Source organism: Somniosus microcephalus, chromosome 1, assembly GCF_052327205.1.
Source record: "Somniosus microcephalus isolate GS21.2 chromosome 1, FLI_Smic_1.0, whole genome shotgun sequence".
Taxonomy (NCBI): domain Eukaryota; kingdom Metazoa; phylum Chordata; class Chondrichthyes; order Squaliformes; family Somniosidae; genus Somniosus; species Somniosus microcephalus.
In genome coordinates, this window is record NC_140987.1 from 64,407,549 (window position 1) to 64,472,241 (window position 64,693).

Genomic DNA, 64,693 nt, shown 5'->3' on the forward strand with positions numbered 1-64,693 from the left:
TGTACAGAAGTCTTTCCCATGATTGCTAGCATTGCTGCTAGTGGCATAGATACTGTAGATGCCTAGTTACATAGATACATAGATACATAGAAGATAGGAGCAGGAGTAGGCCATTCGGCCCTTCGTGCCTGCTCCGCCATTTAATGAGATCATGGCTGATCCTTTAATTCAGTATCCCGTCCCCGCCTTCTCTCCGTAACCCTTAACCCCTTTTGCCCGTAGAAATATATCTAATTCCCTCTTAAATATATTTAATGAGCTGGCGTACACTGCCCTCTGTGGCAATGAGTTCCACAGGTTCACCACTCTCTGAGTGAAGAAATTCCCCCTCATCTCTGTCCTAAATGGTTTAGCCCTTATCCTTAAATTATGTCCTCTAGTTCTGTTCTCACCCGCCAAGGGAAACATTCCTTCTGCATCCAGTCTGTCTAGACCTGTCAGAATTTTATACACTTCTATGAGGTCCCCTCTCAATCTTCTAAACTCCAGTGTGTACATCCCTAAACTACATAGTCTCTCCTCATAGGTCATTCCCGCCATTCCTGGTATCAGCCTGGTGAATCGCCGCTGCACCCCCTCCATGGCAAGAACATCCTTCCTCAGATGAGGCGACCAAAACTGTACACAGTACTCGAGGTGTGGTCTCACCAGTGCCCTGTACAGCTGCAGCAAGGTATCCCTGTTCCTGTATTCTAACCCTTTTGCTATGAAGGCCAGCATACCGTTTGCCTTCTTGACCGCCTGTTGCACCTGCATGCTCGCCTTCAGTGACTGGTGTACAAGAACACCCAGGTCTCTCTGTACTTCCCCCTCTCCCAATCTATTGCCATTTAAATAATAATTTGCCCTCCCGTTCCTGCACCCAAGGTGGATAACTTCGCACTTGTCCACATTATAGTGCATCTGCCATTTATCCGCCCAATCGCCCAGTCTGTCCAAATCGCTCTGGAGCTTCCTGGTCTCTTCCTCTGAGCCCACCCCACCTCCTAGTTTAGTGTCGTCTGCAAATTTGGAAATGCTGCATCCGACTCCCTGATCCAGGTCATTAATGTAAATTGTGAACAGCTGGGGGCCCAGGACAGATCCCTGTGGTACCCCACTTGTTACTGCCTGCCATTCAGAAAATGAGCCGTTTATTCCAACTCTCTGTTTTCTATCTGACAGCCAGTTCCCTATCCACGCCAAAACTTTCCCCTTTATCCCATGAGCCTCAATTTTCCATGCTAATCTTTTATGTGGGACCTTATCGAAGGCCTTTTGGAAGTCCAGGTACACCACATCTACTGGCTCTCCCCCATCTATTCTACCAGTTACTCCCTCAAAAAATTCCAATAGATTAGTCAAGCACGATTTACCCTTTGTAAATCCATGTTGACTCTGTCCTATCCTGTCCCCATTTGCTAAGTGCTCCGCTATTTCATCCTTAATGATGGACTCCAGCATTTTGCCCACAACTGATGTAAGGCTTACAGGTCTGTAATTACCTGCTTTTTCCCTACCCCCCTTTTTGAATAGTGGGGTAACGTTAGCTACCCTCCAATCCATCGGCACTGTTCCCGAGTCTAATGAATTCTGAAAAATCATCCTTAGTGCATCCGCTATCTCTAGGGCCACCTCCTTCAGTACCCTAGGATGCATGTTATCAGGCCCTGGGGATTTGTCCACCTTCAATCCCTTTAGCTTCCTTAACACCATATCCTTAGAGATATTGATTTGCGTCAGTTCCTCCTTTGCCAATGTCCCTATTTTTCCCGATATCCCAGGGAGATTTTTTGTGTCTTCCTTCGTAAAGACTGACCCAAAGTATGCATTTAGTTGATCTGCCATTTCCTTATTTCCCATTATATATTCCCCCGTATCTGACTGCAATGGACCAACTTTGGTTTTCACCAGTCTTTTCCTTTTGATATATTTATAAAAGCTTTTGGAGTTAGTTTTTATATTTTCCGCCAGCTTGTTTTCGTAAGCTATTTTGCCCCTCTTGATCATGCCCTTTGCCCTCCTTTGCTCTATCTTAAACTGTTCCCAATCTTCCGCTCTGGCGCTTTTTTTGGCTATTTTATACGCCCTATCTTTGGATTTTATGCTGTCTCTAATTTCCCCTGTTATCCACGGTTGAGTCACCTTTTTAGATTTCCTTTTATGCCAGATTGGTATAAACAATTTTTGCAATTTTGTCATTCTATCTTTAAATGTTTGCCATTGTTTATCTACCTCCAGTCCTCTCAGGAACGTTGTCCAATCAGACCTACTCAGTTCCCGTCTCATGGCATCATAATTCCCCTTGTTTAAATTCAGGACCTTAGTCTCTGAGTCAACTTCTTCGCTCTCCATTTCGAGTGAGAAATCGATCATGTTATGATCGCTCTGACCCAAGGGTCCCCGTACAACAAGATTACTGATTAGTCCCTTCTCATTGCACAGTACCCAGTCCAATATAGCCTGTTCCCGAGTTGGTTCCTCGACATATTGATCCAGATAACCATCCCTTAAACACTCAAGGAATTCCTCCTCCTCATTATTTTTACTGATTAGGCTAGTCCAATCTATATGTAAGTTAAAGTCACCTATGATGACAGCTGTGCTCTTATTGCACGCTTCTCTAATTTCCCTCGTGATGCCCTCCCTAACCTCTATTTTACTATTTGGAGGCCTATATACCACTCCTATTAATGTTTTTCGCCCCTCGCTATTTCTTAGCTCCACCCATATAGATTCTGTATTAACTGAGTTAATATCCTTCCTTTCAATTGCATTTATCCCCTCTTTTACTAGCAATGCTACCCCTCCTCCCTTTCTTTTTTGTCGATCCTTCCTAAATACTGAATACCCCTGTATGTTAAGCTCCCAGCCCTGCTCACCCTGCAACCATGTTTCCGTAATCCCAATTAGGTCATAATTATTAACCTCTATTTCCACAGCTAATTCATCTACCTTGTTCCTGATGCTTCTCGCATTAAGGTATAAAACCCTCAGGCTTTTTTTATGCTCACATTTTTTATGAATTAGTTTGGCCCTTTGTTTTTTGTTCCTCACCCTCAGGTGTGTACACTTCAATATTGTGAATTTCTCCCTTTGTTGTCGCTGTTTTGCATTGCCACTAGAATGGTTCTTACTTCTTGCTTTAGATCTAGCTCTGCAAGCTGTTGAAATATGGCCTTGCTTCTGGCAGTGAAAACATTTTGCATTTCTGTATTGGCAGGACGCGAGTGATTTCCATTGCAGCGATAACAATTCACTGAACTGCTCTCACTGATATGCTTTTGACTTGGTCTCACAACTTTAGGTTTGGCGGTGGCTTTGTGACCGTAGAGCTCAGCTGCACTAGTCACTTGAGTTGGACGGAGCTCCGTAGCATTCTTAGATGCCATCTCCAGGGCAACTTTACATGCTATGTCAAACGTTAGGTTCGGAGTGTTCAGTAACTTGGACTGTGTGCACTCATCCACCAGTCCACACACAAACTTATCTCTCAACGCATGATCCAAAAATGTGCCGAGGACCCAATGCAAGGACAGATTCTCAAGAGTTACAATGTACTCAAATTCAAATCGCTTTATTGGCATAAGGTACATCTTATGTTGCCAAAGCATCATAATACATTTATGGTTGAACACAAACGCAGTTCTATTCATAGTGTATAAACAGGTATATCCCTGTGTATAAATATACAATCGCATTATTTATATATACTCTTTTCTTAGTTTACTGGTTGTCCCTCTGTTCATGGCAAGCTGTAACATAGTGTGCCGCCAGTGTTACACAGCTTCTCTCCGCCCCCAGTAGGTATGGGAGTTTTTGGTTGTCACAGATTTCTGAATTCAGGGCATGTTTGTGAGAATTTTTGGTAGAAATTCTCCCTGATACCCTGATATTTTCCACAGGCTGTGAGGAAGTGCATCTGTCTCCACTATGGCTTCACTTGGTTTTTGGAACCAAACTTATAGCTCTCTGCTATTTCTAATGGCTTTGGGTCAAAATGGTCCTAGAGTTTCTTGACAATGTCTTCAAACGACACATCCTTCACTTTCGCTGACGTGAGTAGGTTTGTCAACATTCTGTAGACATCTGGCCTGATCTCAGTCAGAAAAATTGCTTTTTTACGTTCATGAATTACTTTATTTTGAGCTTGAACATTTTCATCTGCACCTTCGATCTCAATAATGTTATTGGCCTTAAAAAATATCCCCATCCGCTCAACGTAAGAACTGAATGGTTCGCGAGCTTGGTCATACAGGCCGAGACTTCTGATGAATCCCGTAGGCATGGCCATGGTTGTCCCGATCCCGTTGAACAGTGACTCAACACGCTACCTGTGTACCTGTGAGAATCAACACCACTGTTGCTGTATACATGTACAGACGAAGTCAAAGCACAGACAATTCTGCATCAGCATTAACAGTAAAACATTGCAAAAAAAATTCAGGTTAGGTGTCACAAATTCATCTTAAACTTTTCCACTCGAAGGTTGAACACTGTCCTTCCATGATCCCTAAAAATGGCTTTGGATTCCCATTCTCGTCGCCAAAAATGTAATATATATGGGTGAAACAAATGAAGGACAGAGACACGATGAGTTGTTAGTCAAGGTGCTTGTTTTACTAGGCCAGAGCCAACTGAGCATGCTCATACTAAACCATGTGACAAACCATGTGACAATACATTACAGGAGCAACGTTCCCTTTAAGCTGCTCGGCTGCGCACTGGAGCTCCTGCGGTCAGCTTTCAAATGAAAAAACCGCGCCTGTGCGGAATTTTGAAGGTGCCACGCAGCCCAAAAAAAAAGAGGGAACATTGTGTGGGAGTCCAGAATAAGTGGGCATAACCTTAAAGTTAGAGCTAGGCCGCTCCGGGGTGATGACAGGAAGCACTTTTTCCACACAAACGGTAGTGGAAATCTCTCCCCCAAAAAGCTGGTAAGGCGAGGGGTCAATTGAAAATGTCAGAACTGAGATTCATAGATTTTTGTTAGGCAAGGGTATTAATGGTTATGGAACCAAGGCAGGGAGATAAAGTTAAGATACAGATCAGCGGTGATCTAATTGAATGGTGGAACTGAGTGGCTGACTCTTTTAGCCCTGGTATAATTCTAGTGTTTTTGCAATCCACCCCTCCAAGGGGAATATATCCTTCCTTAGGTATGGTGCCCAAAGTGGAATGCAGTACAGGTAGACTACCCTTTATCCGGACTTCCGAAAACCGAAACCCGAAGGTTTTTTCGTTCAGCGTAAGTCGTGCGTACAAACGAAAAAACAAAAAAAAAAACGAAGGTTTTTTCGTTTGTACGCACGACTTACGCTGAACGAAAAAACCTTCGGGTTTTTAGAGGGTTTCGGAAGTCCGGATAAAGGGCAAGTCGTGCGCACGACCCCCCGCCGACCCCGACAACCGCCGACCCCCCCGGCCCCGACAACCGCCGACCCCGACAACCGCCGACCCCCCCGCGTACCCCCGACCGACTTACGCTGAGCGTCAGCGTAAGTCGTGTGCATGACCCCCGCCGACCCACCTTCCGAAATCCTCCTTTATCCGAAACTCGGCTGGTCCCGAGGTTTTCGGATAAAGGATAGTGGGGAATTATAGGATGGGGCTTGGAGAGTTTCCATAGAATTATACAAATTACAGTATAGGCGGCCATTTGGACCCCAGTGCCTGTACACTCTCCAATAACCACAGTCCCTCCCCAAAAGATCTTTATATTCCTCTTTCAAATGTCTACCCCATTCCCATTGAATGGAAGTTAGTCTCTACCAGTCACATGGTGAGGTAGCCCATGGCCAAATAACCCTCCATTCAAGAGCTTTCATGCTCCCTTCCCTCCTTGTTTCTTCCAATGAGAATCTTGGTTTTTTCCCCATTCCCCATTTGCTCACCAATGGAAATAATCTTTCACTATTTATCCTGAGTAAGGACTTTGGGTTTCACACCACCACCACACTACTCCCAGCTCTCTGGAAAATGCTGGTTCCCACGTTCTCCAATTTCTATGTGTTGGGGGGGGGGGGGGGGGGGGTCAGTTACTCGAACAGCCAGCCCAATTATACTTTGGGCAAATACACAGCCTGGATTAAGCTCCTCACCAGGAGCACATTTAATGGGCTGAAGGGGTGGGGGATCACAGTGCAGTAAATATTTGAGCAGCTCAACACTGCTTGTAGGACGAGGTAGCACAGACCCATGATTGAGCAATTGTGCACAGGAGAGCAGCCTCAATGTTATGCCCTCAACTGCTTTTGGGAAGGTCACTTCAGATGGAGGGATTGAAGAGGGAAAAGCCAGATGTTCACAATCAGGTTTAGTACCAGCTAGTTTGTTAACTTGTATATTGTAGATAGTTAAAAACATGACAATTTGCATTTATATCGTGCCCTTTATAGTAAGACATCAAGGTGTTGCACAGGAGTGATTACTGTACCAACAAACTGACACCAAGCCACATAAGGAGATATTAGGACAGGTAACCAAATGCTTGGTCAAAGCAATGGTTTAATGAGCAGGTTAGAGGCAAGGTAGTGAGGCTTAGGAGGGAACTCTAGCTTAGGGGCTAGGCAGCTGAAGGCACAGCTGCCAATGGTGGAGCAAAAATGGGTTTGTGCAATAGGTCAGAATTGAAGGAGTACAGAGAGCAGAAAGTGGAAGGCTAGAGGAGGTTAGAGATAGGGAGCAAGGAGAGGCCATGAAGGGATTTGTAAACAAGAGAATTTTAAAAACCAAGGCTATGCTGGACCAGGAGCCAAGGTAGGTGATGGGTGAATGTGACTTGCAAGTTAGGATACAGGCAGAGTTTTGGATGAGCTCAACTTTATGCAAGGTGGGAGGAGAGCCAGGAGTGTTGGAATAGTCAAGTCTAGGAGGTAACAAAGCATGGATGATGGTTTCAGCAGCAGATGAGCCAAGGCAGGGATGGAGGGGCAATGTTATGGAGGTGGAAGTGGGCAGTCTTAGACAATATGGGGGGTTGGAAGCTCAGCTCTGGGTCAATTTGGATGCAGAGGTTGCAAACCGGTTCATTTTCAGTTGCCAGGGCAAGGGATGAGTCAGTAGCTAGGGAAGAGATTGTGGCCAGGGTTGAAGACAATAGCTTTGGTCTTACCAATATTTAAACAAAAATTTCTGATCTTCCAATACTGGATGTCTGACAAGCAGCATGACAGATCAGGCAGTGGAGAGTTGAGAGCAGAGGTAGCATGTGGGGGGGGGGGGGGGGTTTGTCAGTGTACATGTGGAATCAATGCTGGAACCAGGTCAGGCAGCATTGGAGAAGGTGGTTGAATCTGATGGGTTCAGGTGATGTTGCTGAGGGGCAGCATGTAGAGGGGCCAAGAATAGAGCCTTATACAATGGTTCATTCTAATGATCAGTTGGATTAGTTTGTTGCAGTATTACTGTATGAAGTGTATAAGTTTATCAATACATAAACCAAGTTAATGTAAAAAGTAGGAACCCAAAAGGCTGCCGGTCAATTGAAATTTAAGACAGATCAACAAATTAGGCAAGGGGACCAAAGGATATGGATAATAGCAGGTAAATGGAGATACAGATCAGCCATGAACTAATCCTGGAACAGGTGAGGGGGCCAAATGGCCTACTTGTCCTTATGTGCTACACCAAAGACAAGCTAACTAGAAGGGAGTGCAGCCAAAAAAAAGGCAGAGGGGAAGTTAGTCAAAAAAAAAAAAAAAAAGGTAAGCAACAGCTTCAAATGAACAAATTTGCTTAAAAATTTGAAGTCCACATATTGCTTGGTTCTCTGAACCAAGCCCCAGGACAATTGCTTTGTTAGTTTAGCATTAAAGATATAGTGTGGAGTGTAAAACTGCATTTCCCCTAATGGTTTAAAGTATCCCAACAGAATACACCTCCAATGCTGGTATGCCAACCTAGGTAATTGATGTACTGAATGGTGGCATTCAAGTTGGGCTTAATTTCATTGAACCAATAAAGGAGTAGAACCAAGTTGCCCTAGTCTCACTCAAGGGTGGCACTGCACCTTTTGAAGGTCACCACTAAATCAGTGTGGTCCAATTGAACTGAAAGTTTAATAAAACTAAAATCAGGATATTGTCAAACTATGCAGCATCTGCCTTTTTTTAAAAAAAAAAAAAGAAAAAATCCATAACCAGCACTGGATTGCCCCAGTGTCAACAGCAAAACAGTTGCATGTGTCATTGTTTTGAGGAAGCAACCAAATTGCTTCCAGTCAGGAACAAAACCAAGAGGAAGCTTAAAACTAAATCATAATGTTGTCTAGACATCTGTGGTGCCCACTGGTCACAAGGATTTGGAAATTACTTGACTGTAAAATTTGTATTTTCCAAGTAGGAAGCTGCAGTACAAGTTTATGGTGAATTACCCAACAAAAGCACCTGCACCAAGATGGATTGTTTGGAGGCGGCCACTACCTCAGCACATGAACTGCTAATTCCCATGAATTTTTGTCTATTGCCTTTATTGAAATCCAAACTATTGATGCAGGCAAGGTGCAGTTCAACAGGAATTATAACTTGAATGAAGAATCAACAATCAAGGATATGTTGCATCCGTTTTATTTCAACTAAAATACAATTTAAACCACATTGAAAAAAACTGGATAAAAGGGGTTTGGCAGGCTTCAGCTGGATGTCTGTGACTCCTGCAATAAAAGATTAGCCAAAAGTTAGACAAAGGGATGGAAATCTTGACAAATGAATTTATAAGTAAAACTAGGCCCAAATTGTACAAGATTCCCCATGGACACATCAAGCAGTAGGGGAACACTTGGAATCAAAGGGAGCATTAGTGCCAGCTCTGGGTACAGTAGCAAAGCAGTTGTTACTGGACTAGTAATCCAGAGACAAGCTCAAATCCCACCACTAGTTGAATTAAGTAGTTTGTAACGATTGTTAATCAAATAAATCTGGAATAAAACTAGTAAGTTATCATGAAGCTATTGATCACTTAGTCACTTACTGATACTAGCTTTTTATTCCAATTTAAAAAACCTAAATGGTTCACTAATGCCTTTAGGGAAGGAAACCTGCAGTTTTTATCTGGTCTGGTCTATTGACACCAGACCCACAGCAATGTGATTGATACTTAACTGCCCTCTGAAATGGTCTAGCAATGGCCTAGCTAACTACAAGAAAAAGTACAAGAATAAAACTAGACAGACCACTGCATCAACTTAGGCATCAGATTCAGACAAAGGCACACCCAGCCTAGTTGACCCTGCAAAGTCCAGACAACATCCTGGCTGTAGTGCTGAAGACTTACTCCAGAACTAGCAGTGCCTCTATAGCCAAGCTGTTCAGTACAGCTACAACACTGGCATCTACTTGACAAAGTGGAAAATTCCAATCTAGCCAATTATGACATCAGCAAAGTGATGGAGATTGTCAACAGTCCAATCAAGTAGCACTTCAATGCGGTTTGGGTTCTGCCAAAACCACTGCTCCAGATCTCATTACAGCCTTGGTCCAAACATGGACCAAGAGCTAAATTCCAGGGGCAAGTGACTGCCCTTGACATCAAGGCAACATTTGGCTGAGTGTGGCACCAAGGGGCCCTAGTAAAAATCAAAGTCAGGGGGGGGGGGGGGGGGGGGGTGGGGGGAACTCCACTGGCTGGAGTCATATATAGCAGAAAGGAAGATGGTTGTTGGAGGCCAATTGCAGCTCCAGGACATTGCCATGAGGAACTCCTGCAGCAGTGTCCTTGGCCCAATCATCTTCAGCTGCTTCAAGGAGGTCTGATGTGGGGAATGCTCACTGATTGCAGTGTTTAGTTCTATATTCAATTCCTCAAATGAAGCAGTCTAACAAGGTTAACCATGAGGCTTTTTTTTTTGGGGGGGGGGGGGGGAAGGGAAGCATAAAATCTGACCAAAAATTGGTTCCATGGATGGAGAAAAATGATGTGTTGCTTGCATATATCAATGTTGGATGTACTTAAACTTTATATACACATTATTTAAGCTTAGATACAAGAATCGCTAATAAATTTGATGACAGAAGTAGAGTTTTGTCAAACAGCAACATATATGAAAGTACACAGGTTAGCAGAATGGGCAGACAACAGATGCCATTTCATGTGAAGTGTGACAACATGCATGCAATGGGAATATACACAATGGGACCTGCACCTCAATCTGTGCTGTAGCTTGGAGGAAGTGAGCTGATGTGTCGAGAACAACAGAGCATCTGGAACTTGAATGGTGCAGTCTAATTTGTAACCAATGAGATTTAAGGATAGAGAAAGAACAGGAACCAGGTCTGAGGAGGGTGAATTAGAGTCAAATCAGGTACAGAAAAAAAAAATTGATTTAGAAAAGTTTTTTTAAAACTCCCGATTTACTATATGCAAGATGAGATTGAACATTTTAAATTGGTTCCCTTTCTGGGCCAGCAAGGTTGATTAACAATGTGATAACTGTTAATGCATTGCCAATGACCAGATAACAAATTACCATTAAACTCAATGTGCAAAGGCCCCCAAGGGAGAGTTGCCTTTTATGCAAAGCAAATAGTGGAGTGGTGTAAATTGACTGGCAAGTTCTGGGTATTTACAACTCAATCCAGTGAACTTGCTGGCTGATTGCAGTGTCTGTCGGTAACACCATTATTTTTGTAGCAAGATCCAGTCTATAGTCCCCATCCTTCACATCTTTCTAGAGACCTAGGTGTTGAAGAGAAGTATTCCACAACATCAAGTGCAGGTGGATAAAGCCAATAGTTTTTTGGATTTTATAAATGGGGTAGAGTTACAAGAGTAAGAGGTCATAAGTTTTGCAAGGAAATGGTTAGGCCACAGTTAGGAGGATGCTGGGCAGTTGTAGAGACACCATACAACAAAGTGTAGAGATTGACCAGAATAGCAGAGACAAGAATGTCAAGTATCCCCTCACTGGAGGAGAGAAAGCAAAGGATGGCCAAAATACCATTTTCTTTGGTTAGGCCCTGAAACAAGGTCAAATTTTATAAAATGGTCATGGGTGGAGAAGTATTATTCAGAAAGCTTTCAGCAGCATGAAATTCTATTCCACAAGACTAAGACTTGCTTCAAATGTTCCACTTTTCCTATAGATGTTGAGGGAAACAGGCCTATGGGGAGAGCACATGTGAAATCAGTTGTGGATTGCTCTAGGAGAGCCAAGGCAAGGGGCCAATGGCCTAAAGTTCTGATACCAAGTGCTATTAATGGGAGGAGGAATGAGAGAGTTAGCTATCCCACAGCAGCCAAGTGCTGTTCAATCTTCATTTCAGGTGAAGTTTATTGGATAAGGAATCACAAGCCTAGAGGCATTGAAGCCAAATGCACCACTTCAACCACTCTGCACAAAGGGAATCTGCTTTGAATAGACCAGGTATCTGAACCAACCAGCCCATTCCAATACTAAATGAAACTTGTCCAATGTCTCGTTTGTACAGCAAGTAGTTCTTATCTTATTTAAAAAAAAAAAAAAAAAGTTTCCATCTTTACATTACCTCTGGTACTTCTACAAAAGCCTCATTCTTAAAGGTCTGGTTCCCATGTCCTGCTGCAGTCAATTGCAAGTTGGCACTGGCTGTCCTGCATCAGAAAAAGCAGAATTTGCATTGACTTTACCGGTCATCTTTAAAAATGAAAGATCACCATGAACAAGAACAATGGCTATTTGACAGTTGGCTTATATAGGCCCATTGTTTGATAACTTAGTTGAGGGTGAGAATGAAGAGGCAGTAGTATGTTTCTTACTGCCTCAATTATTCAAAAAGGAAGCAATATCTGTACTTGTAGGTTTTTACCCTGGCTACCATGCTGGGCTATTAGAAGCAGCAAATTACCTTCAGCTAGAACTTAATGGAAATCTGCCTTTAGCCCAGTGTTCAGCCTGGAGCATGTGCAAAAAATCTGCTCCTGAAGTCTAACAGCCAATTAGTATATACCCAATCCACCCAGTAAGAACAGGGCAGGTTCAGTTCAAATGCCAATTTCTATCATTCGATTTTAATGCTACATTGACTTGGTCGTCTTTCATCTAGCAATTCCCAAGGTCCATCTAGTTTACCTTCTACCATCCTAGTAGTCACATGATAAAGAATCAATCTACAGGAAACTTATCCAGCACAGACATGATTGGTGTGGTGCCAGTTGATCAAAAAGTCTGGATTACAGAGAGGTATACTTACCAAGGTACGAGAGCCCTGTACAAGGCCACATGTGCAGGAGCCCTGGTTACATGGCCAATATATAGTAAAACTTACTTGCACCTACTCTTGAATTTTGCTGGTTAAGAGATTTCTGGATATGTAGGTGCTGGTTAAGAGTTTCCTGTATATAAATTGCTTCCATGGTCTACCTGTCCCACTGAAAAATTGTTTCCACAGATTTATCCCTTTAAGAAACCAATTCTGGATAGTTTACAACACATGGATTAATAGAGTAAAAAAAACAAACCTTTTTACAGCTCTCCTCTTTCTAAAGAAGAATATTCCAATAGCAACAAACAGTATCACAACAAGTATTCCCAGAATGAGGGGAACACTAATTCCTGGCATCACTTGGTCCTCGCAGAATTTCCCTGTGTAGCCCTCTTCGCATTTACACATTACCAAGTCATTGACTACATGGCAACTCCCATGCATATTGCACATCTCTGCAGCACAGGAGCCAGACCTGCCTGCACCTTCAGTTGCATTGAAAACACCATCCATTTGGTCTGTAGAGACAGTTTCTGTTGCAGCAGAACTAGCACCATGCTGCAGGGAGACACCATGACTAGATGTAGTTGCAACAGTATCTATATTGCCAGGAGCGGAGTATTGACTTTCGCTATAGGATGTGGCAGTGATTGGGAACCATTTTGAAGTGGCCAAGTGTTCCTGAGTGGAGGGAGACTCTTCAGGAGTTGAAGGGCTAGGGAGATTATGCATTGTCAATGCAGGTTCCATCCATGTTCCCTCACCTGTGGAAATAAGTTACATGAATGAGAGAGAGTCAATGAATAAAAACAGCCTAGTGAATAAATATTTGGTTTGAGTCTGCAATATAGGGATGCACAGGACCATGAGTTGGGGTCCATCTCCCAGTCCTGAAGATATTAAATAGCACTCTCAAATCACTGCCATAAAACTAGATGTAGTGCAACATCAAGAACATATTGCATTGGGTCAGGAAAAAATGGACCACGTATATTTTAAGTGTTATAGCCTGTGGTCAATAGGCCAGAGGTTATTTCATGGTTTGTACTTGGAAGTGTACAGATCAGTGTCCACAGAGCAGCTATCAAATGTACACTTTCAATTAATCACCATTACTTTGATAAAAATGCAACTTGACAGTTTTAGCTCCAACATTTTGCTCTTTGCCAGCTACCCACAAAAAGTTGGTTTAAATTTGATAGAAAAAGGCACAAAAGGTCAAGGCAACCTATTGTTTGATGCATTAATCACTCAAATCCCTTCCCACAAAAGGATCTGGTTTTCTCCTGGAGGGCAGTGCATGTGTAGCACAGATTAAAGACCACTGAAGCAACCAGTAAAGGCACTTCATTCCAACTTTCACACCTAGCCTCAAAACTACCCGTTAGTACAGCCCTTCACTACAGATTGCAAGCAGTCTAGCTACCAACTCCCATGATCACCTGCAGGTGACAGCCATGTAAACCTACTGAAATGGAGACCAGTATTTGAGGACCAGTTTTCCCCACTGAGTTTACCTGGCTGCTGCCAGTCTAAACTGTGACTAGTAAATTTACTATTGTATGTTTGTGATTTCATCACAATGTAATTGACATGGTGCAAGTCAATATCCCCATGCAGTGGGGAAATATCACTCCCAGCCAGCTTCTGCTTGAACAGGCCAACAGTCTTTATCCAAGTAGCCACATCCATCCATACTAATGAAGTCAAAGGCATTCATGGTCAAAAATCCCAGGGTGCTCAAAATCTTCCACTTTGAAAAGCCAATACATTTGGTTGCTTAAACCAACCACACCTCACCAGATTTGTCACATGTAGTATGCAGCAGTTAAAAGATCACATTATGAAACTGGAATGGTTATTGCAGGGGCAGAGATGTCTAGTAAAGATTCAGGGTTTTGCTAAAGTAAATAAAAGGAGAAACAGCTTCCATGGCAAGAGGGGGAGAATAGATATATAGTTTCCAGTGGCAGGAGGGTCAGTAACTAGGACATCAATTTAAGGTAATTGGCAAAATAACCAGGGGGGGTTGGGGGAAAGCAATGCATTGAGTTATGATCTAGAATGCACTGCTTGAAAAAAAAGTGGTGGAAGCAGATATAGTAACTTCAAAAAAGGGAAATGGGTATATAGTTGAAAGAGAACTTTGCAGGGAGACAGGAAAGAGCAGGGGAATTGCATAGCTTTCAAAGAGCTGGCTGTGCAGAATGGACTCCTGTGCTGTATGAAATAATTTTATGTCTTTTCTTTCATGTTAGAATTAAGTTGGAGCAGATTCCAAATAGGACAAAAAGAAACTTACACTTCATTTCATCAGATCCATCAGCACAATGTTTTTCACCATCACACACTTGCTCATTCAAGATACAGCTCAGTCCATCTTGGCACTGCCAAGTCTGGTGTGGGCACTGCATAGCTTCACACTCACTGCCATTGACGAGGTGAGATCCTGTGGAACATCTACATGTTCTGCCTCCGGAGTATGCTAGACACAAATGGTTGCAGCCGCCATTTTTCTCAGAACAAAAATTGCTTCCTGCATCAATTAAAATAGCAATGTTAGAACCACATTTTAAAAATAAGGATCCACATGCACTTTGTAGAACCACTGCAACCCACATCTGGAGCTGGCAAAAGGGACACATGTATAAGGGGGCCATGTGCAGAAATTCTGATTTCTCCAGCATAGCGAGAGATTGTATGCTCATTGTTACCCTGCAGAGTAGATTTATATTTAAGCAACCCTTTAAGAGGGACTAGAGACGAGCAGCAAATTCTACTAGCCCATGTCTAGAGAAGCAAGAGTGTTCAGGTTTGATATTTAGCTATTGGACCAAATCTTAATGGCAAAATAATGACAGTTATTAATGCACAAATCAGTCAGCAAGTTCAGTGGTGAAGTATTACACAGCAATTTGCAAATCTGCAGAACTTGGCCAATTTACAGTATCTCTCCCCTTTAACCTGTTAAAGTACTTGCTGGCTTTGCACATTAATTGCCCATTAAACACCACAGAAAGTTAGTGCTCAATTAACTACACGTACTCTTAATATGATACTTGTTTATGAATCTCTTCAGCCAAGAAAAGGAACAATTTAAACTATTGACTCATTCCTGCATTTAGTAAATTGATCAAAGTTTAAATTTAGTTTTCTTACTCTTCCTCTGGATCCAATTCCTCCCCTGGGCCCAATTTGACCAATTCACCCTCCTGCTCATTGTTCTGGATCTTTCTAAATCCTTTGCTCACTAAGGTCCCAGATGCCTTGGTCTTGCTGTTATCAACTTGCACTTTCAGCAATACAGTGCAAAAGATTTGAACTGAAGGGTGCAGGAAAAAGTCCAACAGTGGATGTGCCAAGATTTGGCCATTCTATCGTCAGTGGAAACCAACCTTGTTGCTGCCGTTTGCTGTACACTTTCAGGCCAACGATTTTCTGCTCTACTTCAAACCACTGCTGCTTCTGCCCCATTGTACTGTACCACATCCTTGTGTAACCTGCTGAAAACAGTTGAGAATCATGATCAAAGCCACAAACCAAGTTAGAAATGAGTGGACTTGGCAACTTACCATTGTGTACTGTTGTCCAGAACAGGGTGCTCTCCCCATATGCGAACACAGACTGGACTCCAAGGCTTGTTTGAACTTCTCTAAATTCTGAGCCATCCATAAGAACACTGTCAACAACATTGTGTTCTGCGAATAGGAGAGGGGTTAGAGTTGGTTACTTTAGGGACATGACTAAGCAAATTAAACATTGAAATTCCACATTAATCTAAATTGAGCACCAATTAAGGGGAAACAAGTGCAGAGGCACAACAGAAAATCTAAGCTGTTCCACACCAGGAATCAAGTTCAGCAATACACAACCACACCAAGTATAAAGAGCTGTCTGGCACAAGTAATATTGGACCACAGGGTTTTGCACTAATGCAACTCTAGATTTGAGGAGTGTTCTCAACTAGTTGGCACGGTTTAACTAGTTTCCAATTCCGATCTGTAGGTGGTTTGATTTAGAGTGCACAACATGCAGGTTTAACTATTTCAAATCAATGACACTTGTGCAATATGCCATCCCATATCAATGCTAGCAAGCAATTTGCTAGAAAGAAAATACTGTTTCTTTTCTACCCCCCCCCCCAAGAGGGAGAATGGCAGATGTTGCTGCTCAGGATATGATTCAAGTTAGGCATGCTAGTGCCAGGATTTAATCACCACCATGTGATGGTGAAGAGCTTGCAAAATGTTAGTGCTCATGTCAAGCTTTCAAAATGGAACTGCTCATTTACCTAGTGTTAAATCAAAATATGGTGTTAAAGGTGTTCATTTAATAGTGGCCTAACTTCAAAATAAATTGAGAGAGTAGACCAAAAAAAGATACACTAGGATACAATTACACTTAGAGTGAACAGATACTTCATTGTATTGAACAATGGCATGCACAAGAAAATATATGGAAATTCAGGTAGTGCACCCACCCCAACCAGAAGGCCAGCCTGAAATTGGGACAGACATCTGTCCTCTTCATGTGCATAAAATGTTACAGCTTGCCTCACTAGCACAAAAACAAATCCTGGATTGATGGCTGTTGGTGCGCTAGTGTCTGCTGGTTCATAAGAAATAAGCAGGGATAGGCTACTTTGTCCCTCAAGCCTGCTCCGCCATTCAATAAGATCATGGCTGATCTAGGGCTCAAAGCCACTCCCCAGCCCGCTCCACATAACCCTTCACTCCCTTGTCTTACAAAAATGTGTCTATCTCCATCTTAATGTAATGACCCAGCCTCCACAGCTCTCAGGAATGAGAATTCCACAAATTTACAACCCTCAAAGAAGTTGTTCCTCATCAGTTCTAAAAGGGTGACCTTTTATTCAGACTGTGCCCCCAAGTTCTAGATTTCCCCATGAGGGGAAAACATCCCCCTCTGCATCTAAACAGAACTTCAAATTGGATTTTATATCCAATGTGAAGTGGAGCAGGCCCAGTAGTTGTCCTGCTCAGAAACAAAGTTCCAAGAAAAGCAGTTAGGCTTGTAATAAAGCAACCAAGTGGCCAACACCAGCTTTAGCCAGCTGCCCAGGACACCAAAAAATGAAAATTTAGCAGTGACAAACAGATTAGCAGTGGAATGACCTGTGCCCAATGGCCAGCATTAGGCCTAGAAATTGGGCTCAATGTATACCAGAACTTAGACCAGTGTGTGGAATTGACACCTTGCTACTGTAATGGGAGTGTTAATCCCCATTCCTTGCCTGGGATCTAAATTAAGTGGTTAAAGAACTGTTGCATTTAAAACAAGCTTGGATGTAACTCAAGCTTGAACTGGTCCCAGGGAGGTGAAAGGAGAGCATTCTAATCCACTGCACATTGCCCTCATTTGCCCCAACAGGGTCTTTAACAATACTTGGCTTTATATTGAACCAAATTGGTATCATTTAATTGAAAGACCATTCATGAACAGAAGAGCAGGACCATTGGTTTGGTGCTCACTTTTCACCAATACTTACCCAAATCAATCCAATAAAGCCGAGTACCAGAGTCTGCAAGGACCAGACCTGTAGGGAGGCGGCACTTTTTCCAAACAACTTTGCGTTTCCGCCCATCCATAAGAGAACATTCAATCTTTGGACCAATTCTCTGGTCTTCTGATCCCCAGTCAGAGAAACACAGGATGCCAGTAGGTGGATGCAATGTGAGGGAAGTTGAATGATAAAGATTTTCTTCTATCAGTACAAGTCTATAAAAGCCATTAGCAGATCCCACTTCAATTACACAAGGAATGCTGGTGATCCAGTAGAGATTGCCACCCAACCAGTCCACTGTTAGAGATATGATATCATAGTCAGAAAGCTGGAAAATCCTCTGCCATGAGGATACATTAGACCCCAGTACAAATTTTCCAATGAGGCCTTCATCAGAATCTGCAAAGTAGACCAGTTTGTCTTTCCAGACATAATCTGCTGAAGACACTTGGTTGTTAATCAGTTGGTGCACTAGGTGTTCTGGTAAAGCCTTTAACCCTGTATCTGGCTGTAGATGCTTCAGGTATACCTGGAGGGAAAATGAAATAAATTGCAGTTAATAATGGTGCAGAAGAAATGAAGGAAGCAAACGGGCCTCAAACCTTCAGCCATTTAAGCAACTGGGAGAAAAGATTGACCACATCCAAGGTAGATTAGATTACTAAAATTGCACATCAAGCCATTATAAAATCACCAAGTCAGATCATAACAGGTAAATGAACCAAAGTCATCTAGGGAACACTGTTAGTCAGTTAAATCTTCACTATCAGATGCAGTCTGATGTGAAGTGAACTAACCAACAGCCACAACATAATGAATCATAGGATTGATTAAAAAGTAATTAGTTAAGTTGCCTTTAAAATTATGGGGAATAGCATCAGCTGGGCTCCAATTCAAATATTTACACTCTACAAGATTATACAAGTGAGGTAATTCAGTGCATGGCTGACCAGTTAACACTTGGGACCAGTCTATCCAGGTACAGTACATTTAAAATCTATTTGAACAGACAGATGAGCTCCTAACTGACATGCTTACTCGGAATTCATACAACCCAGCCATGATCTTATTGAATGGCAGAGCAGGCTTGAGTGGCCAAGTGGCCTACTCCTGCACCTATTTATGTTCTCCTGTGTTAATGCAGAGTGGGCTAGATCGGCCTTCCTTTGAAGATCAGGTCAAACCCTACCAGAGATGTTGGGTTGTCTGATATACATGTCTCCCTGGTAATGGTTTTTTTTATAATATAAAGAGGGAAGTCAAGTGAAATTGTTGGTTTTTAACTCTCAATGTCAAACTACCTTTATGTAACCTTAAGGGAAGACTACTCTCCCTCCTCTCCCAAAAATCAAGAAACTAAAGTCTATGTTCTGGAGCAAGAGTGAATCATAAATGGGCTCAGAATGGTTACAGCACAGAAGGCCATCAGCTAGTCCCACTCCTTTTCTTGTAGCCCTGCAAATGTTTCTCCTTCAGGTACTTTTCCAATTCCCTTGTGAAAGCCAAGATTGAATTGGCCTCTACCACCCTTTCAGGAAGTGCATTCCAGCTCATAGCCAATCGCTGCATAAACAGTTTCTCCTGATGTTGCCTTTGGTTCTTCAGCCAATCACCTTAAATCGGTGTCCAGTGGTTCTTAACCCTTCTGCCAATGGGAACAGTTTCTCCATCTACTGTCCAGACCCCTCAATTTTGAACACCTATCAAATCTCCTCTCAACCATCTCTGCTCCAAGGAGAACAACCCCAGCTTCAAGTCTAGCCATGTAACTGAAGTCCATCATCCCTGGAACCATTGTAAATCTTTTCTGCACCCTCAAGCATTCACATCCTTCCTAGTGCAGTGCCCATAATTGGACACAATGCTCCAGTTGAGGCCAAACCAGTGTTTCATAAAAAGGTTCTTCATAACTTCCTTGCTTTTGTACTCTGCCTCACTGAAGCCCAGGATCGCATGTGCTTCAACCACTTTCTCAAACTGCCCCCTTAATGATTTGTGCACATATACCCCAGGTCTGTTCATGCACTCTTTAGAATTGTACCCTGTAGTTTATATTGCCTCTTTGTTCTGCCTACCAAAATGTATCACTGCACTTTCCTACATTAAATTTCAGCCACATGGCCACCTCATTCTACCAGCATGTCTGTCCTCATGAAGTCTATCACTATCCTCCTCACTGTTCTAGCCTTCCAAGTTTTCTTATCTGCAAATTTTGAAATTGTGCCTGGCACACCATCATTAATATATCAAGAAAAAGCAGTGGTCCTAGTACTGACCCTTGGGGAACCCCACTGTGTACCTTCCTCCAGACATAACTTCACCACTATGGTTTCTTGTCACTTAACCAATTTTGTATCCATGGTGCCACTCATTCCATGGGCTTCAACTTTGCTGGCAAGCCTCGTGGCACTTTATCAAAACTCCTTTTGAAAAAGTCAGTGTACACCACATCAACCCTCTTACCTCAAAATTCAAATCAAGTTAGCTAAACATGATTTGCCTTTAACAAATCCATGCTGGCTTTCCTTAATTCATCCACACTTGTCCAAGTGACTTAATTTGGTCTTGGATTACCATTTCTAAAAAAAGTTAACCTGACTGGCCTGGGTTTATCTTGGCACCCTTTTTTGAACAATGGTGTAATATTTGCAATTCTGGTCCTCTGGCACCACCCTTGTATCCAAGGAGGACTGGAAGATTATGGTTAGTACTGCTGCAATTTCCACTTTAATACCAGCCTCAGCATCCTAGGATGCATCCCATCTGGTCCTGGTGACTTATCTATTTTAAGTACAGCCAACCTTTAGTACCTACATCAATTTTTAGCCCATCCAGTATCTTAACTACTTGACTTTGGCAGCAGCATCTTCCTTGGTAAAGACAGATGCAAAGTACCATTTACACCTCAGCTATGCCCTCAGCCTCCATTTTGGTCCTAAAATCAGCCCCATCCCTCTTACTACCCATTTATTTATATGCCTAAACATAACAGATTCCTGTTAGCTGCCAGTCAATTCTCACTTTGCCCCTTTTCTTTCTATATTCAGCCTGGTTCTCTTGTATTTTCAACCTGACAGGTCATACACCCCCTTTTTCTGCTGTGTCTTACCTAGTTATCTAGAGCTCTCTGGCTTTGGTTGCCCTACCTTCCCACCACCACCCCTTGTGGGAATGTACCTCAACTGTACCTGAACCACCTCTAAGGCAGCCCATTGTTAGTTTTGCCTACCAATCTTGGATTCCAGTTTACCCAGGCCAGATCCATTCTCATCCCACTGAAATTGGCCTTCCTCCAAATTAAGTATTTTTATTCTAGATTGCTCCATCCTTTTCCATAGCTAATCTAAATCTTATGATACTATGATCACAGTTCCCTAAATGTTCCCCTACTGACACTTGCTCTACTTGACCCACCTCATTCCCAGATCCAGCAATGCCTCCTTCCTTGTTGGGCTGGAAACACTGATCAAGAAAGTTCTCTTGAACACTTCAAATTCTTCTCCCTCTGCCCTTTACACTTACTATCCCAGTCTATTAGGATAGTTGAAGTCCATCACTACTCTAGTTCTTTCATCTAATTTCCCTGCAAATTTGCTCTTCTATATCCTTCCCATTAGTTGGTGGCCTATAGAATACACTTCATGCAATGGCACCTATGGTTTCTCAACTAGTAGAATCTGTCTTAACCCCTCCAGGACATCCTCTCCAGCACCAACATCCTCCTTATCCAATACTGCCACCCCACCTCCTTTCTTCTCTTCCCCATCTAGGAATATTTAGTACTCAATCCTGTCCTTTGAGCCAAGTCTTAGTTATCTCCACAACCTCCTATTCCCACTGTGCCTGTAGCTCACCAACCTTCAACACATTTTACACTCACTGTAAACCTCAAACTTTTGTATTTTTAATCTGACCCACCTAATACTGCACTGTCTCTCCCAATCCTTTGTGCACCTAGTTTCTCTTAATGCTACATCCTGGTACCCATCCCCCTACCAAATTTGTTTAAACCTCCCCACAGCACGAGCAAACCGCCACAAGGACTTGGTCCTGGCTCTAGAGGAGCAACCTATCCAGCCTGTACAGGTTCCACTTCACCTGGAACTAGTCCTAATGCCCCAGGAAGCTAAAGCCCTCCCTCCTGCACCATCTCTCCAGCCACACATTAATTTGCTCTATCTTCACCAGCTCATGGCACTGGGAGCAATCTGGAGACTACTACCTTTGAGATCCTGCTTTTTAAATCTTTCCTAGCTCCTTGAAATCTGCCTGCAGTACCACATCCCTCTTTCTACCTGTTGATAGATATGGACTACAACCTGTTCACCCTCTTCCTCCCCCTCAATGTTCTGCAGCTGCTCCATGACATCTTTAACCCTGGCACAGGGAGGCAACATACCATCCTGGAATCATGCCTGCTGCCACAAACACCTGCCTGTTACCCTTTCAATATTGCTCAGTCTTCTTCCTCCCTCCTTGTACAGTTGAGCCACCTGTGGTGCTGTAGACTTGAATGTCAACTCCACTAGCCAGATCCTTTTATCAATCCAAGCAAAGACCCTCCCAAGTCAGGCTGAAGCAGTTGGTGATTCATAATCCAAATTGTTAGTTGGGCCAAAAAGAGTCAGTGATTACAGATCCATTGGAACATTGTTTAGGTAGAGACAACTGCTGCTGCTAGCCAGATGCTAGAGACTGGAGGACTGAGACTCCTCAGCACCAGGTTTTAGCTGAAGTACAAGACCAAGTTTTTTTCTCCAATATACAGGAGTCCACCTTGCAGAGGAAGGCAAGAAAGTACAGGACTGAAAACAGTCCACAGGCCAGCTCCAGAAACCAAAATCTCAATTACCCTCCCTCAAACTTTGCATATTACTTGCTCCCACAGGTAACCCATTCCATATGTTTGTCACCTCCTGTATTATGTAGCCAAATCTATGTGTACCTTCCTTGCAACCTAGAGTTGCCCCTTGCCCTAGAGATTGTGGTATTCAATTTCTCTATCCCATTTACAATTGAGCCTCACTCAAGTCAAGCAGCTGGCTGTTCTTTTGCATTATATCCAAAGCTTGAATAGACTAGTGACTAGAATTGTAGAGTTCTCCAGTTTGGTTGTACTAGTGCCTTGTACAGACCACTACCTCCTGTGGTGCGCTTTGAAATACTTTTGGCTATACATAGCCAGATCTGGTTAGCTTCCTTATTACTGCTGTTGGAGACATCCACTGCAACCAAAGTTCTGAGATGAGTCCCATAGAGTAGAGCCATTTATGCTCATTAAGTGCCACTTGCCACCCAGACAACTTTCCCACATCAGTGTCTTGGTTTCATTGTTCAACCCCCACCCCATATCCTTGTGGGACTCTTATGCAATATCCTGCTCCTGGACCACAGCATCAATGTTCCAGTGGTGACCCCACTCAGATGCTCCAAGGTTTCCAGCAATGGGGGTGGGGTGAGAATGCAGGTTCAGGCCCAGTTCCTCTCCCAAACTTGTGGCAACCCCCTCCCCTGGTTAATTTGCTGTCCCTTGGCCACGAGTTATTTTTGGGATCCTCATTGCCCCACAACCTTTATCAATTTGCTGTAATTATTCAGAGATGTTGAACATTTAATTCTGGGTCTTATTTTTATTTCATCCCTATTTGTCAGCCTCCTTTACCTTGTCATTTATTGTGCTAGATGTAGCTTTAATACTTGTAACAATATCTCATCACTACACCCAACAGAATTCTATTGTATCTTATATTAGTCTTGCTCTGTTCTTCCCACCTCCATGGTCATGTTTTACACAGTCCTTTGCTTCCACATGTTTCACCCAGCTCAGATTAGAGCTGCCCAGGCTCCTATCCTTAGAGCATCTTTCTTAAAGGTGCAGAAACAAGTCAAGCTTTAACAATGAGTCAGGATTTAGCCACTAGTCCCAGATGTGTCTGATTAGTTTACTTCAAGTAAAGCTATGCTATCTTCCAAGAAACCATTTCCAGCATCTCTAGATCTTGAGAACCCTCTTCACAAAAAGCTTTACAAACAAACTCTAGATTAAGAGTCAACTTGAACAGATAAGCTCAAGGGGAAATTAAGTCAAAATACTTGAGGGAGCTACACAAGAACTTCTCGCACAAGCAGAAGTTAAAACAAATGAGCAAGTCAGCAGTTCAATAAGTGTAGGAAGAGAATTAATTGCAAGTGCCAATGTTAAGAATAGAGAACTTTTTCCATAGGAATAAAGTTATGCAGAAAAAGCAATTTGAATTCCTTTTGTTTAGGAGAAAATGGAACCAAGGATTTGGATCAATTCTTACCTGAGTAATGACAGTGGGAGAGATTAAGAGGAGAAAAGACTCATCAGTTGATTTTATGCAGGTCACACCGTCATCTGCCAGCAACATCTCCATTCCACAGCGGCAGCTCCCCTTCAATCCAGGGCCCAATAAGCAGAAATGTGAACAGCCCATTTTCTCACAAGGATTCAACATCTTTGGCTGCAAAACCTCATGCATCACCTGCAGATAGAAATAGGTTTACTTTGGTTTGTTTAAAGTGCTAAATATCTTCAGATTAAAGTCACGCTAAGTTCACAGTAGGACTGCAAACAAGTCACTTTGGCCCAATGAGCAATAATTTATGCAGTTAATGGTTTTGGCAGTAACTTGAAATGGTGCAGTCCAACTGAAAAAAGTGCTTGCTTTTTAAAAATCATTTCCATCTAGTGCTTTCTACAAGTCTTCAGTAGTTGCACTTTCAAGTGGCCTGGTTAGTATGTGGGTGGAAAGAGTATCAAGTCCATGTGCTCCTTTCCTCAGAGGAATTTGATCAACTTGTTAGAGAACATATGACATTCTAGTGTAAAGGTTAGGATACATGACAGGTACAGATTCTGATCAAATATAGTGACCTTTGGTGTAGGTATAGTAATGTTCAAATTAAGCTGTGTAGTGGTCTTCATAGATTCTTCTTCCAACCTCATGCAGCCAAGTTCAAATCAAATAGCCACTGCATCATGACAACTAGATACCCTCAATGGTTCAACCAGACCTTGCAGCCATAACTATTCATGCACAGGGCTGCTGCTCCCCCCCCCCCCCCCCAAAATCACAAACTATTTATTTTCAGTTATTGCCAAGGTACAATGAAATTTACACTAGAGTTTAGAATAATAAGAGAGCTCATTGAAACTTATAAAATTCTAACAGGACTAGATGCAGGAAGGATGTTCCTGATGGCAGGGGAGTCCAGAACCAGGGGTCACAGTCTAAAGATAAGGGATAAGCCATTTAGGACAGAGATGGAGGAATTTCTTCACCGAGTGATGAACTTGTGGAATTCTCTACCACAGAAGGCAGTTGAGGCCAATTCATTAAATATATTCAAGAAGGAGTGAGATATATTTAAGGCTAAGGGGAATCGAGAGATATGGGGAGAAAGCAGGGACAGGGTACTGAATTTGGATGATCAGCCATGATCGCATTGAATGGCCTACTCCTGCTCCTATCTTCTAGCTCTGGTACAGCAAGAGCCCCAGGTGGGCAGAGGAAATGCTTCAAGGACACCCTCAAAGCCTCCTTGAAAAAGTGCAACACCATTGACACCTGGGAATCCCTGGCCCAAGACCACACAAAATGGAGAAGCATCAGGGAAGGCACCAAACAGTCTTTGCTGGGAGCAAGCGGAAGTCAAGCGCAGGCAGTGCACGTCAACCCAAGCACCCCACCCCTTCAATCACTATCTGCCCCACCTGTGACAGACTGTAGGTCCTGCATTGGACTAATCAGTCACCTACAAACTCATTTTTAATGTGGAAGCAAGTCATCCTCAGTTCAGAGGGACTGCCTAAGAAGATCTTCTATGTTTCAATGAAATATAAGTATCAGTTGTATTGTGCTGAACATAAATGGAATCCAGTAAAGTGTTAATGATTTAGATTGTGAAAGAAACTATAATTACACAATACTTGTCAATTTACCATAAAGCCTAGTGTAGCATGGGCATATTCAGTGAGTAGCTTTAACATTTAGCCATCAGTTAAATATTTAGGCAATTAGCTTCCCTCTGCCAAGCAATATAAACGTTACCTTTAATCCATATGGTTGACTGTTCCGTTTCAAGAGGACAGCCCTGTTCTTTCCCAGTCTCTGGTCAGCTTTTTGAACAGCTCTCAACTCCACATCTGACCAGTACATTTCATCTTCAAATACAGCTACACCAAATGGTCTGCGAGTGTGCGCCAGCTGGAACAGCTGATACAAAAATGGTTACTCAAATTTCATTTCATTATAGTGACCGTTAGCCATGGAATTCTTTATTTAAATTCAGTACCTTTATCCCAGTGCCATCTAAATTAGCCACACCGATACAATGAAGTTTGCCATCAGCCCAAAAGAGTTTCCAGTTAAGTAGGTCAAGCGTCAAGCTAGTTGGCCAACCAAGCCCAGTCTTAATAATGAGCTTTCGGTTTGTTCCATCCATGCCTGCTCTCTCAATGTGTGGCTCACTTCCAATCTCAGCCCAGTACATTAGTCTACATTAAGAACAGTGATTTAGTTACACAGGTGATGACATCCAATAGATCGATGATCAGTTTCTCCCAAGTCTTGCTGTGGTCCATTTGTTTGCCTACAAACTCTTAACTGGTAGCATTGATACATTGCTGCATTTAGCAGGCTAGGGAGTTCACTGGGAAGTAGTATTTATCAAGTTTGACCAATTCTCTGTAGGAATCTTGTGCAACCAGTTAACTAACCATTCAAAATGGCCCATCATGTATTAACAAGGAATAGTAACATGCACTTTAGCATCAAAGTTAATGTAAAAGAAAATGGCTAGGCACTAGGCTAGTGTAGCTCACCAAGTAACAGTCATTTGTCTTGTGACTCCAACAGGGGGAAAAGTATGCAGGTTTGGACTTGCATGTCCAGTTACAAATTAAAATTCAATTTTAAAGTTGGTCTTACCCAGCAAGTGGCTGCAGAGCCAAGGAATTAGGTTGATCTATAGCAGTGTCAACTACAACTGTATATTCCTGCAGTTCATGCCATGTGGTGTTCAAATTTACTGCCAGAATACGACCAACTACTCCATCTGTCCAATAAAGGTTTCTGCCCACCCAGTCCATGGCGATACAGTCAGACTGGATTCCTGCAGAGCAATATGGATTTAAAACAAACTAGTACATTACTACGTTTTATTGGATTCATGGAAATTGATCTCAAGATAATGTTATTTGCCAGAATTTCCCCCCCTTCATCCCCCTCAAGGCCTATTGTTCACAGGTGTTAATATCTTTAGTTTGTTGGTTTCTGTTGAGGATCCTCCAGTTTTAGTACCAAAGCTTTCCAAATAGCCAGCTACACAAGCAGGACCAGAATAGCCTTTGAGCAGATCCTGTCAGTGGCAAGTTAAAGCTGAACTCGTGTCATGCCACTCATTATGCTGTTCCAGGCAACAAACTTGGAAGTGACCAAGGTGATCTGAAGGAATCAGTTGCCAATTAGCTCCAATAATTACCTATTTAGTGCTTTTATACACATGAATCAATCTGTAATACTATCAAAGTCTTGATGTCCTGTGAATGACCACAAAATTCCATTCATCTAGACCACCACTTACCCCTGGGAGGTGCTTATAAAAATGTTTGTCCCTGCAAGCCTAATCCCATTGTTGAGTTTTCAAAAAGTCCACCCTATTCTTCAAATTGCTATCTGCCACTGAACCAAAGATCTGTATTTGAACAATTCTGCCTTTACTCCTTGCATTACATCCTTTGTTACCCACTTATGTCCTCATTGTGCTTCAATAAAAAAATTGTTCAACTCTGCTTTTCAAAGCCAAAAGTGCATCACTTCAAGCTTTGTTCCTCCAACAATCTAATCCAGTTCAATTAATCCTTCATTCTGCCAAAATTGGGTTTTAAAAATTAGAGTCTTTGATATAATATTAATCTCTTCCACAATGCATGGGTGTTATATCACAAGGCAGACCATGGCCATATTCAGGAAGTAACCAAAAGCAGAATACTGCAGATGCTGGAAATCAGAAACTGCTAGAGAGTCAGGTCATGCAGCATCTGTAGTGGGGGAATGTTTCAGGTTGATGGAAAGGTCAAACAAATGTTAACTTTCTCTCCAGATTCTGCCTGACCCAAGTGTTCAGCATTTTCAGTTATTCCAGGAAGTAAACCCTTGTCTAGATGGTTCAATTGTTCACCATGCAAAATAGCCATTTCAGAAGATCAACTGCTATAGAACACTATTTTCATGGGAGATCACCAGCTTGAACTCCTAGCAAGTTTGGTTTCTAAACTGACCTTTGATCAATGTTCCCTTATCTTGTTGATTTAGTTTCATCCACTTTATACTTTCAGAATGAATGTCAACCCAGAAGATTACTTGTTCCTTCCAGTCATAGTCCAGGGAGAAGATAGCATTCTTTGCAATAGCAGAAAGAATGTCCTTTTTAGCACTGTGCAATCCATACAGCAGGACATCGTGGTGAATGGCTACAAGGAGAACAGGCTCGGCACCTACATTGAGAATAGAACAATGAGTGCAATGCACATTGCAGAAACTACAAAACCAAAGCTTTAAGCCAGATTTTAGGCCTATACTGAAGAAATATACATTCTTCTGGCACCACTGTTTTCCATTAGAGTACATTTTTACAAACAATTGATCTGTTAGTTTGCCCCATTACCAAAGCTTTGTACCAAGCACCCAAGTGTACTACATTATGTGTAGTGAAGTAAAGAGACAAGGAAGCAAAATGTGCTTCAAACCACTGACATTTTACATTGCCATTCCATCCCTTTGAGGGACAAGGGTCTGGTAGACAGCCTGTACATAGTGTGAAGTATTGTAAAAATAAGAAAAATTAGCTGTTAACAGTGCAAGATTCAGATGAAAGCAAACTTGGGACTGTCTATGCAAAGGGCATTCTAAGGTGGGAAGGAGGAAGGCAGCAGCAGCCACCAACTTCCTGGCACCAGGGGTGGCTCTGCTGCACAGGACAGGAGGAAAAAGGGGTAGAGCTATAATAGGGGATTCTATTTTAAGGGGACTAGATAGGTGTTTCTGCAGCTGCAAACAAGACCCCAGGATGGTGTGTTGCCTCCCTGGTGCAAGGGTCAAGGATGTCTCAGAGTGGCTGCAGAAAATTTTGGAAGGGGTGAACAGCCAGTGGTCATGGTGCATATAGGTACCAATGATAGGACCTCATCCCAGTTTTTAACCTAAAAGCTGAATTATAGGGAGTTAAGAGGTAAATTAAAAAATAGGACCTCAAAAAAGGTAGTACTCAGGATTGCTACCAGTGCAATGTGCTAGTCAGAGTAGAAATGGGAGGATATTTCAAATGAATACATGGCTAGAGGAATGGTGCAAGGGGGAAGGATTCAAATTCCAGAAATCTGCAGTAGTTAACAATTGCATAAATTCCAAGAATGGAGAACCACTTAAAATCAGACACTGCTGACACTTGCCATTGCAGCATGGATGCTTGTGTATTACACCAATGATTTATCATAGTCAACCTCCTCTACATCAACCCTATGGAGTGCACCTACTAGATAGTAACCTTGCTTTGTTGCTGTGAATGTCCAATCAGAAAAAGGAGACCAATTGTTTCAAGACACTGCTGTGCTATGAAGGGCATTACACATGCCAATGTCTATCTGATGGAGCCTGGAAGGTTGAGAATTTTGTGACCCTGTTCAGATACTTGATTTGTCATCAACCTGATTACAAAGCTTGGAATTTGTATGCAAAATGGAGAATAACCAAGATTGTAAAGAAAGTTCACTTAGGAGGTGTGGAGTGCTTAAACTGCTCAATAGTAGGTGCACTATGGTTTAAGCATTGCCTTAAGTTGATGTTTATGGTATTGACAAATGGTTCATGCCATTAGACAATAGATCTGCTGGGATAAGCAGGGACAGTGCAGTGGTGGGGGGAACCATACAAATGACTATTTAAGGCAAATCAACTATGAAATTAAATACTTGGAAAACCCAATTAGTAGATAGCTAATGTTGATCTGGTACAGGCAGATAATGGGCTAAATAAAGCCTCCTGTGCTGAAGCTTAGGTTTCTAATTAAAATCATTGCAAGTGTAGAGTTTTGGGTATTGTAGCAGATAGCTGCTATTTCCAAGAATGGGAACCCTCAGACATGAGCAGATGGTTGCCTTGCTGCACAAGTCATGTTTTTGCTTCTGCAGCTTAGGAGGTACCAGGTTAAATTTACAAGTTGGTGGCATCTTAATACATTTATATATTGCCTTGCCCTGGGGCAAAACACCCAGTTTAAGTGGCCAACCACATCAGTTGGTGAAAAATCATTGCAATTTCTGCCAGAGTTCTCCATCTCACTGCTTCTTCAGTGGAAGCCTGAAGAATGTGGCACAAATTATGAGGTTTCTGGTGAGAAGTAGAGAGATAAGAAACAGACCCCTGCAATTAAAAAAATAAAATAAAAACCACAAATAGGATGTTGGTACATTCCAGTGACAGTGTTGAAATGACCTAATTTCAGTGGCAGACAAGTTGCTTAGTTGTGCAGGCAATGTGGCAGCCAGGGTGATAGACACCCAGAAAGATGTTGGAGTTGCAATCAACTCTGAAATCAGACTCGAGGACCAGAATCAAGTCTTTGAAGCAGGCAGTTTGAATTAGGAAGACACAACTTGGGTCTAGCTTCACTTTACAAGTTAGGAAGTCAGTTCAGAATTCTAAGGTTAGGGACAATGTCAGGGGACTACTTGTGTAAATTTTTGATGTTACAAGGTGCAATGAGATTAAATTTGACTCAAAACTGAAATCATATGCTAAACAGTATTCTTTAGATTGGGGTGCACCTTTTGGAAGATAGGAGAAACATGGAGGTGAAAGGCACATGATGTTAGCAGTATCCATGAGGAAGTCTCAAGTTACAGCCATGGTTATGCCATTATGACTAGACATTGGACAGTCATGCCAAGTGCCTGATATGGTATACTTGTAGGATGCTGAGCCACTAGAGAATGTCTAGTGCAGTCTTCAGATCATTGAGCACTTTCCAGTAAGCATGACTATTTTAAAGCAGGTGACTGAAGTCTACATGAAGCTAGGTTGGTCTTACCGGTCACTTTACAGCGGTGTCCATCATTGTGCAGCAGAAAACTAGAGTGACAGCTGCAGCTGTAGGTTCCATTCTGATTAAGACACATTTGACTGCATGGTCTGGTCAGTAGCTCTTTACATTCATCAATATCAACACAGGTGTACAAGTCAGTCATGAGCTTAAACCCATTCTCACAGCCACATTTCTGCAACAAAGATTCAAACCTTGGATCAATTCTAGTTGTAATAAATTTCAACTTCCTATCCGCATGCAATGGGAGGGTTTGCAAACATGCAGGAACATTTGAAATTGTGCATTGCTCTTCCATTTCACCCCACATACTTTAAAATAATTTCCCCTATTTTCACTGAAAAGTGGCTTATATGCTCAAGATAGCATTTATACAAGAGCAGTGACTGCCTAGTTATACAATTAAATCAGCTTTAGGCCAGGGAGGGGTCAACAGGCCTCCCTTCCATGGCATTTATGTTTGTGTACAGATGGGAGGGGCACACTGGTATTCCCATCCCTCCTTTGGCAGCAGGCATTTGTTTGAGAAGGGCTTGCAGGAAGAGGGTCTAAACTGAATAACTTCCCAGTTTGAGGCAGAAACAACAATCACTGTCACATACATCACATGTATAAATATATTAAGTTTCAACAACTTGGTAGTTGGGGCAGGGTGGATTCAATGGTCGAGACAAGGAAAGATGCATCTTATTGCCACTTCACAGCATCAGCTCTTCCCAATCTGGGGCAACAGAACAGAAGTTCATGGCCACTAGTGGATTCAGAGCCTAGCAAATGGAGGTGACCAGTGGTCAGCTTCACAATGTCCAGATCTGGTTCTGAGAAAAATCCTCAAGTAGAAGTTCAGGTAGAACTCTACAAGCAAGATTAAAACTGACCTAGACTATTAAGTCAGCCTAAATTGCAATACAATTAGCAAGGAGTTTTTTGGGTCTGTCCCTCCTTCACAAATACTTACAGGTCCATGTGGTGTCTTGTAACACATGTGGGTACAGTTCATGCATTCCTGAGCATCACAGTCTCCACCCTCATCAGACCCATCCACACAGTCATTCTTCCCATTACAGACCAAGCTCGTGTTGATGCACTCGAATGTAGCACATTGGAATGCAGAACTCTTGCATGGTCTTGGTTGGCCTGTTTGGTTGGAGAGGGGAAAGGAGGGAGAAGATAAAAAAAAGGGATTAAGCCTATACACAAGTGTCCTAGGGTAAACTAGACCCCTGTGGATTAGATCAAACAAGATCAGAGAAGAGAAAACTCACACTTGATCTCATCACTGCCATCTTTGCAGTCTTTCTGCCCATCACAATGCCAGAAATCTGGAATACACCGAGAGTTTCCACCACATGTCCACTGAAATTCCCCACACTGCACTTCTGAAAATTTACAGTTCTGAAAGTAAAAAAAAGTGTAAAAAGGAATGGTTATTTTCAATCAGTTTAAACTTGATTGAAAATGAAAATGACCAATGCATCAAGTTGTGATACCAATTTCAACAAGATCAATTTTATGGCTTTTGGGAAATTTAAAGTTTAGTGGTGCAGATTACAGCATTGTACAGCTTTGAGATTTCTCATGACAATTTATAACAATTTTGTGCCTCAAGGTTAATGGTTCCAATATTTGATTAATTCAATATTTATTCAAATTTTCCATTTATGTCTTCTGGTTCCACTTTCTTGGCATACTTCAATAGATTGGGAACATCACAGATTAGAAAACATTTATGCTCCTTTCCCTGGCAATCTTTTCCTCTAGTCCAGTTCCTTTGGTACCACAAGTTGCCACTCCATACCCAAGCCTCAGCAGCAGATTGGCTGGCTAGTTATTCTTGGTGATGGGCAGAAGCAACCCACAAGGCCTAAACTCCACAGGCACCGATAGGAGCCACTGGAAAATTCAGGGCCAGTCTGCTTACCCACCAGCTTGTGTGGCAACTTTCTGCTTTGTATGGCTCAGCTCTACATGGGCTTCAACCAGCTTAGTTCTGCAAGGTCAATACCATCAATCTATTGTGTATCTGGTAAACCATTTGAAAGTCAAACAGTTACAGCCTTTAGTACCAGCAGTTGGAGTCATATGTCAAAGCCAAGCCAGTTGCTAGCAATTGCTTGCTTGTATTACATTTACAGATGTTTATCTGGCTAGACACCAACATTTATCTGGCTAGGCACCAACATTGAGGAACTAGGCAAGGTTCTATTCTGATAATGCAAGTCCATGGAAACAGTAAGATTGGAGATGTGGCCCAAAATAAAAAACCTTCACATTTAAAATACCTGGCAATTAAAACACCTATAATTTTATATTGTGGGGTTACTGATTTGTGCAAGGCTTTTTGGAATTTTACAGCAAACTATGTACCTCTTCATCCATCCCATCTTCACAGTCACTATCGTCATCACACCACCACTCCTTGATTATGCACTCCTTACTGACTGGGCACATTATCTCATCAGGCTTGCACAGAACTTGCTTAGATTTGGCACAGTTGTGCTCATCGGATTTATCCCGGCAGTCATACTTCAAATCACAGCGGAAAGCTAAAGAAATACATTGGCCATCATCGCAGCTGAAGTCATCACTGCTACACCCTGCACAAATAGAAAACATGTTAAAGTAGTAAGGGATCCTTTCCTACAGACCAGGAGAGCAGCAAGTCACCATACCCAGGGAGGTTTACTAAAAAGAGAAGTTAAAGCATTTGAAGAGTTAAGATAACAGGGCTAGCAGTCTGCTAACATGGCTATTTTATGGATATCTACTTTTTACTGTGCACAATATAGACTTTGTATTTTGGACTTCTCTAGAACATCTTGGACCATTGGACCATCCCAACTCAAACCACATCAGTAGACACTCAAGTACAGTGGTTACATTAGTGGGTTAGCAAGCAAGGCCTTAACTGCTAATCTAGAGGAGTTAAAATCCCACCATGGAAGTTTGAATTCAGTTTAAAGAGATCTAAAAATAAAAAGCTGGCATCAGTAAAAGTCAATGAAGCTGTTTGAACCCACTGGTTCACTAGTGTCCTTTAGGGAAGGAAATCTGCTGTACACCTGGTCTGGCCTATGCAACTCACCCCCCACCAACATTGTTGACTTCACTGCCCTCTGAAGTGGCCCAGCAAGCCACTCAACCCAATTGATACAGAAGGGAGACCACCATCACCTCAAACACCTAGGAATTGGCAATTGCCAATATCTAAAAACCCACTACCAGACAATAGTAAAAAGCTGCACTACATTTACAAATTAGCATTACATTAAAAGTGACTACACGCCAAAAGTATTTCATTGGCTGTAAAGCACATGGAGATGTCCGGTGGTTGTAAAAGGCACCATAAAATGAAAGTATTTTTCTTCAGCCACAAGAGTAAATTTCACCCACTTGGTGGCAGTCACAAAATGCTTAGTGACTTAAAAAACAAGACACTGGAGAGGGTGATCTTGTCAGCAAGACAGTCAGCCACACTCCCTGGTGACCCAATAGCAGCAGAGCTGGGTGAGGTTAAACACATTCCTCACCCACCAGTGGCAAGTGTTGAAGGAACCTGAAGGATGAGGCACTGCCCCCGAGTGCCATCCCCAGCAGCAGATGCCTGAACCAGAACTGAACAGGCACAGCAATGGAAATTCTAGTTTCTATGGCAATGTCCCCATGTCTATTCAGCAATGTTGTAAAGAAGTTACTGGTGTGAAAGGAGGCTGGTTGATTTGTTTCTCCATTTCCAATAAGTGGAAGGTTATGATGAATGAATTAGCAGCAGGTAGGCCAATATTTAAGCTTGGGATGAAAGAATCCCTTCACTGGAATTAGACCCTCAAAACTGGTCTACTCCTAATCTTAAAAAAGGAAGGCTGTCTCCATAGGAGAACCAAGACCAAACCACAACTTCAGCCAAGATTAATACAAACTAGACACTGAAGAAAAACTGGACCAAGGAAAAATGTGGGCCAAATAAATGACAGGCTCCAAGCCAACAAAAAAACTCCAGTAATAGGATGAGAGCATAAGCACAAGGGACAACTACCCTCTCAACTGAACTGTTTCAAATTACATTCCAAAGAGAAAAATGCCAGCCCCCCAAAAAAGGGAACACAGCTCTGGCCTACACCAACAGCTTAGTGAGTGAGTATAGTCAATTTGATACACCAATGCCATTCAAACACTAATTCATGCAAACTTCTACCACTTGGTCCAAGCAGCTAATTTTAACTCTTGGAGGGGACAGCAACCCTGCAAGAGTCTGAGGCCAGGCAGATTTTAACTACTGGGTCTCATTTGACTCCTGATCAGCTGCTCAAGGTTTCCATCAGAAAGCACCACCTGGCAGGGGGACCCCAAAGAAGTGGGGCATCCCAGAAGATAACCACCAGCACAGAGAAATCTGCTGACAGCAAGGCAAGTCCCAGGGGTGTTGCAAAGGTCACCTGGCTGGAGTGTGGGAGGAATCTAGGGCAGTAGAGGCCCAGTCTTTCCTTGGTGCACTCTTGCTTCTCCTGTCACCACTAAAAAGGAAAGTTTTTAATAACCATACCTGGCTTCCAGTTAGCTTTACCTGGTGGGTATGGCAACCATGCTCAGGAATGGGTTCAAATGCCATCAGGGTCCCATTTATGGGATTCAATTTACAATACAATTCTACAGTCTGGCAGGAGTCTCATCTACTGCTAAATTCAGTGGCATTAAATTGGCAGGAATGGAGCTGCACCATTTTAAATTGAATAAGAGTTCCTTCTTTTGCATGAGCTGAACTTGGCACTTACAGGTCCACATGCCCTTGTGAACAGAAAATGCCCTGCACTCCAGGTCATCAAACACCCCACAGCTTTAGCAGAAGCTGGAGTCTGTTCACTTGCTGGCTATTGGGATTGTAATAGCTGTACAGCACAGTTTAATCTTAGTCTTAATGAGTTTGATCCTTGAAGCAATGAAAGGCCAGCATCTGGTAAATTTAATAGGGCATTAGCAGGAAATGTAGTCATGGTAACTGGTGGGCTATTAGAGCATGTTTAGCCAGGGAGGAGAAAGTACAACTGGGTCATCTTACCACATTCAAATTCATCAGCTTTATCATTACAGTCTTCATTGCCATCGCATATCCAGTGAGAAGGAATACATCTCTGGTGATCATCACACCAGAATCCACAGGTGTCTGTTACTTTGGTACAACCCATTTCATCAGATCCATCTGGACATTGCTCAATACCATCACAATGTAGCTGCCCCTGAACACATCTGGTCCCATCTAGACATTTAAATGCATCTGAAAAGGAAAATGGTTTAAGTTAAGAGTTTCACAGATCAAAGTGCAAGTAGCAATTCTTCCCCTTCCCCAGATGAGCACCAAGAACCAATTAAAATGGAGAAATTACTCTCGAAATTAGACAACCAAGTAAAAGCCCATTGCACTCTAATTTATGATTTAATTGCACCCCCCAGCAATTTAAAAACCTCACTTCCAATTTGAACATGGAGGCATGTGAACCTTCAACTGCTCACTGTTCCTTCCCAATGCTAATGGGGCACAAGTCTGATGAATCCTTAGCTCAGCAATAAAATTACCATAGGCATTCACTTCAGAGAAAAATCAGGCCCTAGACTCACCATGCTAGATGTTGCAACATCAAGCACCACTTTCCCCAAACAGCAAAGTGAATCACTTTCCCCAAACATCAGTGAACCAAAGAGAAAATGCCATGTAGGATGCAAGTCAGAGGAAAAAGAATATTGAAGGGATTCAGGTTGCAAAATTGAAGATTTCTGGCACTTTGGATACAAAGAGTGAACTGGCCAGTCAGTAATCATGGGCAGATACTGGTTGCAAGTGAACTCAAGGTACAGAGAGTGGAGGGTCATGTCTCCATCCTTTGGTTATTTCTCCACCCCCCCAAGAGAACAGTGAAAAGCAATAAAAACTAACATCTAAAGTTGTACAATGCACAATAGTGCAACAAATGCCCAGTTTTATGGCTTCTCATTTCAGAAAGTGATTGGATTATTGTGGAGGGGGCAATGCAGAGAGATACCTGGTTCATCACATGCTTCAGAACAGCCCATCTCATCAGACCCATCAGGACAGTCTTTGTCACCATCACATATGTATTCAAGGCTGATGCATTCGGTTCCATCTGCACAAGGGAAGAAGGTGCGCATACACTGCAGTGTTGACCCTGGTTCCTGCTGAACCTCCCAAGTATCTAGAGTAGAGTTTACAAACAAAGCAATAATTGTCAGCTTATTCCTCCTCACACCTTTTAAGTGTTTTATACCCAGAATCAAGAGGTTAAGAGTTTTGGAAAAACCAGATGGCAAGTCATTTTAAATCTAACAGCCAATCTGATGTTTGCACTGAACCATAAATGCACATCTACAAGTAAACAATCAGGAGTTCAACATCCATTTCCAAAATAATCATAACATCTGCAATAAATGACCATGGTGCACTTTGCTTGGACAGCTCTGTAACCTTTGACACCATCCTCCTCTATAAAGTTCAGTTGCCTCAGGCTCATGCCCATTTAACTGTAGCCAGCACATCTGGCTTCACTGCCCCACCTCAAGTCACTCAAGGATCTATTCTTTATGCTGCTACGCTGACTAGGTACTCAAAAGATCATGTTCCATATGCACACTGATGACACCCAGCTTTACTTCACCTCATACCGTGACAGTCCTGGCTGAGCCACAATTTGTTACACAAGACTGAAGGCATCATCTTTGGCCCCCCACCAGATTCCATTCCTCTCCCCTCCCCAGCCACACTAGTTCAACTAGAGCATCCCATTAGAGTGTCCAGTCACATACTTGCCCCATCACAGAAATGCCTACTTTGCCTCCAACATAACCCATCTCCACCCCTACCTTAGCCCATCTGAAGTGGAAACCCTCAGCCACCCCTTTTGTTGCATCTAGACTTTACTATTCCAATGCTGTCCTGGCTGGTTTCACCTGCAACAAACATTTAACTTTTCCAAAAACCACCACACCATGTGCCACTCACCCATGCTCACTGACCTGCATTAACATGTCACCAATTTAAAATTCTGTATTCAAATCCCTTCAAGGCTGCACCCTGCCTTGATCTACCCATCTCCAACCCTACAAACCTGCATTCCACCAAATCTGGCCTCGTGCATACTGAAATCTTAACCCCAAAACTGGCAGCCAGGCCTTCATCTATCTAGGCCCCCACCTGCACTTCACTCCTTTAAAACTCTTCACAATATTGTCTGATCATGTTTGTGAAATGCTTTGGGGTGTAATAATGGTGACCATGAAACAACCGGATTGTCATCAATCTAGTTTACAGATATCCTTTAGGGAAGGAAATCTGCCATCTTACCTGGCCAGTGTTACTTCAGTAATGTGGTTGACTCTTAACTGCCTTCTGAAATGGCCTAGCAAGCCATCAGTTGTATCAAAACTATGAAAAATGATAAAGCCAGACAAACCACCCAGACTCTACCTAGGCACTGGATTTGTTAATGACAAGGCACACCAGCCCAGTCAACTCTGCAAAATCCTCACCAACATTGGGGACTTGCTCAATTTTGACAAGCAACAGCTCAGTCATACCCACAAACTCCTAGCTTTCAGCCAACATCTCTCACCATCTGAGCAGGACAGACCCACCAGAGATGGCTACAGTGGTATACATTTGGGAGGGAGTGGCCCTGGGAGTCTTCAACATATGACTGACTTCATGGTCCAGAGTCAAACAGCACAGGAGGCCAATCGAGTCCATGCCAGCTCTCAAGCAATCCAGTCAGTCCCATTCCCTTGCTCTATCCCTGTAGCCCAGCAAGTTTATTTCCCTCAAGTGCCTATCCAGTCACCCCTTAAACATGGAGCCTCTCCACTTCCATCGGCAGCAAGTTCCAGGTCCTCACTCTAAAAAAGTTCACATCCCTGTATCTCTTGACCAAATCCTTAAATCTGTGTCCTAGTAACATCAACAAGTGGGAACAGCCTTTCTCCATCTAACCTATCCAAACCAGTCAGAATCTTGCGCACTTCTATCAAATCACCCCTCAACCTCCTTTGCTCTGATGAAAACAAATGCAGCTTCTCCAACTTGTCCTTTTAGCCAAGATCCCCCATCCCCAGAACCATTCTGGTAAAACTCCTATGCACCCTCTAGTGCCTTCACATCCTTCCTAAAGTGTGGTGACCAGAACTGGACAATACACCAGTTGTGGCCTAACCAGCACTTTATAAAGATTCAACATAACTCTACTTTTGTAGTCAATACCTTTTTTAAAAAAAAAAAAAAAAAAAAAAATTTTTATGAAGCCCAAAATCCCATTTTGCCTTGCTAACCACTCTGTCCCACCACCTTCAGGGACCTATGCAAATCAACTGCCAGGTCCCTGCACATTTAAAACTGCCATTAAGTATACATCACTTCTCCCCATTCCTTCTGCATGCATCACCTCACTATTAAATTCCATGTGTCACTGGTCTGCCTATCTGCTAGCCTTTATGTCCTGTTGCAGTTGATTGAGATCACCCTCAGTTTGCCCCCCCCCCACCCAAAGTTTGGTGTCACCAGCAAATTTAGAAATTCTACTGTATTCCAATACCCAGGTCATTATATAATTTAAAAAGCAGTGGCTCCAGCACGGACCTGGGGGTGGGGTGGGGGGGGGGGGAACACTACCATCCTCCAGTCTGAAAAACAGCCATTTACCATAATGTGCTCTTTTGTCCTTAAGCCAATTCCTTATCCAAGCTGCCACTGACCCACCTATGCCATGAGCCTCAATTTTGTTAGCCAGCCTTGTGGTACTTTGTCAAACACCTTCTGAAAAATATCCATGTAGTAGTCAACATCCATTGCATTTCCTTCATCAATCCTCTGTTACTACTTCAATTCAATCACAATCTGCCTTTTACAAATCAGTGCTGGCTCACCTTAAGCCTCTCCAAGTGCATTATTCCTTCCTAGATTACCCATTGCTGATGTTAAACTGACCAGCTAGTTACTAGGATTGTCCTTACACCCTTTTGAACAATGGCGTCACATTTGCCACTTTCCAATCCTCAGGCACTTCCCTGCAACTAGGGAAGATTGGAAAGTTGTGGCAAGCCCTTCTGCTATCTTCTCCAATTCCCTTGGCAACCTGGACCAGGTGACTTATTCACCAAGCATACCTAGTCTTTAGTACATCCTGTATCAATTTTCACCCCTTCCATTGCTTCTACCTATATTTTGTTAGCATCCACCTTAAACACCAATACAAAAGTTCTGAGTATTCTAGCCTTGCCCTGCACCTCCATGCATATATCACCCTTTGTCCCCAATAGGGACCACCCTGCCTCTTACTACCCACTTAGTCTCATGGCATCCTATCAAACATGACAAGAAAACCTCCTGCTGAATAATCACTACTCTTGCATGTTGAACACTTGAAAAAAAGCACTGGCAGGGGGCAAAGGTGCAGTGAGCAAGGGTATAGAATTACTCTAGGTGGGGACTTCAATGTTAATCAGTGGCTCAGTAGCACCACAGCTGGCCAACCAACATAACTGTGACTGGGCCTGCAGCAGGTGGAGAGAGAGAGAGAACCAACATGAGGGGGAAAACCTACTTGACCCTGTATTCATGAGTCTACCTGTCACAGCTGCATCTCCATGACAGCATTTAGGAGTGACCACTGCACAGTGCATGGAGACAATCTAGTCTTCACACTGAAGACACCCTCCATCATAGTGGCACTACCAACATGCACCATGCTAAAGGGGATGGATTCAGAACAGCTCTAGTAATAAATGCTGGCTGCTAGTGATGCAGACATCCCATGAAGGATTAGCCGAATGAGTATGAGTTACAGCATAACAATTCAATAGAAGGCTGAACAAAGCTGCAGGAAGATTAGTTTTAATCAGCAATTTGCTTAATATGCATTGGTCAGTTAACAACACTTATTCCCTGAAAAAATACAAGGCGTGTGTTAATAAGTGCCTTTTATCCCAATAAAGTTAACACTGCTTCAGATGCAAGACTTGCTTTTGTGAAGCTTGCCTATACAGCTGGCAGGCCAGAGGATGACACAGCAACCTTCCGGAGGAATTAATGCTTGTATACCTGCAGGTTTAACTTTCTACAAGTTGTGTTTTGTTTACCAAAAGAGAACAGTTACCTGGAGAACAGTCCTCTCCATCTGGACAAAGGCAGTAAACCCCATTAGTGTGTTGTTTACATATTTCACTTTCTGAACAGCCTCCATTGTTCACTGTGCACATAGAACGGTTTCCTGCAAGTTAAAAAAAGTGCCCATGGCAGAGTCCAAACAGTTTCATCTTAATTTATATATCCATCAAGGGTGTTAAGCATCAAGGACAGTGCACACTTCAAAAAAGGTTTGAAGTACAATTGAGCAACTATGGAAGGCAAAGATTCAACAGAATGCAAACTATTAAAGTTTAGACCTCAGGCAGGTCAGCCACACAGCAGGTTCTGAAGAGTCAGAATAAATTGAAGCTCAACAGAATCAATCTCTGACCATCAGGGAATACCAGGACAAACAGTTCAAGTGAAGTGAACTGGTAGAAGTATTGATGAAAGCAGTGTGGAGATAATGGCAATGCTGAACATGCAAGGTACTTCAAGAAACTTACAAGCTAGGCAACAAAAAATAGGCACAAGCAATTAACAAATTCTGGGGACACAGGAATTTTGTTCAAATAACTGGACGTGGGAGGTGCAAGAGCCTAGAGGTTAAACAGTAGTATCAAAAATGTTGAATGGGGCCATTAGAGGCAGACAAACTTCAAAGCTCAATTTGTAGTCTAGACAATAGGCCAGGTGGTATTTTACAGTTCCAAATGTGACTAAGGAGCATGTTTGCAGGGCACTGCTATTAAAAATCATTGCAGAGTTCTAGACAGAAGGGATGTGATGCCTATATTGCTTGCATGCACCTAGAGGCCAAGTTTATCAATGAAGTAGAGACTATTCCAGGGGGAAATGTTTGTGTATAGAAAGTAATTAAACATTGATTTACAAAGTGAAAAAATGGAAACCTCAAAAGGTCAGGCTTTGAGAAGTCCAGAAAGCTAAATTCCAGATGGAAGGCTACACTTAAAAAAAGACAGGAATATAGGAGGAGGTAATGTCAATAGAGAGGAAAAAAAGTGGCATTCTGCAGAGAGTGCTTGGATCAAATTTCTATACATAGCCTAGGCATTCAGCCAAAAATGCAAGCTTTTGTATCAACAGGCAGGCCAGAGAACAGAAGCACTTCAAATAATCAGTCAGGCAGAAATGGCAGATTGGAATTTCAAAAACCACTGTGCCCAAATTCAAGCAGCAGTTAGAATTGGACTACTGTATGTGATGTGGTTCAGAGTTACTGCCCATTACCCAGAAATCTACACCAAGCTTGCTGCAGCCTTCACTAGATATGAATAAGGCTGTGGTGGGAAGGAGGGAAAGTCAAAGAAATATGGTGGATTTAGCCTACGATCCCAAGCCTTCAACACAAGATCCTACACAAGTTTTAAATTCAAGTGGCAACATCTTACTGTTTCATACCATATCCTTGAATATATTGGTTTAAAGTGGCAAATGTAGACTGGTGACCTTCCCACTATTACAAGAGTTCTAAACCCCCAACAGAATTATGAAGCCATGAACTACACAGGGATTTCCAGTAAAGCAATGCAACCATTATATTTTAAGCAAGTTTGAGATTTAGTGCTTTAGCATCTTAAACCAGCACAACCTTCTGCATGCCATTAAGTTCAATACAACACATTTACCTTCAAACATTGACAACCTAGTCCTTCCATCTAAAAAAAATGCAATGGTTTTAAATGGAATGACTTGTGCCTTACCATATACTCAAAATACTAAAGTTTCAGCACAAAGGAAATACAAGTCATCTGTGCATTGAAGGAGAGTCAACTTACTTTCACATTTTCCAGATACTAGAAAGGTTCCATGAGGACAAGCACACTTATAGCCTTTAATGTTCACTGGTGAGAGCAAACATACATGGCTGCATTCTGCTTTTTGACACTGATGACTACCTACAATAAAAAAAGTGACAAGTCATCAGAAGTTGTCTAATAGCATGTTCAGTGGCTTTGAATTGATCACTTGTTTTGATATACAAGTCTGCTAGAGGTGACGTGACTGCTTCAAAAGCAAGAATGAGGTTAGAATCAGATGCCAGCTGATCCAAAATACAATGCTGAATGGCATTAATATTCTTCAGTGACTCACTAGGCATCAGTGTGCATCATGGGACAAGAGTGCTTCCCACTTTACAAAAGTGGCTAGTACAGGAATCCTGCCCCAACATGGATTTTAAGTATACACGGTTTCCTCTGCGACAACTTTTGCCAACCACGGCAGTGAATTTTGCATAGGTGGTTTTTAATTTAGGATTAAGGTAAACAATTTTATATTCTTGTGTTATTTGAACATTTATACTGTATTTGCCAACTGCAGTTTTACTAATGGGGGTTTTCAGGGATGCATCCCTGTGGTTGGGATTACTGTATATTCAAAATCAACCCAATCGGTCAGCCAAGATCAGGAGCTGAACCTTAGTTGGAGTGTGCACTTTAGCAAATGCAAACAGATTCAATTACATTAGGAACAATTCACTTCAAATCTAGCCGAGAGTTTGTACCCTTCCCATGCAGCAAAGCAAATATCTACAACTCCCACCTCCATTCCACTCTAAACTGGAATGACATCAAAAGCCAGAACTTAGCTTAGGCAATGTTACTTCCACTCCCATCCCAAGTGGGTAACCAGGATCTGCTTGAACAATCAGAACAGGTGTTGTCTTGGCTTGCTCTGGGCATCAGCTGGCTATGCAGCAACCCCAATGTGTGTTTTGTAGTGCAACTGCTGCCAAGTTGCATATACAGAGTGCAAGGGAATGATTGTAGCAGAAGGAGGGGGGTGCACAAGAGAGCTAGTCCAGACAAAACAAGTGTTAATTTACAACAAAGTGTTAATTTACCTTTATCTACCTACAAGAATGTTGCTAGGCCAAGAACAATTGAAGTAATCAAGTCATGGCTTTGAATGTAGCAACTGTGGTGATGAACCATTTTGAAGTAGCTGCATAAATGCAGCAGTTATGGAGAGATAGGTATTATAGCTTGATAGCTATCCATGGAAACTGAACACAATAATCAGGACTTACTTTGTTGTTGCTGAAGTTCATGCATTATGGTCAATATGGAAATTGATGCAGGTTCTAGTAAAACCTCCTTTTGCACTTTAGGCTGACGGGATGTACGTAGCACTCTATTTTCTTCAGACCAATAGAACCAGTCTTCAAATACTGAAAATCCTAGAGGTTGTCTAATGTTCAAGTCAGGTAAAGAGAATCTCCCATTGCCATCCACCTTTACTGTTTCAACAGACTGGAAACATACAAAAAAAAAATAAAAGCAAGCCAGCTGCTGGAGGCCTTGCTTTGCCAGTGCACAGCTATGATATTTTGCCAGCATTAGTATCTTAAAAACAAGGCTGTATTTTTTCTCAAGGGCATCACAGAACCAATTATTCTACCAGAGAAAGATGAGAAATGTCATGGGACCAAGTTCCTCAGTCACTGGGTCAATATCCTGGAATTTTTCCATTCCACACCATTGTGGGAGCACCATTACAAGGACTAGCAGCTCAAGGCAGCCCTTCATTGGCAAGAGTAAAGGGCAATAATTGCATCCTTGCCTACATTATGAACAAAAAAAAAGTGCCTCAAGCACTCAGTTTGAATCAAGGAGGATGCTACTTTACAGCTAGTTAAATCATTGTACTGTTTTGCTGGTTATCATCAAGTTCTATTGAAGTGCAGACATGTCACAGCCATTTTCAATATAATTGCTGCCCATTAAGCAAAGTTCTCAGAATAGCCCAGCTGTATGGCAACCACATTTACATAAACACAAGTTATATAGATCAGAAACCACTATTTTATGCTGAGTTGGGACACTACAGCAGGCAAAGTGTACTCACTTCATCACCCTCACTGAACCAGTAGAGTCTCTCTGCTGGATAATCCAGAGTCAGTCCAATTGGTTCTGCTGAATCAAGAACAGCAACTACTTTTCTTTCAGAGCCATCCATTCCTGCTGTCTCAATGCGGGCCTTGGCGTATACATCTCTCTGGTTTACCCAGAACATGTAACTGAAAGTGCAATATTGAAAAGATTTTACTCCTCCATCTAGCCTTTGTTGAATTCATGATTTCTGCTGTCTCACCCAGCCAACTCAAATGACTTGTTCAGTTCTAGAATTAAAGACCCTAATTAACAATATTTACTCACTAATTCAATGCACTATTGCAAATGAAGGCTTGTCCAATTAGCCTTCTTTGGACAGCTGCACCCCTCAAATTTAATAGAGCTCCTCTACGTGCTCCATGATCTCCTTTGATGAAACATTCTTAAAGCTTTGCTCCTTCAATTCAAAATTGATAATGGACCAAATAAAGCTCCTGTAACTGGGAAAGATTAAGACTCCTGAACAGAAACTAGAAACTGTTCACCTTTTTCCAATTACTCAAGTAGCCATTGGAGAAAACCACCAAGCAGCCTCACTGTCCAAAATGAGATTCATAGCATCTCCTATTCCAACTGTGCATTAAAGAGTTGTCCCAACATTTGTTTGATCAAAATCTTTAAACCCTCTAGTTGGTTTATTAACTAGTTTCACCACACTCCCCACATCTACATCAGATGTCCCCAACCCCTCTGCTCCAGTGGAAAGCTTGCTCCCTATTCTCTCCATAGAAGAGCCATTCATCCTTTGTATTAGGTGAACAGTTTGTACCTTAGAAGTAAAAATGAGCAGATGATTTAACCAGAGAAGTTTACAGCACAGAACGAGGCTGTCCAGCTCATGTTTGCTAATGAGAATCCAAAACTAATCTGGCTGCCTTGCTCTCTCCAAATCCTGTCAATTGTTTCACATTAAGGATGCAATCATCTTCCAACTACTTGTGGCTTTGTGTGTTCTAATAAAGAAGCTCTTGCCTATCCCACTGCATGAGATTTGTAAATTGATGACTCTCCATGTACTCCAACCAGGAGACTACACCCCACTAAAACCTCATTATATTTGGCTACCACAAGAGGGGAAAGTTAATATGTTACCAATGACCTGATTCCATATGTAGGATAACCATTATGTCTAGGTACATAGAAACTTGGATACAGATTCCTCAGACTTTAATGCCTCATTTTATACCAGAGGAATTATTCATGGAATTTTGTGCACAATAAGCCACATTTACTATGATCCAGTTTACCAGTGAGAAAGACATTTCATTTATACACAAGTCATTGAAGAGCAGTGTCAATGCAGGGTAACGTTACACTTCTGGATCAGGAAATTTGCATGCTTCCAGCCACTGATGTTCCATACTTTATTTTCATACAGGCTATACATCTGAAATGTGCACAATGGGAGCAGGGAAGCAACAATGCACCCATTACATTGATGTACAGAAGTACATGTAGAGTATGAACACACCACTTAGTGCAAAAAAGGGGTCAGAAGTTTGCATCTTTATACACATCAGCTATTAACTAAACATGGCACCTTACTAGTTCCATGGTAAAGTGGGCATACCTTTTTGCTGGAAAGAGAACTAGCTGCTCAGGTCTAACATTCTTCTCTAGAACAGTCACAAAACCATTGCCATTAGACATGCCAGCACAAATCTTCCTCTCAAGGTGGTTGGTCCAGAAAATTAGCCCAGTGAACCAGTCAACAGCTATACTGTTCACACCCATGGCATCTAAAAGTTTAAAAGCAGCATCAGTTCAGTAGCAACATTACACCCCCCCCCCCCAAATTCCATGCATTCAGAACCCCAGTGAACCAGGACAGTATCCATGAATTGTCTTGAATAAAAGTTGTATGCATGAGGCTGAGGTCTATAAAGCATTAGTCAGAAGATGCAGAATATGGTGCTTAGGTGATGAACAATCTAAATGTACCTAAAAATAGGGGGAAGATTGGAGTTTAAACTTTAGTTTAAAAAGGTGGACTGCAAAGGTAGACCTAGAAAACTTAACCCATAATACTAGTGGTAGGACTAGCAGACTATTCTAGAAGCCAGATACAACTTTGTGTTAGAGTACTAAATTACCTTGGATAGTCAATTGGTTTTTGTTACATCAGGAAGTATTATTGGCAAAGAGCTACTCTCTGCCACCATTACTCATCAGAAAACAGCATTGAGAGTCTAATCTGACAAGCATAAATTTCTATTGCTGTTCCTAAAACAAGTCTTTACAAAAGGTAAATTGTGCTTGACTAATCTACTGGAATTTTGAGGATGTAACTGGTAAAATAGATGGGAGAATCAGTAGATGTGGTGTATTTGGATTTTCAAAAGGCTTTCAATAAGGTCCCGCACAAGAGGTGTGTAAAATTAAGGCACATGGGATTGGGGCAAGGTATTGACTTGGATAGAGAACTGGTTGGCAGACAGAAAGCAAAGAGTTGGAATAAACAGGTCTTCTGCAGAGTGGCAGGCAGTGACTAGTGGGGTACCGCAGGGATCGATCCTTGGACCCCAGCTATTCACAATATATATTAATGATTTGGACAAGGGAACTAGATGTAATATCTCCAAGTTTGCAAATGACAAAGCTGGGTGGGTGTGTGCTGTGAGGAGGATGCCAAGAAACTCCAGTATGATTTGGACAGGTTGAGTGATTGGGCAGAAGCATGGCAGATGCAATATAATGTGGATAAATGCAAGGTTATCCACTGGTGTCAAAACAGGAAGGCAGATCATCTGAATGGCAATAGGTTGGGAGAAGTACAATGAGACCTGGGTGTCCTTGTGTGCCAGTCACTGAAAGTAAGCATGCAGGTGCAGCAGGCAGTTAAGGGACATGGTATGTTGGCCTTTGTAGCAAGGGGGTTGGAGTACAGGAACAAGGATGTCTTGCTGCAGTTATACAGGGCCTTGGTGAGACCGCACCTTGCGTATTGTGTGCAGTTTTGGTCACCTTCTGAGGAAGGATGTTCTTGCCATGGAAGGAGTGCAGCAAAGATTCACCAGGCTGACACCTGGGATGGCAGGAATGACGTATGAGGAGAGATTGGGCTTGTACTTGCTGGAGTTTAGAAGAATGAGGGGGACCTCATCGAAAAATTCTAACAGGACTAGATGCTGGAATGATGTTCCTGATGGTCAGGGAGTCCAGAACCAGGGGTCACAGTCTAAGGCTAAGGGGTAAGCCATTTAGGACAGAGATGAGGAGGAATTTCTTCACCGAGTGGTGAACCTGTGGAATTCTCTGCCAAAGAAGGTATTAGAGGCCAATTCATTAAATATATTCAAGAAGGAGTTGGATATATTTAAGGCTAAAGGGATATGGAGAGAAGGCAGAAACAGGGTACTGAATTTGGATGATCAGCCATGATCTCATTGAATGGCAGGGCAGGCTTGAGGGGCTGAATGGCCTACTCCTATCTATATTTCTATGTAAAACTTTAGTAATAAAGCTGTATTAGAGACCTGAACACTACTTTGGACAAGTTGTAAACTGCCACTTGCAACAAATCATTGGAATTAAGGATGAGCACACAGCTGGAGTTCATTTCAAATGTACACAGTTTGACAGGCTCTTCAGCCACTGCAACACCAAACTCCATAACTGCAACTAAAGCAAATCATTGCTGTTGCTGAACTCAAGTTAACTGACTGTTGTATTCAGGCAGAGGATATACAAAATTTAAAAATCTAGCAGGGGGGGGCTTTGCAGTTGTCCAGGGGCAACTTATGTTACACAAGAAAAAATACAAGCTACTCCATGTCCAGTAGGCCTTTGTGGTATACATTTACAGCATGAAATTAGTGAAATGATGCCACTGGATGGAGACAAAGTCCTATGGATGAGGAAAGATACACAGTGCAGACATAACCACACAAAAATCCTATTGCAAGGATGAGTTTCTTGAACTCAAATTGAGAAATGAACATACAAGTAAAGGTTTGTGTGTTACCAGTGTAAATTGGGAAGCTTGAATTCTCAGTTAATGAACAAAATATGGTCCCTTCCACATCCACCCAGTAAAAGGCAGGTTTTGCCAGGTCAAATGCAATAGCCACAACTTCCTTAGCAACTGCAATAGTGTGATACTTCTTGCTGTTTAAATCCAGTGTTCCAAGACTCTGCTTTCCTGCTGCCAAGATGAAAATGTTGCTTTCTGCAAAATAAAACCAAACATTTTCTCAACAGATAGCACACTCCTCAGTCAAAAGGAGACAGGTTCAAGTCCCAGTGCAGAGACACAAGTACAAATCTAGGCAGACACTCGTGCAGAACAGAGTGCTTCACTGTTAGAGGTGCCATCTTTTGGATGAGATGTTAACCAAGGCCCCAGCTGCTCAGGTGGATGTAAAAGATCAGGACACTGAAGAGCAGGGCAGTTATCCCTGGTGCCCTCAATCACTAAACAGATTATCTGGTCATCACATTGCTGTTCGAGAGAGCTTGCGCTGTGCAAATTGGCTGCTGTGTTTCCTACAAGTGACTACACAAGTACTTGGGATGTCCAAGGTTGTGAAAGGCACTATATAAATGCAAGCTTCTTTCTATAGTTAGGTTTCCAAGCGATGTTACTTAACTTTTACTTTACAGATGGTTTTCTGCTGAAAGTTCCTTCCATGCAGGAAAAATGACCCGATTGTATTTGTACACAGCTGACTGCAGTGTGCATGAGAATGAACATTCATCTGAAAGCATGAATGTTGGTAAGAGAAATTGATGGTTTGCCAGACATGCAAGAAATTGACAAGCTTCAATACTGCTAGCCAATTTGGACTTGACACCTAGAATGAGTGGCTGTAAAAAGTTCAAACCCAATCACTGATTAATGGTTACTAGGTTTTATAGTAGACCATTGAGTTGAACATTGAAGCCTCTGTTTTAAATAATCATTGATCAGAAATGAAAGTGAATTTTAAAATGCAGGTTGAACTTTCAGCTTAGACTGTTACCAATTGTATGGTAGAGTAACCAGAGGGAATTAAAAATTGTTATGCACATGTGAAGTAACAATATACTGCAGATGAAGTAGACAAGAGGGTTAAGCTAGAGTAATATAAAGCCTAACCCAAGGTGTGTTTATGAAAGTTCACTGCAGCATGAAGCAGCTTTGCACAAGCCCATGTAATGTAAATATGGCAAGGAATGACTGGGCTCCAGAGCAAGACATCAGGAGTCTCATTCATCTCAGCATGCAGAGCTTGTGACCCCAACTAGGGGTCAGGCTGCATTTAAAAGTAACCTAGTATCCAGACAGACAGTCACTTTGCATATAGTCTACAATTGTAGTGTAAACACACTCGTTGCCAGGTTAGACTGCAGAGAGCACTAGCAAGAGCCTGATATAATGCATTAGCAATCATTAAACACAAATTGTGGTTTAATGGTTGCTAATACATTATATAGTGAGACCAGCTGAAGTGCTCTTGGAGCCAGCATGGGCTCAACAGGCCAAATGGCCACCTTCTGTGCAGTAACATTCTAAATTGACAATTAATTAGCCCACCAATGGAGAGGTGTTTAGTACAGGCTAAGTGAGAAAGCATTTCAAAACTGAAGACTTTGGCCTTGAATTTGCAGTTGGAGGCATACAAGAATACACCTCCAAACAAAAATCTCCAAATGTATGGTGTTCAGGTCCTGGGCCTGTAGGCATACACCTGGGTAAAGGCCCACAGATCCCAGGGGTGCATGTGGTTCACAAGTGTCCCTGGGCTCATGTGAGCCTGGTCAACCAATCAAAAAAGGGATTCCTGGAATGTTTGTGGAATTACATATGGGAATCCCCAAATAAATAATTCACACTACTAACATTAACATCTTAACAGGCCAAAATTTACCTAAATGAATTTAAATACAAGTGTCTATTTTAATCATTTATTTTAACCCTTACACTGGCAAGAGGCCTTATGTCAGATTTTACCAGGCATAAGCATTGTGGGCATTTGCTGAGCAAATAGCCCAACTCTACTAGCAAGTGTGACTTTGCAGTGGATGCAAATGAGGTCAATGCAAAATTTGACAGCACAAGTTCTGGTTTTTTTTTTGCAGATGAGTAAACTTTGAACTTGCAGGGCCATTGAGGACTCTGCCCTGCAAAATCCAGGCCATAGTTAGATTGCTTGAATGAATGACCTGGGAGATCCAAAAAGGTTTCTGCTTCAGTTTGTGGGAAACTTAATTCAGTCACTAGGAGTTGGTCAGTGATGGCTATTTAATGCAAGTGCAGAATTAGTAGGATCTTGGAAAAGCCAAGTGGGAGAGGGGAGCAGGCAGTGCAGGAAACAAGATGACTCAAGTAGAGTGGAAGTAGTGCAGAAAGGAGCAATGTTTACAAACTTGGGGTAATAACATTGTACAAAGATTGAAGACAGACTTCATCACATGAGCAAGGTGACCAGGCATTAAGATCTAACTGGGACAACCAGTTTGAAGTTTATAATTAGATGTAGAAACACCTGGCTTCTTCCTTCCTCCATTTTAAATTTGTTGCCCCAGGACATTTCACCAAGTTTAGCTGGGAGCAAAAATTAACTTAAATCAGATGCAAATATTGAACTTTAAAGTAGTGAACTTTGTTACTTTAAGCTCTCCACCATTTTACAGAACGATCCATCTTCTCCACTCCATGCTTTGTACACTGATGCATTGGTACTCAGGCACCCAGAAGAGCAGATATTGGACATTGAACAGACTCCCACAGGGTTCTGTCTTGGCACCCATATTTTGCAACATTTACACCAGTGACCTGCCTGAAAGAGTCCTGCAATTCATATATGCAGACATTGCCTTGGCCATGCAAAACATGAATCTGTCCATCACCAAGGAGGCCCTGACCAGTGATTTACAGAGGATGGAGGACTTCTGCTGATGGTGACTTCAGCCAAATCCACAAAAAAAAGTCAGACATTCAACCTCAACACCCATCAAGCAAACAAAGCTTTAAAAGTCTCCTTTTACAGTGCATGCCAAAAACCCTCCTATTTAGGAGTCAGGCTTGATCAGATCCCACCACAGACAACCTCTCCAGAACCTTGGGAAGAAACTAAAGTTGGGTCAACTTGATCCAGAAACTCAATCCACATTAGCAGACAGTCAAACCCTATACAGCAGCACTTGCCCTGGTGTACTCTACAGCAGAGTACTGCACTCTGGCATGGCTAACCAAGTCTGCAGGCCAAATCCATTGATGTCCAGCTGAATTCTACCATGAGAATTATCACTGGTACATTGCAAGCATGGGCAGCCAAGGTGTTGTCAAACATTGCACCACACCCATGCTACAAATATGCAGTCTCCAGAGAATACAACCACTACACCAGCAAAGATATGCTGACTAAACCTATCACCAGCCTCAAATCTAGGCCATTTTGGACTGTCGCTGAAGCTCTTCAGCAATCTCCCTCAGGCTTGATGACTGATGCGGAAATGCTTGGAAGAACTGAGACATAGAATGGATTCCTTAAGGACCCCACAGTTGTGAACAATCAACTGCCTGCCTCTGAACTGGTTCTAGATGCCACCTTCTCCATAGATGGAAGATTAAAGCATCCCCATGTGACTGGAGCTCCTAATCAGACCTGGGAGCACATCATTGAGCACTGCCCTCAGGAAATTTGCAGGCAGCCTGCAAGATATCCAGTTACACCAGAAGCTTTGGCCTGAATATCCAACTTAGATATTGACATTTGATTTGCTTCGCTACCACCATCTGAAAGTTACTGATTAGCCTTTTGGGAATTTTGATCCTGAGCTTTAGGAACAAGTTACCCCATGTCCTTTGCAGTTTCTAAAAAAACCCATTGAAGGAGCATTTACTCCCCCTTAGCTCTTCAAAGTCTTAACAAACCAGGCCACTATACTGATGGTGGGTGGTGCAGGGAGAAAGATTAGAGCCAAAGCCCTTGACATTGCAAGAATGGGTTGAATTATGGAGAAACTTCACAGCAATATAGAAGGATCAGTGATCTTCAAATCAAACTGTAGAGCAACCCAAACAAATTCAAAGGCCACCCAACAGATGAATCTTTCAGGCTATGATCAGGGACTTACTTGGGCACTTCTTTCTAATCCCATTACCAAACACTGCCACCCTGGAATGCATTTGCAAATGCAACAAAAGGCCATGACTGGGCTGGACATTCAGGATTGAAGACAAGGAAGGAACAGGCAAGGTTCCTTGAATCATGCAAATAGACTCACTTAACAGCAATGTGCATCATATGCTTGGCTTGGGAAGGGAAATGGAATTACAACAAATAAAGTATCCCAACTCTGCAGAGATCTTAGTAACACAGCCTCCAAGTAATAGGTACAGTAGTTGCACACTCCATGAAAGGATGGTCCATTAAGAGCCATCAAGAAGCTAATACACCTAGGCAAAAAAATAAACTACTTGAAACATCTAAACTTTCAAATTGAAAGTCAGTTACATTAGTGCAAGCTCCTGCAAAGGTCAGTGTGTACAAAATACAGCAGGAAAAAAAAAGTTAATTCAAGGCTTTACACAAGCAGTTTTATGATTAGGCAACTTTGAAAAGTTTATGCAGCCAATACAAGAAAAGCAACAGCATCCAAATAAAATGGTGGAGATACTGGAATTTAACTACCCTGTTTGGGCCATGATCATGACTGAATGAAAAAGATGGGAACTTTTCTGGAATTGAATCAGAACAGTACCCATAAAGTACAATGCATGAATTGTCTGGTAACTTGGGCAATACTGGTCTTGCATTGGATTAGGACAAGATGCCACTCCAAGCTCCAACACGATCTGCCTCATTGCAATCAACTGCAAGTCCTTGAAATTTGGGAAGAATGGAGTTTATAAAAAAGGGAGAAACTAAAACATGAACAACCTTGCAGCTACATGTAGCAACACCCTCCAAAGGGAAGTCAGCTCACTATAATTTCACTGAAAATTTTAGTTACTTACCAGAACAGTTGACACCAGACTGTAAAATCATCCCAATTGGGCAAGTACAGTGTGCACCCCAAATAGTTTCTTCACACAAGGTGCTACAGCCCCCATTATTGTTCCAACACTTCTTACCTAAGAAAGGAATATTTGAAGTTGAAATTGCAACAGGCAATGTTTGCATTGCTATGATGTAGGGAGGAATATACAAGGGTACAGTGAAACTTTATAGGGAGTTACCAGGATGATGAAACACCAAGTAGCCACTTGGTGGTATAGACCAAACTAGTTAATCAATAGTAGACAGTGCTTTGTTTGCATTAGTTTAATAAAAATTAAAACATCTCCATATGTGGTATTCATGGGGCATAGTGGAATAGTATGCAATCCACAAAGTGTCCTACATAATATTGAGCCACTGAATACCAGTAGCCTTGCCACTTGTGTTGTTACCTAGATCGACCCAGCAGTCGAAGAAATTAAAACCCAGGCTTTTCAGTATTCTGAAGGGAGATGGTGGATACAACGCCACACTAACTACTTGGGCAACAGTTGGACTTGAAAGGCATTGCAAAAGTCCAAGATGACTTGTGTTATACATGTAACCCAGTTACGACAGATTGGCAAGAGTTAGAGGGGGTACAAATTGAAGATAAATCAGAAAATTAAGGAAGCCTGAATAAAGTTCTTTATAAAAGAATTAGAATGTTAAGGATTTAGTTGCTATAAAGTGAAACCAAAAATTAGTGCACAATTTTAAGAGTTTACCACAAGACTCTGGTTCATCAGTCCCATCAGTACAATCTGGTATCCCATCACATATTTTATGCTCTGGTATGCATTTGTTGCTGCATTCATATTCATCTGCTGCACATATTTCTTTATGCTCAGCTTCTGCAACCAAGAAATACAAAAGAGTTTAGCCATTTGCATTACCAGTGCAGTGTATTTTTATTTCCAATAGTGGACAAGGTGGGGCCACCATCTCCCAACACTGAATAGTGCAATAGAGCCAAATACCAGGAGGTCCCAGGTTTGAAATGAGTTTTTAAAAAAGTGACAGGTTTTTGCAGCAGTCAAGAAAGCTGCAAACAGTGCTTGTACTTGGACATAGAAGCCAGGGCTTCCTCCATCTTACTAGCCAACAGTTGCTGATGGTGCTTCCTCATAATGTGGACATCAGGCAATTGCAGTTGCATCAACCCTCCAGTGAGGAAAGCCTCCCAGTCTGGAGTCAGCCACAAGTATTTTTTCCCCCTCCCAAAATGCTCAAGGACTAGAAGGTGGCTAAAATGGAACCCCACCCCACCGCTGAAAAAAGGCAGACAGGAACAGCAGGAAATTCTAGGTCATCTAGTCTTGTGCTAAGTACAAGTTGGAAAACTTAGCACTTGAAGAGTTGTCAGGGCTAGGAAATCTCACTTTCAGAACTTGTGCCCATTAATATCCAGAAGGCAACCCCATTGAAACTAACCATCCTTCAAGAGAAAGCTTAAATCCCAAGATGACCTAGGCAGTCTACTTTGGAGGGGGGGGGGGGGGGGCAAGAAAGGAAAGAGAAGGCAAATGAGTGATCAGTTTTTGTACATCCTTTGACAGCCTAAACCTGCTGCAAGATTAACCTATTGTTCACTACACACTTCCACAAAAGCCAACATTTAATCAGTCCCACACAATTGCTGGTGGCACACTCCAGCTTTCTGCTCCTGCCCAGAGATCCTGGAAGCTACCCAATTTGGCTGAAGCCATGTCTCAATGGCAAGCTTGAGTGCAGCCTTTGTACACTTCCTACATGTGTATTCACCCTGCATGGTACAAGAGTCCAGGCAGGCCCACATGTTTGCCACATATGCCAAACTCTGATCCTCCCATACTTAATTAACCCAAACAAAATGTTTCCTGAACTCATACTATAATTTCAGGATGTTAATTGGAATAAGTTACAGGATGTTAATTGGAATAAGTTATGAATGATTGCTTAGCTTTAATTTTTTGGTGGAGCTTTTACTGTGGAAGGTGGAGGTGGCCAACTTACCTGGTGACACTATGCAAATTCCTTGCCCAATTTGCAAATCCAAGAGTATGGGAAAATACCATGGATCCACTCAAATGCATCTAATGGGTACAATTCTATAGCACTTCATGCCAATGGTAGTTACACAGCACCACCTATACCAAGGGGACTCAATCATAGCCAAACTTGATAGACTCCGCAACACCTACACTAGTAGTGAATCATCTAGCATTCAGGAGCTGGAACTCCAGCTGACTTGCTATGCCCTAATCCAGGGGTATAAAGGCTAGATGCCATTGCCAAGATCAGCAATCAACCTTAAGTATGGCCCATCCACTTACTGATCCATTCCATGAGCAGTGGAACCAGCAACAACATTAGTTATAAAACAGGAATGCCTAGGCAAGACAAGTTATTGCCTTATTGTAGAAACACCCCAATACCAAAGAAAGCCCCCTTCACAATACTACTGATCACTCCATCTCAGACTGGCAAATGAATAATCAGCAAGTTTAAAAGCACCGATCTTAAAACTAGAGCACAAGACCAGACTTGATTTTACACAATGGGAATCAATTTACTAGGTTTCCAAGGATCATCTATTTTCAATTGCATTGAAATTTCAATAATTTTAAGCGAATGTGGAAACATCTGCTCAGAGTGGGAAACAGTCAACTGACCAGAACCAGCTCCATTACCTCCACAGGTGGGTTAGATTTATAAAGGGCTCTAGGCCCATGGTAATTCATTCCTGCATTGAGCTCACCACAGAATTCTTCATCAGAGTTGTCACCACATTCATCAATACCATTGCACTTTGCTTCCTTTAGAACACATCTCTGGTTCCTGCATTGCCATTGTATTTCAAGGCAGGTCTTTCTTGGGCAGTTAACTTCATCTGAATCATCATCACAGTCTGCCTTTCCATCACATAAATTCCATACATCAATGCAGGAAGTGCCATCATGACACTGGACTTTTCCTTCACCACATTTTGGATACTCTAGGATAGATGCAATGACCCACAAGTTAAATAGTCTTCAATATTTTGGCAGTATGCAAGTTTGATAACAATCCATTTGTTGAACCTTGGTTCAAAATTATCACCCCAGAAAGGTTAGAATGTCAAATTTACAAAGTAGGAAATGAATTCTGATTTAAAGCAAATATTTGTCATACCACAGTGCAATTCATCTGAGCCATCCATACAATCATTGTAGCTATCACAGACCCAGGCATGGGCAATACACTTCCCATTTTTACATTGCCATCCATGATCTTTGCCACAGCAAGGTTCATCTAGAAGGAAAGGAACAATTACACTAGCCAGAAATATCAAAGCTCCAGATACTGCATATTAAAAATCAAGGTCATTACAAACAATAAAGCCATTTGGCTCAAAGTTCATCCTGCTCTTAAAGCCTAATGTACCCATAAGAAATCAGCCAGGGAAAACATCAGCACTTAAGAATGCTTCCAAATAAAAACAGAATTTAACTTTACCAATTCAAAAATCTGGGTCTTTTATTCTACTCCCTGGTAAACCTTAAAGAGTTGACTTCATCTACAAGACGGTGACAGTCCTCAAAAACAGCCTGGTAGAGTTTTAACTTCTTATCACCCAAAGGGCAAGGTGTAAAGGAGAAAATTGTAGATGAATGGGACCCAAGTTTCAAGTGAATATTTGAAAAAGCTATTAAAAGACACAAGATTTGCCATTCCAGCAAGATGAAGTCAAATAAGCTAAAGGGCCAAAGTGACAAGATTCTTACTCCTATTCATCTAGCCACTGACCAAATAGGCAATTTTAAAACCCTAGAACCCATGGGGACTTGTATACTACTGTATGCAGCCATTGGAAGTGACTGGTTTACACAAGTATCTTTCTACATCTTAAATACTAGATCATTATTAGAAACACTATTCAGCAAGTCACTTTCTACTGAATGCAAGATCACAATTTGTCAGCATGGAGTTGAATTTCCATTAGTTATATCAGCACAATACATGTAGAATCAGCCAAACTAGTGCAAAAAAAGGGTAGGGAATTTTAAGCACAAATAGTTATACCAAAAGGCACTTGTGCTTTCCACAATCTTCTACACTGGTAGAAAATTAAATTCCCAAAATCAGGCCCTGCCCACAATACATGCCACTCCCCAGGTTGAAATTGCAAGACTGCCAATTTTTTAAGTTAGTTTATAGGATGTGGACATCACTGGCAAGGCCAGCATTTATTGCCCATCCCTAGTTGCCCTCGAGAAGGTGGTAGTGAGCTGCCTTCTTGAACCGCTGCAGTCCATGTGGTGAAGGTGCTCCCAGTGCTGTTAGGTAGGGAGTTCCAGGATTTTGACCCAATGAAGGATCGGCAATATACTTCCAAGTCGAGGGGGAGGGGGACTCTTGGAGGGGAACTTGAGGTAGTGGTGTTCCCATGCGCCTGCTGTCTTTGTGCTTCTAGTTGGAAGAGGTCGCGGATTTGGGAGAGGCTGCCGAAGCAGTCTTGGTGAGTTGCTGCAGTGCATCTTATAGATGGTACACACTGCAGCCACGGTACAACGGTGGAGGGAGTGAATGTTTAAGGTGATGGATGGGGTGCCAATCAAGCAGGCTGCTTTGTCCTGGATGGTGTCAAGCTTAGACAGTGTGAGAGAGCTGCACTCATTCTGCAGATTTGTGCCGATTCAAATTGCGCTCATTTTCATAGGCGCAGATATGCTTAAAATTTGTCAAATATTTAATTTACTAAGAAATGGAGTAGTGTACACTAATTACAGTTTAGTATATTTTAAGTCAGTGATTTTAAAAGTTAGCTTGCTCACAGGTGGAGGACTGGAGACCCTCATTAAAAATGGTCATTTTTAATTACACTTATTCTCAGCTGTATTGTAAAACTGCACCAGGTTACCACTCAAATACATCAAAGAACACAATGAAAACAACAATTATATTACAGTTGCACTAGTGCATGGACTGTTAAGTTTGTGATTATGCAAATGAACTTTAGCAGAAACCTGAAACCTAGTACAATTTTCTAAATAACAGAAAATGCTGGAAAAACCTCAGGTCAGGCAACATCCGTGGAGAAAAATTTGAGTTGACGTTTCAGGTCGAACCCTTTTCTAATTGCACCCAAAGTGGAAACTCTACCCACCCTCACGCCATGTGTCACTTACTATTTGTTTACCTAATTGCACAACTAGTTCACATCCTCCTGATAATCTTCAGTCTTTACCACTTTGCAGTGTTATTGGCCAATGCAACAAGCTTACAATCCATTTTGGCATTAAGCGATTTATGTAGATTGAGAGGTGGGCACAAACCCCTGCAATATCACATCTGTCTCCACCCCAGACACTACAAAATTGGTGCATTTCCTACCCAGAGCCATATATAAAACTGAAGTCAAAAGCATTCTGAAAGTTCAACTAAACTCCATCAACCACCAAGACCACATCAGCATCCTTCCCATATCCATTACTCTCCCCCTCAGGTTTCCCTGATACTTTGCCTCATTTCATCACCAGGTTGCTTTCCCTGGATATATCTATGCTCTGCCTACTCTCCCTGTAGTTGCTTTCGTCAAGCACTAGACTATTCACATCCTCACTTTGTGATCCCCAAATGCTGCTTTTCCCTTCCAGCAACTTGTCCCAATTCGTCACCAGTCAGGACACTAATGGTGCAAGACAGTTGTGTTCCTCAGCTTCGCAGAAGCCTGGACCACCATATTACCCACTTCCAGACTCCGAGGATTAACCTGCAAATCAACACGATTAAAGAGATATGTGATGTAGAATACTAATAGTTACTCATTCTATTTATACCCCTCAATCTAAGCTCCCACACGAATTCAACTCACCACATCGTTCATCAACACCACCAGGGCAATCTTCATCGCCATCACACAGCCAAGAAAACGGGACACATCCGTCTCCACAGGAAGTCTGGTGAAATGATCGGCACAAATCCCCATCTGCAGGATAGGCTAGGTTCAGAGAGAGAAGTCAAACAGCCACAAACTATAAAAATACTACACACATCTAGCGAAGGACTGTTTATTAATCCAGATATTACAGACCTCACGTGGAGTTTGAAAGAGAAAAATTAAACTCAAATTAACCTCCCCAAAAAGTGACGAGCTCTTCACCGCCCTACACCAGGCTCATCTACCTTCAATACGTGAGAATTGGTGGGAAAAGACGAACTCGGCCCACTCACTAGCTTATATTCACCTTGCTTTTGTCAGTCGCACAGTAACTTACCCACGATATTAACATCCCGTTCTGAAAGAATCAAGCTGTTGGTAAATATCCCCAAGAGCAGCCACTTTAAAATGAACAATCCCATTTTTCCCCCTTGCTTGGGCGATTAGAGCCAGCACCCAATTTATTAAAAGGAAACTGGATGATGAGAATTCCCGCGACACCCTTCATATAGGCCCACTCATTAGAGCCGATTTCAATAGAAACCCCGCCATTTGTCAAAATTGCAACGTGCCTGGAAATCTATTAAGACCAATTAGTTAGTTTCATTCTTTTGCTTTAGTCTTTCTGGATTGAAGAGTCACCGGCAGTCGGACACCAGTTGATTTCACTGATCTTCTGACAATATATTGAGTGTTATTTTTCCATTTAAAGTTTAATTAGTTCAGAAGAAAATGTATAATTAGTTAAAGGCAGATCACACCATTCTCTAGGCGGGAGTCCTCCCCTTTCCTATTGGGGACTTGGCCTGCAGGGTGTTCCTCTTTTGGTGAACCAAGAAAAATAAACAAATAAACTGTAACTAATAAAACTTTAAATGAACCTTAACAACTTAAATTAAAATTGTGTTGTCCGGGTTGATCACGTACTCCAGTCCCCGCGGCGCCCACCGGTCGCGGAAGTACTCAAGCGTGCAGGCGGACACCGCGTGCTCCATCTCCAGGGCCACCCGGGCGCGAACATGGCCGCGGAAGAGAGGCAGGCAATCTGGCTGGACGACCTCCTCGACCGCCCGCTGCCTGGACCAATTGATGGCTTTTTTAGCCAGGGCCTGCAGGGTGTTGCATGGAGCAGTCCCCTGCAATAAAATGTTAAGTCGGTTCACGGACTCCCAGGCCGCCTGCCTTTTTTGCGGCCTAGAGGAGTCCGTGTTCCATGTTTATGTTCAATGTGAGTGGTTGCAGCCCCTGTTCCATTATTTGAAGGGGCTGCTCCTCGATTTTTGGCTGCACTTCAGTCCCACGCTCCTGATCTTCAGTCACCCGGTGCGGAGGGGAGCGGGCAGGTCGGAGGACCTCCTCGTAGGACTGCCCTTGGGTCTGGCCAAAGTGGCCATTAATAGGTCCAGGCAGCAGGCGGTCGAGGGGGGTCGTCTGGCCCGATTGCCTGCCTCTCTTCCGCGGCTATGTTCGCGCCCGGGTGGCCCTGGAGATGGAGCATGTGGTGTCCGCCGGCACACTTGAGGCCTTCCGAGACCGGTGGGCGCCGCGGGGACTGGAGTGCATCATCACCCCAGCAAACCAAATTTTAACTTAATTTGTTAAGTTTTATTTAAAGTTTTATTAAGTTACAGTTAATTTACAGTTAATTTGGTTCAATAAAAAGAAGACTAATTGACACCACAGTCATTGCGGTTACTCTACAGCCATGTATAGTGCATCACAACATGTATAATTGAATCGCACCATATATAATTACATGAAACCATGAATAGTTATACCGCAGAATACCATATATTCTGCATGTTTGAATCACACCATATATAATTACACCTTGTATAATTACATCACACCAAGTATAATTATACCATAACTATGTACAGTTACACCACAGTCGTGTAAAATTGTATGACAGCTGTGAATCATGATATCACAGTTATGGATAATGGCATCACAATTATGTTTATTTACTGTTACATTTTTGAGTCTTTTCAACCTGTCTTTATTGTAGATTTTTCAGTTATAGTATCATAGAATCATCGAATAGTACAGTACAGAAGGAGGCCATTCAGCCCAACAACTTTGCACCGGCTCTTTCGAAGAGCAATCCAGTTAGTCCCACTCCCCCGCTCTTTCCCCATAGCCCTGCAATTTATTCTCCTTCAAGTATTTATCAAGTTCCCTTTTGAAGGCTACTGTTGAATCTGAATCCACCACCCTACCAGGCAGTGCATTCCAAATCCTAACCACTCGATGCGCAAAGAAGTTTCCCCTCAGGCCGTCTCCGGTTCTTTTGCCAGTCATCTTGAAGTTGTGCCCTCTGGTTATCGACCCTTCAGCCATTGGAAACAGTTTCTCCTTATTTACTCTATTTAAACCCTTCATGATTTTAAACGCCTCTATCAAATCTCCTCTTCGCCTTCTCTGCTCTAAGGAGAACAACCCCAGCTTCTCCAGTCTATCCATGTAACTAATCCCTCATTCCTGGAACCATTCTAGTAAATCTCTTCTGCACCCTCGCCAAAGCCTTCACATCCTTCCTTCTATGAATAATTTTGACACAGAGATTTACAGCTTGTACACAGACAGAGGTCCAACATCAATGGGACAGCATTTGCATCTCACCATTATCATTCCATTTGTAGTTTCCCCCACAGATCAGTTGGTAAGAATACTGTCTGGTATGGAACAGAAAAATACAGTCCACAAAGCTCCTGGTTCAATTAGTGGTCTGTGCTGGGTCAGTTGATCTGAGCTGGGGCAATGGTAGCAGTGCTACAAGTGGTCTCAACGACCCTGGGTTATGCAGAGGAAACATCAATGTAGGGTCCTGCTCCTGACTGTTATCCAGTGAGTGCTGTTGAAAAGTGTGTGAGAAAGATGAGCAGCATCAGCTATAATGCCTCCACAGTTGAATGGCATACTGACAATCACTGTCTGGCTCACAATGAAGAATGACCACTTGGTCAAGGCACTGTAGGATGGTGGAGCTTGTGCCTCATGACAACTCAGTTCCCCAAGGAGAGGAGCAAAGAAAATTGGAAGTGTATCTTAGATTACTCTCACAGGTGAGCTGCAACTTCCTTGGTCTTCAAGAGTGTCTTCTCTAGTTTTACTACCTAGGTAAAATGTTCAGTGACACACCCAGGACAATGAATAGAAGACTGTCCTCTGTTCATTTATTTTGAAACTACTGAAATGATTTTGATGGCACCACAAGGTTTACTTCCAGTGCTTGTTAAATGATAATATCATATCAGACCTCGATCTAGTTCACAATTAACCTGTTTCTGTATGTGTTAACTACATGGCACCCCTCCTCCTCGGCTCTTTATGAGCTGTGGGAGCTACCTAAGTCTACCTGCCTTACTCTGTAGGTTTCTGTTTGATTCAATTCCAATCACAGGGCAGTTATCAGGTGTCAGCCATGGCTCAGTGGTCGCACTCTGTCTCTGAGTCAGAAGGTTGTGGATTTGAGTCCCACTACCGAGACTTGAGCACAAAATCTAGGCTGACACTCCAGTGCAGTACCGAGGGAGTGCTGCATTGTCACAGGTTCTGTCTTTTGGATGATAAGTCTACCCTCTCAGATGGACGTAAAGGATCCCATGGGACTATTCCGAAGAAGAGTAGGGGAGTTCTCCAGGCCAATATTTATCCCTCAATCAACACCACTACAACAGATTAGGAAGGATATATTGGCCTTTGAGGGAGTGCAGTGTAGGTTTACTAGAATGATACCCAGACTTCAAGTATTAAGCTATGAGGAGAGATTAAACAAATTAGGGTTGTATTCCCTTGAATTTAGAAGGTTAAGGGGTGATCTGATCGAAGTTTTCAGGATATAAAGGGAACAGATAGGGTAGATAGAGAGAAACTATTTCCACTGGGTGGGGATTCTAGGACTAGGGGGCATAGTCTAAAAATTAGAGTCAGACCTTTCAGGAGTGAAATTAGGAAACACTTCTACACTCAAAGGGTGGTAGAAGTTTGGAACTCTCTTCTGTAAATGGCAATTGATGCTAGATCAATTGTTAATTTTAAATCTGAGATTGATAGCTTTTTGTTAACTAAAGATATTAAGGGATATGGGCCAAAGGCGGGTATATGGAGTTAGGTCGCAGATCAGCCATGATCTCATTGAATGGTGAAACATGCTCGAGAGGCTGAATGGCCTACTCCTGTTCCTATGTTCCTAGATTATCTGGTCATTATCACATTGCTGGTCGTGGGAGCTTGCTGTGTACAAATTGGCTGCCGTATTTCCTACATTAGAATAGTGATTACACTTCAAAAGTATTTAATTGGCTGTAAACTCCCTAACATCTCTCTAACATCTGTCTGAAGCTGAACCATGCTGTTCGCAACCTTGGTGTCATATTTGACCCTGAAATGAGCTTCCGATCACATTTCCGCAGCATAACAAAGACCGCCTATTTCCACCTCCGTAACACTGCCCATCTTTGCCCTTGCCTTAGCTCATCCGCTGCTGAAACCCTCATCCATGCCTTTGTTATCTCTAGACTTGACTATTCCAACGCACTCTTGGCTGACCTCCCACATTCTACCCTACGTAAACTTAAGGTGATCCAAAACTCGGCTGCCCATGTCCTAACTCGCAGTCATAGGAACATTAAGCCCATTCCAGTCTTTTAACCCAGGAAATTTCAACTCATATTCACAACTGAATCAATCAGGAAGTCTGCGTACATTTGAAAATGTAGTTGACCTGCAACATACTATTGACACCCCACAATTTAGCGTTTAGGTTTAGGGTTAAGGTTAGTGTTTGGGATTGGAGTTAGGGTTGGGGTTAGGATGTTAGGTTTATGGTTAGGGATTATGTTTAGGGGTAGGGTTAGTGATTAGGCTTATGGTGCTAGAGTTAGGGTGTTAGCAACTAGGGATATGTGGTTTGGGTTAAGAGTTATGGCATAGGATTAAGGATAGGGTATAGGTGGTTGATGTTAGGGTGTTAAGG

General features: G+C 42.3%; 1 protein-coding gene across 4 annotated transcripts; it reads right to left on the reverse strand.

The window, feature by feature from the left end:
• Positions 1–8,530: 8,530 nt before the first annotated feature.
• Positions 8,531–60,198, reverse strand: LOC147124142 (low-density lipoprotein receptor-related protein 2-like). 4 transcript variants are annotated; one of them, XM_085982773.1, is made up of 30 exons: positions 60,053–60,198; positions 59,650–59,763; positions 56,967–57,086; positions 56,554–56,790; positions 54,542–54,667; positions 53,792–53,908; positions 48,812–49,015; positions 46,418–46,586; positions 44,801–44,972; positions 43,983–44,205; positions 42,730–42,849; positions 40,959–41,072; positions 36,843–37,013; positions 35,864–36,079; positions 33,175–33,404; positions 32,073–32,202; positions 31,766–31,944; positions 30,796–30,982; positions 27,989–28,204; positions 26,637–26,820; positions 26,002–26,203; positions 25,758–25,922; positions 23,988–24,188; positions 17,668–18,211; positions 15,731–15,856; positions 15,554–15,658; positions 14,461–14,694; positions 12,415–12,922; positions 11,463–11,547; positions 8,531–8,632 (listed from the first exon to the last, which is right to left on the reverse strand). In XM_085982773.1, the coding sequence occupies exons 1-30, from the start codon at positions 60,135–60,137 to the stop codon at positions 8,612–8,614; spliced, it is 5,505 nt and encodes a 1,834-aa protein (XP_085838899.1). In that variant the 5' UTR covers positions 60,138–60,198; the 3' UTR covers positions 8,531–8,611. The 4 variants fall into 4 exon arrangements, with proteins under 4 accessions (XP_085838899.1, XP_085838891.1, XP_085838881.1 ...); XM_085982765.1 differs by having other exon boundaries at positions 15,554–15,661; XM_085982755.1 differs by having other exon boundaries at positions 59,650–59,775.
• Positions 60,199–64,693: the final 4,495 nt, after the last annotated feature.

Bases quoted from the DNA above. Each gene is read 5' to 3' on its own strand.
- LOC147124142 (XM_085982745.1), bottom strand. From the start codon at position 60,137: ATGGGATTGTTCATTTTAAAGTGGCTGCTCTTGGGGATATTTACCAAC. The intron at 56,791-56,966 runs GTATGACAAATA...CATCTATCCTAG, and splicing joins CTCAGATGAATTGCACTGTG to AGTATCCAAAATGTGGTGAA. The intron at 33,405-35,863 runs GTAAGATGACCC...CTATTTGTGCAG, and splicing joins AGCTGATGAATTTGAATGTG to GGTGTAGCAGTGATGACTTC.